At 38.3% G+C, this 72089-nt stretch overlaps 1 protein-coding gene and 1 non-coding gene across 2 annotated transcripts; one reads left to right on the top strand and one right to left on the bottom strand.

Annotated features, from left to right (window-relative positions):
• Window positions 1-16634: 16634 nt before the first annotated feature.
• Window positions 16635-16741, bottom strand: LOC127088735 (small nucleolar RNA R71). The gene has a single exon (XR_007790558.1). It is a non-coding gene; the product is annotated as a small nucleolar RNA R71 (small nucleolar RNA).
• Window positions 16742-35354: 18613 nt separating this feature from the next.
• On the top strand, window positions 35355-37337 carry LOC127082421 (uncharacterized). The gene is made up of 2 exons (XM_051022660.1): window positions 35355-36684; window positions 36868-37337. Exons 1-2 carry the CDS (start codon window positions 35355-35357, stop codon window positions 37335-37337), a joined length of 1800 nt encoding a protein of 599 aa, XP_050878617.1.
• Window positions 37338-72089: the final 34752 nt, after the last annotated feature.

Raw genomic sequence — 72089 nt, 5'->3', positions numbered from 1 at the left:
GTTTAGACCGAAGTGGCATTCAGGCCAGTTTTCCGGTGTTTAGACCGAAGTGGCATTCAGGACAGTTTCCCGGTATTCAGACCGAAGTGGCATTCAGGCCAGCTTTCCGGTATTCAGACCGAAGTGGCATTCAAGCCAGGTTCTCGGTATTCAGACCGAAGTGGCATTCAAGCCAGTTTCCCGATATTCAGACCGAAGTGGCATTCAGGCCAGTTTCCCGATGTTCAGACCGATATGGCATTCAGGCCAGTTTTCCGGTATTCAGACCGAAGTGGCATTCAGGCCAGTTTTTCCGATGTTCAGATCGAAGAAGTTTCTGACGTTCAGGTCGACGCAACTTGTGGCATTCAGGCCAGCTTTCCGGTGTTCAGACCGATATTAATAATCTCATATCTTCCGATGCTCAGATCGAAGTCATTTCCAGTATTCAGACTGATGAGCGGCATTCAGGCCATGGTTATTTCTGTGTACCATTTATTTTGGTATCCAGGTTAACATTCTTTTTCGGTATTCAGGCTGACTCTCACCATACCAGACGGATTCTTCTTTCAGGACCACCTCTTTGCCGATTCTGACAGGCATTGTTACTTAATTCCCAGCAGAGCGCAAATTGTTCGTCTGTTCTTTGTATTCAACCACTCTTCACCCTGATCATCTGAAAGCCGGGGCTGTTCATATCGACAGGTTCACAGTGGATTGAATAGGGGCAGCTGTAACACCTCAAAATTTGCCCTCCTCTTCTTGAGACTAGCTTGGGTCTTTGCATTTCATGTTTTAGGGCATTAGGCATTGCATTTTGCATCTCATGTGAATTGAGAAGGTCATCCTCCAAAGTCTTTTCAGAAGATGAAGAAGTTAGGTGATTCAAGCCTGGGGGTCTCTATGAATTGATTATCAACCATCTGAGGGTATGGGCTTCAATTAGGGTTTCTTGATTCTTCAAAGGTCTTGAGCATCATTTTGTTTGCAAGGATATATTATCATCATCATGGTTCTATCATCATCAAGGGTTTCAGAGTTCTCCCTCAGGTTCCTTTGGATTAGGGTTGTGACCTCTGGTCAACCCTAATCAATGCCATTCTCCCAACTAGGGTTTCTCAAAGAGATGAGGTATTTTCTTGGGATGAGGATCACATTATTGTTATGAGGGGCTTACATGAGCTAGGGTTTCATTTTGAAGCAATTCCACCAAGTGGTAAAGGCTCAGGTTAATCAAGACATTTCAAGGTCATCTGAGGACCAAAAGTCAACTGTGCAGTCAACTGAGGGCTATGAGGTGGGGGATATGAGTTGAGACACCTCAATCATGTTCAAATGGGGCCTATTCATCATTCTAAACATCCATCTTGAAGATTCAAAGGTCATGGCAAAAGTTACTAAAAATGGAAAATGACCTGTAATTCAAAGTTTCCAAATTTGGCAAGTTTTTGGTCCACATTCAACTTGACTTGTCAATGTCAAAGAAGTTTCAAATGGATTTTTGGTGAACATGAAAGTTGTAGATCTTTGTCTCCCCTTTCCAAAAAGTCCTAATTCATGTCCATATGATGAATGGTTGAGGAGTTATGGTCATTTGATCACAAGGTGTACATGGAAATTCAAAATGGCATAATTTTTGATACGATGCTCCAATTTGATTCATTCTTTTTGCAAAATGCTTCTCATGTTCAAGACATCTCAAATTGACATCATTTGTCTCAATTGTGCAAAGGAATCATGACCATGAATTCATTAGTTCACACATGTTCATTTTGAGAAAAATATTCAACATTCATTATTGGCTTAAGGTGCAAGCAAATTAATCATCAAATCATGGCCATTGGATGTTTTTAAGTGGATTGGAAGCCTAGCATGGGACTGTACACATGGATTATGGCTTTGTGAGCTTCATTTGCATTTCTTCATTTTTGCTTCATAACTCCTTAATCATGATTAACCATTGGCTTAAGTGATTAGCATTGTGATTAGCATGGAGTATATAAGCTGAAACCCTAATCATAACTGCATAACAGAACTATTTCAGATCAAATTCAAGAAACTCCCTCCAATTTCTCTCTCTTCGAATTTTGACTTTCTCCACACAAACACCAAAACTTCTTGCATATTCTTGTTCCTGGTGCATCACTGAGCAAGATCCATCCATTACTTGAAGCAATTCATCAAGATTTCGTGTAGTTCAAGAGCATCTTCATGTGGATCGATTTTGAAAATTGAAGAGGATTAAAGAGTTTTCAACTGTTAATTCTTGCTTGGAGCTTCAAATGAAGTAAAGTAGAGTAGATCTGGAGCGTATGAACGCTTGAGAGCACGATTTCAGAAAGCTTCAATTTCAAGTGAGTCAAAATCCATCATCTCTTTTTGCTGTTTTATGTACATAGATGTGTAGATCTTGATTAGTAGAGCTTGTAGATATGTTTAGATTTGAAAATGGTTGAGTATTATGCATGTTATGTGAACTGAAAGTTTTGGTCATGAAAATGTTTTGCTTCGATCTGGAAAATCTAGGAAGATTTAGATGAAATTGATTTGATATTTGGATTCAATGTGAGAGGACGGTTCGAATGGTACCGGTCTTATTGATTTCTGGAAAAAAATTGTTGGAGCCGCCGTGGATGTTGGCCGTAGCTTAGCTCCGGCGTCTCTGCAAATCCTAGGGTTTGTGTGATGTGGATCCACGTGTGTTCCATGTATGCGCTCGCTTGGAAGTTTGATTGGACGGCATTGCCTTGACTTTGCCACGCGTGTTTTGACCTGCTGAGTGGCACGCCAACGCGTTTAATGAAACACAGCGTTTTGCTTGTTTAAACCTGGACCTTTGATTCTCACTGCGCGCCAGATCGTGTGGTGGATGTTTTTTCTGATTTGTTTCGAATATTTGAATTTCCCTCCATTTTTTCCAAGCATATTCCCATTTATTTTGTTCATTTTAGAAAATTCATTAAAAATTCAAAAATGATCCAAATTAACTCCAATTTTTTTTCCTAGTTTTGTATGAATGTCTAGTTTTTTATGGTATTAATTTCATGATTTGTTGATGTCTGGTTTTGTATGTGTGTATTTTTGAATTGAAGTTGTGCTAATTTGATATGTTGCATTCATTGCATTGTGAAATCCACATCTTTAAGCCAATTGATCCAATTTTTTGTATGCTTAATATTCACACATGATATGAATTTTTGAGCACTGGTTTGGATTTTTTCTCATATGCTATCACCACGTTTGACACATAGAGTTAAGTGTGACAATTTGTGTCACATTTTTGACATTGAATTTGTGCATTTTTGTTCATCTATCATTTGAACCTTTCTGGATTTGATCTTTTGCATATTTATTGTTCATAACATGAGGAACTTGCATAAAAAATCTCAAAGCCATTGCATGCATTTCTATTTTGATTTGGATTTTCTAAGTTGGAAGTTCATTTTGTGCATTTTTTTTGGCATTGCATAGCATAGGCCATTTGAGATATTTGCTTATTGATTTGATGCTGGTCCTTTTGAGGACATTTTATGGATTGTTTGAATGTGCATTATGTAAAAGATTGGGTTCTGTTTTGATCATTTGGTTTGGTTTTGAACTTAGTCTTTGTGCTAGTGTTTTGTGCATAAACTAACTGTGCTTTGTGTTTCAGGTTTGGACATTTAGCATTGATGGTTGAGTTTGTTCTCACTTTGTGAGATACAAATGCTTTGAGTTCTAACTTTTGTTTGTTTTGTAGGATTCTAAGTGATGTGCTTGAGCTCATGAGTTCATTTGAGTGCTTAAGCATTGTTCATTGAGTTGTATAACTGTTGAATGGTTTCACTGTTTGTCTGTTGGTTTTATGACTGAAGTATTAACTGTTTAGCTTTTGTACAGGTACCTTAGTTGCTTGCTTGCTTTTGCTTTTGCTTAAGCATTGGATTGTGGTTGACACACCACTCAGGTAGTTAGCTTCTTACTTCATGTAGTCTGGAAGTCCTGACACCTTTTTGGCAGGCATTTTGCTGGCAAGTCCTCCTTCAGAGGCTCTGTTTGTGTTTGTTTACAATTGTTCCAAAGACCTCCAAGGAGAGGCATGTGATATTTGATAAGACCTCCAAGAGAAGAGGCAATTGACGGATAAAAGGGATTAGCAGCCAATCCCCCATTATTCAGTGAGTCGTTCTTTATGCTCGCACTACGTGTTGATGCTTCTGAACATGTACCCCAGATCTTTGTACAGTGTCTGTCAAGTGGAATAGGATCCCATTTTCTGGATCCCCACGCTTTCTATGTCATGAGCTCACCCTGGCCAGGATTAAGAGCTATGAGGTCTCATCCTCATTACCATTTTGATCAGCTTCACCCTAACATTCAATGTTAGTGGTTAAGAGCTACAGATTACCCATTACAGTTTGGCTTGTTTGTCGAGGTTGATATGACCCCTCTTGACTAAAGCCCACCCATTGTTTGGGACTCTTGTATGGATATAGTGTGTGATGCTTGTTCACTTGTGTTGGTGTGTTTAGTTGCTTTCCTCTTCTCATCTCCGCTTCTGTAGGAGTCATACGATTAACTTCTGAGGATGTTGAACGTATGTAGAGTTTAGACTTGAGTTGACTCGCCTCCTGTGCGAGTCAAATTCTTGTTAGAGACCTCAACCTAGGGATATTGTTTGCATGACAACTATTAGGCTCGAGCTCTAGTCTCCCTATTAGTTTGTTGTTTCCCCGGTCTCTGGTTAGGCGAGTGTTTTACCTCTGTTAAGGGGAACTACGTCGCCCTGATTCTCATACCAGATGAGATACGTAGGTAGGAGGTTGTGAGCAATCTCTCCGGGCACCCTTTTGTTTTTTTTGTGTGTGTGGTCACCCTCTTCTTTGTTTTGGTGTGAGTACTTGTTTGTCCAGCGTGGGCGTGTGTGGTATGTTTATACCTCGGGGATTTCTTCTGTTATTTGGGGTTCACCTATATTGATTCAGGGTTCATTTGTGATGATGGTTATCATCTCGGGGTTCATTTGTGACGGTTGTCACTCATTTGGGGTTCATATTGGGGTTCATTTGTGACGATTGTCACTCATTTGGGGTTCATTCTGATAACCTTTTTCTTTGGTGTTCGCTGGTTAGCGTGTGTTATTGTTGGGAGTCGGATATAAGCCCATGTATTGGCATTCTGTTTCCTTTTGTTTGTTGTTGTTAGGAGTCGGATCTAAGTCCATGTATTGGCATTCTGTTTCCTTTTGTTGGTTATTGTTAGGAGTCGGATATAAGTCCATGTATTGGCATTTTGTTTCCTGTTTGTTGTTGTTGGGAGTTGGATGTAAGTCCATGTATTGGCATTCTGTTTCCTTTTTGTTATTGTTGGGAGTCGGGTGTAAGTCCATGTATTGGAAGTCTGTTTCCTTTTGAGTGTTTCTTTTGACTTCTCAGCGTCTCTTTTTGTTGTCTTGTTTCGGCGTGCGTTAGCCGAGCTACGAGTGCTCTGATTCTTCTCTGGATAGAGAAGATACGTAGGCATAGGACGCGATGTCATAGCGAGCATGTCTCCCTTCCCCGAACTACGTTGACTCTGATGTTTGTTTCTGACAAACTACGTAGGCCCAGGATGCGACATCCTGCCGAGTCCACTTCCTCCGTTTTCTTTCTTTCCCCCCTCCTGTTTACTATTCCAGTTTGTGCAGTTTCTTCGAGCAGTTTATTAGCAACCCATTTCCTTTCCTTTGAGCTATCTTTTGAGCGTGGATCCCGTCGAGTACGGCGGACGTGAGGGGTGCTAATACCTTCCCCTTGCGTAACCGACTCCCGTACCTTGCAATCTCTGGTCGTAAGATCGTTCCTTTCCCTTTCTTAGGTTAGTCCTGCGCTCCCTTTCCGTCATAGGATGAATAGCGTCGGTGGCGGCTCTGTATTTTTTTCCGCCGGTTGTTTTTCGCGTTGCGACACACCTAATCTCTACCCGTGCAATTTCTACCTAAGCACTCTTAGATATGAGAACCCACTCACTTCCCTTAGAATCATACACCAGTGATTTTAAACAACAATCCCTTGTGAAAAGAAAAATACTTTTCAATAACACACTCTTGATTTTACTTCATAGTTTCAATCAAGAAGACACACTCTTGATCTTGCTTCACAACTTTGATCAAGAAGACACACACTCTTGCTTAACAGCTTTAGAGTGACAAATTACAACCACAAATCAGTCCAATTCAATCATCAATGGATGACTTGAATGACCTACAAGTCTTACGACTAAACAGACACAAACCCTAGCTCTCTCTCTATATTTCGCTCAGTCTTGGTTGTGTGTGTAACAGGTTTTCTAAGTCCCTTTTTATAGAAGCTCTCAGCTGGGCTTGGACATCTTGAAAATCCTAAATATATTTTCCAATCAAATCTTTTTATAACAGTTGTATAGATCTCCTTGGAAAATAAGTAAATCTGGTTGTAATCCATGATTGAATGCACCAGCTAGCCATATCTTCAATCATCCAAAGATTGCCATTAATTGTGCAATCACAAAACACCAGACATTCATACTGAATGTTCTGTGTACAGGATGTCATGACATCGGGTCTGACATCCTGGAAAAATCCTGCATAATCCAATAATTTCTTTTATAACTTCTAGCAGGTACAGCCATATCAGATGCCATGACATTGTGTATGTCATCTGAAACAATCCTGCATGAACATGTCTTTCATTTAAGCTCCAGCAGGTACATCCAATATCAGAAGCCTTGTCATTGTATGTGGCATTCTGAAACAATCCTGCATGCATATGTTCTTGAACTCCAGCAGGTACAAAGGATATCTCATGTTAAGACATCACACATAACATCTTGTGAACACTCTTTGTTTTACCAAAATTGCTGCCAACTCTTAGAATCAACAAACTCCCCCTTTGGCAAATTTTGGCTAAAACATATATCTGTCCTTTTTGTTATTCACAAGGTAAATTATCAGCAGTTAAACAACATAACAGAAGTTTAATCAGCAGCAGAAGTAAAACAATTACTAGCTATGGCTACTAGTAATACACACATGCACAAGGGTACTTCTCCTCCCCCCAATCTGTGCAACAATAAGAATTACTAGTTATGAATGCAACTAGTAAGACACACAAATGCACAATGCACAAGGGTACTTCTTCTCCCCTAAATCTGTGCATACAACAAACATAACAGCTACTGTAACTCCAGCACCTGTACCAGCCAGAATGTCATTCTGACATCTGCTTCAACATCAGCACCTGTGCACCATATCAGACATCCTCTTTGACATCTGTAAACAGAACACCATTCTGTTTTAGCACCTGTGCACTTCTTTCAATAATAGTTGTCCTTCTGTCCAGCCACATATAACTTCCACATCAGCTTCCTCCAAATCAGTACTTCTATATCAAGCACTTCTCCCCCTTTTTAGTCAAAATTGACCAAAGGTGACCTTATATAAGACTTCAATCAGCAACAGAATAGCTTCCAGCCACACAGTCTAGTCCTTGCCACAACAAAGTTTTCCCAGGCAGAAATATCCTCTGGGATAACCACACACTCCTTTGCTTGCTATAGATTCTCATGAACACAGATCCCCAACTTCCCCCTTAAACATTCAAATTGATTGGCATCCAGAGCTTTAGTGAAAATGTCTGCTAATTGCTTTTCAGTAGTAACATGCTCCAGAGTTATGATCTTCTCTTCTACTAGTTCTCTGATGAAGTGATGACGAATGTCAATGTGCTTTGTCCTGCTACGTTGAATAGGATTTTTGGAAATGTTTATGGCACTCAGGTTATCACAGTATAATGTCATGACTTCTTGTGTGACATTGTTTTCAGACAACATCTGCTTCATCCAGACCAGTTGAGAACAACTACTCCCAGCTGCTATGTATTCAGCTTCAGCAGTGGATAGAGATACACAGTTTTGTTTCTTGCTAAACCATGAAATCAGATTGTTCCCCAAAAAGAAGCATCCCCAAGATGTGCTTTTCCTATCATCAGCACTTCCAGCCCAGTCAGCATCACAGTAACCAGTCAACATGGATCCAGATCCATGAGTATACAACATCCCATAGTCACTGGTACCATTGACATATTTTAGTATTCTCTTCACTTGGTTTATGTGACTGACTTTTGGTTCAGCTTGATACCTAGCACAAACACCTACATCAAATGCAATGTCAGGTCTACTTGCTGTGAGATATAGGAGAATTCCTATCATGCTTCTGTATAGACTCTGATCTACACTGACACCATTTTTGTCTTTGGAGATTTTCACATGAGTAGGAGCAGGTGTCCTTTTATGGCTAGCATTTTCCATTCCAAACTTCTTCACAATGTTCTTGGCATACTTGCTTTGAGATAGAAAGATAGAGTCTTCCATCTGTTTGACTTGTAGCCCAAGAAAGTAGGTCAGTTCTCCAACAAGGCTCATCTCAAACTCAGATTGCATTTGTCTAACAAAATGTTCAACCATCTGTTCTGACATCCCACCAAAAACAATGTCATCTACATATATTTGTGCCACCATGAGCTTTCCTCCTTTATTCTTCACAAACAGAATTTTGTCAATACCTCTCTTTTTGTATCCATTGTTAGTGAGGAACACTGTGAGTCTCTCATACCAAGCCCTGGGAGCTTGCTTCAACCCATAGAGGGCTTTCTTTAATCTGTACACATGTTGTGGAAGATTTGGATCTGTGAATCCTTTAGGCTGTTCAACATATACTTCTTCATTTAAGTAGCCATTTAGGAAGGCACTTTTTACATCCATTTGAAACAGCTTGAATTTCAGAATACATGCCACTCCAAGCAATAGTCTAATGGACTCAAGGAGAGCTACAGGAGCAAATGTTTCATCAAAGTCCACTCCTTCAACCTGAGTATATCCTTGAGCTACTAATCTAGCTTTGTTTTTAGTAACAACCCCTTGTTCATCAGATTTATTCTTATAGACCCACTTTGTTCCTATGACATTTACTCCTTCAGGTCTAGGAACCAATTCCCATACTTCATTCCTCTTGAATTGGCCTAACTCCTCTTGCATTGCATTGATCCAGAACTCATCAGTCAAGGCTTCCTTGATATTTCTGGGTTCAATCTTTGACACAAAGCAGCCATGTGAGATTACTTCCCTTGATCTAGTAATGACTCCTTTATTTGGATCTCCTATGATAAGATCTTTGGGATGATTCTTCTGAATTCTGATAGAGGGTCCCTTGTTTATTTTGTCATCTTCAGGTTCAGCTTGAGGAGGTTCTTCTTCCTTATTTTTGTCTGAGTGGTCAACTGGAGAATCATTCAGAGATGTCTCAACATCGTCTGTGACATCCGTCTGTTGGTCATCAACCACAACATTTATGGATTCCATCAAAACATTAGTTCTGGAATTAAAGACCCTGTAAGCTCTACTGTTTGTTGAATAGCCCAGAAATATTCCTTCATCACTTTTGGGATCCATCTTCCTTCTTTGCTCACGATCAACCAGGATATAGCATTTGCTACCGAATACATGGAAGTATTTGACTGTGAATTTTCTTCCTTTCCAGACTTCATACAGGGTTGTGGGAGTTCCTTTCTTCAATGTCACTCTGTTGTGAACATAGCAGGATGTGTTCATGGCTTCAACCCAAAAATGATAGGGCAATTTCTTAGCATGAATCATAGCTTTGGCTGATTCTTGGAGAGTCCTATTTTTTCTTTCCACCACACCATTTTGCTGGGGAGTGATGGGGGATGAGAACTCATGATGAATTCCTTCTGATGAGCAGAATTCAGCAAATTTGTTGTTCTCAAACTCCTTCCCATGATCACTTCTAATTTTGACAATAGGACTTTCTTTTTCCCTTTGAAGTTTCAAACAAAGCTCCTTAAAGACTTCAAATACATCAGATTTTTCTCTTATGAAATTGATCCAGGTGTATCTAGAGAAATCATCTACCACCACATATGCATATTTCTTCCCACCAAGGCTTTCAACTTGCATGGGTCCCATCAAGTCCATATGAAGAAGCTCCAGGACTCTGGTAGTTGTGTCATGTCTAAGCCTCTGGTGTGACATCCTTGTTTGTTTTCCAATCTGACATTCTCCACAAATTTTTCCCTCATCAATCTTTAAGTTGGGAATTCCTCTAACAGCTTCAACAGATATGATCCTTTTCATACCTTTAAGGTGCAGATGGCCCAATCTTTGATGCCATATCTTCACCTCTTCTTCTTTGGCTAAGGTACACATTGAGGAGTATCTAGTTTCTTGAGAGCTCCACATGTAGCAGTTGTCTTTGGACCTAACTCCCTTCATGATTACTTTATTTTCTTTGTTAGTAATCAGACATTCAGTTCTGGTGAAGTTTACATTCAGACCTTGATCACACAGTTGACTGATGCTTATAAGATTAGCAGTTAATCCTTTAACAAGTAGGACATCATCAAGGTCAGGAACTCCAGGGAAATCCAGCCTACCCATTCCCTTGATTTCCCCCTTTGCACCATCACCAAAGGTAACATAACTCATGGCATGAGGATGAAGTTCAGTTAGCAGATTTTTGTTCCCAGTCATATGTCTGGAGCAACCACTGTCAAAATACCAATCTTCTTTGGCAGAAACTCTGAGGGAAGTGTGAGCTATGAGACTTGTGACCTTTGTCTTAGGAGCCCATTGCTTTTTGTTGACAGTCTTGTGATACTTGGACCTTGATTGGTATTGAGACTGAACAGGGCCAGGATAGCCACATAGCTTATAGCAAAAGGGCTATAGGTGGCCAAATTTTCCACAGTATTGGCATTTCCATCTTTGATGCTTCCCTTTTTGCTATTGTGACATCTGTTGTGACATCTCAGGTTTGCTTTTAACATGGCTGTACTTAGGTTTGGATTTTGGTTTGCACCCAGTGTAACTGTACTCAGCCTTGAATCCAATACCAAATTTGTTTCCTGTTATTTGGCCAGTCTGGAGAATCCTGTCTAAGATGGCAGATCCATTGTTAAGCATTCTTACATACTTAGTCATCTCATCTAGTTTGGAATTCAAAAGTACAGCTTCCTCCTTTAATTTTGAGATGGTTTCCACAAGCTCTTCCTTTTCATTTTCCAGCTGAGCTATCACTTTCTTCTGGCTATCAACTTGTCTGCACACTCCTGCCCTTCTGTGGCACAATTCTTTAAGGGTTCTTTTATCATCCATTGACTCTTCCTCAGACCCCCATCTTCCTGTCAAAGCAGTCACATGGTTTGTGGCTTCTTCTGTTTCACTTCCATCAGACCAAGAGGCCACAAGACTCCTCTTTTGTTTCTTTAGGTAGGTCCCGCATTCAGTTTTAATATGACCATACCCATTACACTCATAGCACTGAACTTCTTTGGGCTTTTCTTTAGACTTTGGTTTCTTACCAAGGCTGTTGGATTTGTCAGATGTGATGTTCTTGACATTTCCCTTTGTTCTCACATCTACCTTTTTTATCAGTCTGTTGAACTGTCTTCCCAGCATTGCTATTTCATTTGCCAGGTCTTCATCAATATCTTGACCACCTTCCTCATCTTCCTCTTCAGTGTTTGACATAAATGCTATGCTCTTGGCTTTCTTTTCAGCTCCATCACATATTCCCATCTCAAATGTTTGGAGGGATCCAATTAGCTCATCAACTCTCATATTTGAGATGTCTTGTGATTCTTCTATGGCTGTTACTTTCATAGCAAATCTCTTGGGGAGTGATCTGAGTATTTGTCTTACTAACTTTTCATCTGACATCTTCTCACCCAAGGCTCTATAGGCATTGACAATTTCAAGGATACTCATGTAGAATTCATGAATATTTTCATCTTCTTTCATTCTTAAGTTTTCAAACTTGGAGGTGAGCAGCTGAAGTCTAGACATCTTTACCCTAGAGGTGCCTTCATGAGTGGTCTTGAGAATGTCCCAAGCTTCTTTGGCCACTTCACAGTTGTTTACCAGCCTGAAAATATTCTTGTCTACCCCATTGATTATTGCATTCAAGGCTTTAGAGTTTCCAAGAGCAAGATCATCCTCCTCCTTGGACCATTGTTCTTCAGGCTTCTTAGTGGTGGCTTCTCCTTCTTTAGTAATGACAGGATGTACCATACCTGTTAACACAGCTTTCCAAGCCTTGTTATCAAGGGATTTCAGAAACGCTACCATTCTGGGTTTCCAATAGTCATAGTTAGAACCATCCAAAATTGGTGGCCTATGAACAGATCCTCCATCTCTCTCCATTGTACCAGAAAGTATTGCCCCTAGATCTCACCCAGAACCAGAGCAGGATGCCTGCTCTGATACCAATTGAAATTCTGGTATCAGATATAAGATGTCGAAGGTAATGTCACGACAGTAATATCTGGTAATACACAATGGATAAACAAAAGCAGAATGGTAAAGCAAATAACACAAGCAATTATTAACCCAGTTCGGTGCAACTCACCTACGTCTGGGGGCTACCAAGCCAGGAAGGAAATTCACTAAAATAGAATTAGTTCAAAGACTCTCCGTACACTTCAACAAGTTACAGTCTTTCTCACCTAATCTCTACCCGTGCAATTTCTACCTAAGCACTCTTAGATATGAGAACCCACTCACTTCTCTTACAATCACACACCAGTGATTTTAAACAACAATCCCTTGTGAAAAGAAAAATACTTTTCAATAACACACTCTTGATTTTACTTCATAGTTTCAATCAAGAAGACACACTCTTGATCTTGCTTCACAACTTTGATCAAGAAGACACACACTCTTTCTTAACAGCTTTAGAGTGACAAATTACAACCACAAATCAGTCCAATTCAATCATCAATGGATGACTTGAATGACCTATAAGTCTTACGACTAAATAGACACAAACCCTAGCTCTCTCTCTATATTTTGCTCAGTCTTGGTTGTGTGTGTAACAGGTTTTCTAAGTCCCTTTTTATAGAAGCTCTCAGCTGGGCTTGGACATCTTGAAAATCCTAAATATATTTTCCAATCAAATCTTTTTATAACAGTTGTATAGATCTCCTTGGAAAATAAGTAAATCTGGTTGTAATCTATGATTGAATGCGCCAGCTAGCCATATCTTCAATCATCCAAAGATTGCCATTAATTGTGCAATCACAAAACACCAGACATTCATACTGAATGTTCTGTGTACAGGATGTCATGACATCGGGTCTGACATCCTGGAAAAATCCTGCATAATCCAATAATTTCTTTTATAACTTCTAGCAGGTACAGCCATATCAGATGCCATGACATTGTGTATGTCATCTGAAACGATCCTGCATGAACATGTCTTTCATTTAAGCTCCAGCAGGTACATCCAATATCAGAAGCCTTGTCATTGTATGTGGCATTCTGAAACAATCCTGCATGCATATGTTCTTGAACTCCAGCAGGTACAAAGGATATCTCATGTTAAGACATCACACATAACATCTTGTGAACACTCTTTGTTTTACCAAAATTGCTGCCAACTCTTAGAATCAACAGTACCGATTTACTTCACCTTTGGGATTCAACTTCACCTTGTATAGCCACTTCATATTGATTGCCTTCTTGCCTTAAGGAAATTCGATAACTGACCAAGTATTATTGACTTCGATGGACTCCAGTTCCTCATTCATTGCTTTCACCCACTTTGAATCCTTCAATGCTTCAGTTGCATTGACTGGTTCAACATCTGCATAGAAAAATTAGTGTACCAGCTCACCTTCATCATCGACCATATCATCTGATGAAATCATACATTCTTGCAACCTTTCCAACATGTGTCTTGTTCTTTGTGGTCTTCTTGTGCTTGCTTGACCTCTGACTTCTTCTTGTCGAACTTCTCTTTCGACATCACTTGTTGGATCTTCATATAAGATTCTTACTGAATCTTTCTTGACATTTTTAGTCCAATACCATTCCTTAAGCTCATCTATTATCACATCTCTGATGATCACTACTTAGTTGTTCACTAGGTCAAACAACTTGTAACCTCTAATCAAATGATATCATATTAGTATCATCTAACTCAACTTGTCATCAAGTTTTCTTGTCAACTGATCAGGCACATGTGCATGTGCTATAGATCCAAATACTTTCAGATGACTCAAGTTAGGCTTGAGACCGGACCAACATTCTTCTGGCATGATTCCATCTAGCTTCTTAGTCGGACATATGATTTTCTTCACGAGGTATATGGTGAAACTCTATTTTATTGAAGAAAGTTGATAACCTCCTTGCATAATCTTTGTAAGGAATTAAGCCAGGATGACGACTATCCTATTCTCCTTCAATCTGATTAACTGATCACACTAAAATTTACGTATTTTCGACTCCGATTTCACATGCATTCTAGTTGTTTTATTGTCATTTTGTTGTGTTATTACTGTGTTTTCCTTTGTTTACAGGTTTTTACTTTAATCGGAGCCCCGATCGAGAAAAGGATTGAAAAAGGGCTAAAAACCCTAAAATTCAACATTTTGTGCTTATGGCCTACCCCATGGCGGGCGCCACAGACCAAGCCATGACGTGTCCAAGTCCAACTTCCTCAACTCCCACGTTTCCCCACTTCATCCACTAAGGCGCCCCACTTTGTGCTTTTGGCGGGCGCCATAGCCTTGTGGCGGGCGCCACAAGAAGGAAACGGTTTCCTCTATTTTCAAGTTGAAGGGCATCCAAGTCAATTCCACCTTTTTTATTTGCTTATAAATAGAAACGCGAATTCAGTTTTACAATGATCCAAACTTAGAGCAGAGGCAAACTCAGAAGCAACTTTGTTTCACTTAGGCATATATTCAGTATTTTATAGTGGTAATCGCTTCGCATTGGAGTGTTACCACAATTGTGTAATCAAGTCTGTGATAGAGTCTGTAATCGAGTTTGGAGCACTTTGGAAGGAAGTTAATCCTGCCGCCATTTTCTTTTCCGCATTGCAATTTACTCAGCCCTCCGATTGGAGCAGGTTTTTATTACTCGCCTTTACTTTATTTATTTCCCGCACTCGCTTTTACTTTATTTATTTCCCGCACTCGCTTTACATTATTTATTTTCCGCACTCGCTTTACTTTATTTATTTCCCGCACTCGCTTTTATTTTATTTATTTCCCGCACTCGCTTTTACTTTATTTATTTCCCGCACTCGCTTTACTTTATTTATTTTTCCGCACTCGCTTTACTTTTGTTTATTTCCTCGCACTCGCTTTAAATTATTTACTTTCCGCACTCGCACTACTTTTATTTATTTTAATGCACTTTTACTTTACCATGTCTAGCTAAATTTATAAGGCTAGAATGTAAGGATCGTAATTAAACCAGTAATCCGTACAATTGTTCGTAGAAACACTTAAAGGGCTATTTTAACTTTCAACTTAAGTTTTCCCGCACTTCAATTCCGTTGGGTAAGATCGAAAGCCGTCCAACGTCTTTATAAACTTAATTGTTTTTAACTATTTCAAAAACAGCGAAAGCGCTTTGTTTAGTTCATTAGGAGTTTTTAACATCAAGAAGAAAAGAGATTTTAAAACTATTTTCGGACGCGTTTATAAGTTTAGAGTCTGGTTCGTGAGAACCTCTTTTGGTTAAGAAATCCAGGTTATAATACTTTTCAACTTAGTCAAGATACTATATTTCTTAAAAATAGGTTTACTACTCTAACGCAATGCGCGCCTTTTTATAAGTGACAATAAGAGGGTTTGATTAGGGAGTACAACTCAGTTCTGAATACGCGAAAGCGACAGTTCCTGTTAAATTAGTTCTTTTCAAAGTAGGAAACATTGCCCATAAGTAATTCTATTAGCAAGTACTTGGATTATCAATTGATTACATGAATTACATTTGACCCTGTCTTTATTAATTATACTTTATTTCAATACTTTACTTTTTATTGCACACTACAAAAACACCTATTTTGACTGCCTTTGATAAACACCATAACAACAGATAACGATAGCTTGACACTTGGTCTCTGTGGATACGATAATCTTTTATATTACTCTGACGCGTTCGTATACTTGCGAACACCGCATCAAGTTAACCAAACGCATCATTAACCACCAAAGTTGAATCCCTATACATATCAAGGATTTTAATTCGCATCAAGTTATTGACCGCATCAAGTTTTTGGCGCCGTTGCCGGGGACCAATTTCGTCAAATTTCATTTTCCTGTTGTTATATCGTTTAGACTTAGGTTATTTCCCGCCGGTCGATGCGAAGAACTCGCAGCTCCGGAAGTTTAAGTTTAGTATACCCTCTGGCGGAACCTGAACGTTACGCTTGCGCACGTTTATTCTTTCATAGAATTAAGAGAGCTATGGCCGAAGATCAAAACCAAAGACCTCTTAAAGATTTCGCTCAACCATCTAATGAAGAACCTAGTTCTAGTATAGTAAACCCAATCATCCCAGCCAATAATTTTGAACTTAAACCATCCCTGTTGCAACTAGTGCAACGGAGACAATTCGCGGGTCTCGCTACTGAGAACCCAAACCAACATTTAAAAATATTTCTTCAATTAGCTGATACTTTTAAAACCAATGGAGCTTCTCCTGAGGCAATACGTTTAAGATTATTTCCTTTTTCCCTCAGAGATAAAGCTCTATCATGGTTAGATTCCCTTCCACCCAATTCCATTACGACTTGGGATAACCTTAGAAGAGTTTTTCTTGCTAGATATTTTCCCCCAAGTAAGACCGCCGTTCTTCGAAACCATATAACTAGATTTACCCAAAACCAAGGAGAATCGCTGTTCGAAGCTTGGGAGAGATATAAAGAATTGTTACGAGCATGCCCACATCATGGCTTAGAAAATTGGTTAATCATTCAAACCTTCTATAATGGACTTCATTACAACACAAAGATGACCATCGACGCTGCCGCAGGCGGTGCTCTGATGAACAAACCTTATCCTGAAGCCAGTGCCCTCATCGAAGATATGGCTCAAAACCATCAATCATGGGGAGTCGAACGAGCGACAGTTAAGAAGAAGGAAGCCCAAGGAGGAGTGCATGAACTAAGCTCTATAGACATGATGCAGGCTAAAATGGATGCATTAGCCCTTAAAGTCGAGCATATGTGCATAAACCCAAATACTGTAGCCGCAGTTTCGTCGGATTGTGAGATATGTGGAACCCAAGGACACCAATCCACAGAATGCAGTCTATTGAACGAAACCCACTCCGAGCAAGTGAACTACACCCAAGGGAACCCATATTCGAATACCTATAACCCTGGATGGAGGAATCACCCTAACTTCTCCTATAAAAACAATAACCCTATTCAAAATAATGCACCTCCGAGACCTAGTTATCAAGCCCCTAGATCAAATCAACCTATGCAACCTGTACCACCAAAACCGAGCCTTGAGAAAATTATGGAAAATTTTATCACCGCTCAAACCCAACAAAACAAGGAGTTCATGAACCAAAACATTCATGTTAACGAATTGATTACTCAGTTAGGAACCAAGGTTGACCAAATAGTTACTCATACCAAGATGCTTGAAACCCAGATCTCTCAGGTAGCTTTAAACCAAGCCCCTCAGACTACACCTGGAGGACAATTCCCTGGACAACCTCAACAAAATCTGAGAGGACAAGCCAATGCCATTACCCTACGAAGTGGGAACGCTTATGATGAGCCACCAAACCCTAGATTAAGTGAACCCAAAACTTCTAAGGAATGTACCAAACCCACGGACGAAGTAAAGGAACCGGAGGAATCTGAAAACCAGGAAGGTCGAGATAAAGGAGAAGAACCTAAAGATAAAATTTACGTACCACCCCCGCCATATAAACCACCTATACCATATCCCCAAAGACTCAAACAAACCCAGATCAATAAACAGTACCAAAAATTTATTAAAGTTATAGAAAAACTTCATGTAGAAATCCCTTTTACAGAAGCCATCACTCAAATACCTTCTTATGCAAAGTTTCTCAAAGACATCCTTACCAACAAACGTAGACTTGACGATCCGAAGCCTTTGGAATGTAATGCTATTTCCGAGGACAAATTAGCAAAGAAAGATAAAGATCCTGGAAATTTCTCCATTCCTTGCCTTTTGGGTAATCATGTCATCGAAAAAGCTTTTCTAGACTTAGGAGCTAGTGTGAGCTTAATGCCTCTAGCAGTTTGTGAGAGATTAAACTTAGGAGAATTACAACCCACTAAGATGTCACTTCAGTTAGCCGATAGATCTGTTAAATATCCGATAGGCATTTTAGAAGATGTCCCTGTTAGGATAGGTCAACTATTTATCCCTACTGATTTTGTCGTCATGGACATCAAAGAGGACAATGATATACCAATTCTTCTGGGTAGACCATTCTTATCGACTGCAGGAGCCATAATAGATGTCAAGAAAGGAAAGTTGACATTTGAGGTAGGTGACGAGAAAATAGAATTTATACTTTCGAAATTTCTTATGGCACCTGTGATGGGAGACTCATGTTATGCCTTAGATATCATTGATAAATGTGTTAGAGAATTAGAACAAAAAGAAATTATTAAGTTACCATCAACCCCCATAAAGGAAGATGATGACTTTAAAGAACCTTACATCGATGATAACCTTTACGAATGTTTATCCCTTACTCCAGATCCTATGCCATGCCCTAAGAAACCAACCTTAGTACTTAAGGAACTGCCTAAGAACCTGAGATATGAGTTCCTCGATGAAAAGATGAACCGTCCAGTTATAGTTAGTGCTACCTTGAGCCAAGAGGAGACGAACCAACTTTTAAACGTTTTACGAAGATATCCCTCAGCCTTAGGATATAATATCTCTGACCTGAAAGGTATAAGCCCATCCGTATGCATGCATCGGATTTCGTTAGAAGAAGATTCAAAACCCTCTAGGGAGCATCAGAGAAGAATAAACCCTATAATGAGTGATGTTGTTAAGAAGGAAGTTCTTAAGTTGCTTGAGGCAGGTATAATCTACCAGATCTCTGATAGTAAGTGGGTGAGCCCTGTGCATGTAGTACCTAAAAAGGGAGGCATCACAGTCGTGCAAAACGATAAAGGCGAACATGTAGCAAAACGTTTAGAAGGAGGATGGCGGATGTGTATAGATTATAGAAAATTAAATAAAGCAACTAGGAAGGACCACTTCCCTTTACCGTTTATAGACCAGATGTTGGAGCGTCTAGCCAGACACTCTTACTTCTGCTATCTAGATGGATACTCTGGATTCTTCCAAATACCTATTCACCCCGAAGATCAAGAAAAAACTACCTTTACATGCCCCTATGGAACCTTTGCCTACTTTCCAACGCTGCATGATGTCAATCTTCGCAGATTACGTAGATGGTATCATGGAAGTGTTTATGGATGATTTCTCGGTTTGCGGATTCAATTTTCACAATTGTCTTGCTAACCTTGAGAAAATCCTGGAGAGATGCGTGGAGGTGAACCTCGTGCTAAATTGGGAAAAATGTCATTTCATGGTAACCGAAGGAATAGTTTTAGGACATATAGTTTCCGAAAAAGGTATAGAGGTAGATAAAGCTAAAATAGAAGTTATAGAAAACCTAAAACCACCAAAAACCATCAGAGAAGTCCGAAGTTTTCTTGGACACGCTGGATTCTACCGGCATTTTATTAAGGACTTCTCCAAAATAACTAAACCGTTAACCGGACTTTTAATGAAAGATGCTGAATTCATTTTCGACGAAAAATGTAATGACGCATTTAATCTTTTAAAGCAAGCATTAATCTCTGCACCCATTATGAAACCGCCCGATTGGTCGGAACCTTTTGAGATAATGTGCGATGCTAGTGATTATGCAGTTGGAGCCGTTCTAGGACAAAGGAAAGATAAAAAATTACTTGCCATTTATTATACCAGTAGAACCCTAGATGCTGCCCAGCTTAATTACGCAACAACCGAAAAAGAATTACTCGCTGTAGTTTTCGCTATAGACAAATTTAGATCTTATCTGGTAGGAGCAAAAATTATTGTTTACACCGATCATGCTGCCATTCGTTACCTATTAAGTAAAAAAGATGCCAAGCCCAGGTTACTCCGATGGATTCTATTACTACAAGAGTTTGATTTAGATATAAGAGATAAAAAAAGGCACTGAAAATGTAGTAGCCGATCACCTTTCTAGGCTAGAACATCTAAAACCTGAACTAGTACCCATAAATGATGATTTCGCCTATGATAGACTGATCGCTAGAGTAGAAACCATTGAAGATAATAACCTAGATCCTTATGAGCATTCCCAAAATTCCTTAGCAATAAGTAACGTACCCTGGTATGCAGATTTCGTTAATTACCTAGCTGCTGATATAGTACCCCCTGATCTTGACTACCACCGTAAGAAGAAATTCTTCCACGATGTGAGAAACTTCTATTGGGACGAACTGCTCCTTTTCAAAAGGGGTAAAGATGGCATCTTTCGCCGTTGCGTTCCAGAAGAAGAGGTAAACAGTATTATCGAGCATTGTCATTCTGCACCTTATGGTGGACATGCAAGCACCTCTAAGACATATGCCAAGATTCTTCAAGCTGGCCTATTCTGGCCTACCATGTGGCGTGATGTCTATGCTTACATTGTCAAATGTGATAGATGCCAACGCACTGGAAACATTTCAAGACGTGATGAAATGCCCTTAAGAAACATTCAGGAAGTAGAACTCTTTGACGTATGGGGTATAGATTTCATGGGACCCTTTCCACCATCCTTAGGAAACAGGTATATCTTAGTAGCTGTAGACTATGTGTCTAAGTGGATTGAAGCTATAGCTGCACCCATAAACGACACTAGGGTAGTAATCAAACTATTTAAAAACTATATATTCCCTAGATTTGAAACACCACGTTTAGTCATAAGCGATGGAGGATCACACTTTATATCGAGAATATTTGACAAACTTTTAAGAAAATATGGAGTTAGGCATAGAGTAGCAACACCATACCACCCACAGACTAGTGGCCAAGTAGAAGTATCTAATAGGGAGATAAAACAAATCCTAGAGAAAACTGTTTCTATTTCTAGGAGAGACTGGTCTCAGAAGCTTCAAGAAGCATTATGGACCTATAGAACCGCTTTCAAAACCCCTATAGGAACTACTCCTTACCAACTAGTTTATGGAAAATCATGTCACTTACCATTCGAATTAGAGCATAAAGCCTATTGGGCCATTAAAACTTTGAATTTAGACTACCTAGCCGCTGGAGAAAAGCGTACCCTAGACATTCATAAATTAGAAGAGCTTAGGCAATCTGCTTACGAGAATGCAAAAATATATAAAGAGAGAACAAAAGCCTATCACGACAAAAGTATAGTAAAGAAAAACTTCAATGTAGGCGATTCTGTTCTCCTTTTCAACACTAGGTTACGACTCTTCCCTGGAAAGCTACGTTCAAGATGGACTGGTCCTTTCGAAGTATCCAAGATTCTGAGATCCGGAGCCGTAGAAATCAAGAACCAAACCTGTATCCCATTCATTGTAAATGGACAAAGACTGAAGCTCTACGAAGGAGGAGACATTCCAGCATACTACTCAAGCCACACCCTGATTGGTCCACTGATTCCCACTACTACAGGTGTATAAATTCTGATCGTCAAGCTAATGACGTTAAACAAGCGCTGCGTGGTAGGCAACCCATGGTTTTTCTTTTCATTTTAATTTTTTCGCATTTATTTACATTTATTTTTATTTTTATTTTATTTTATCTTATTTTGCATTGAGACTAAAAGTTTGAATGGTTTGTATTTTCAGGATCACTTTCTTAACTTTTACAGGATGCAGGGTTTTGATGACATGCATGTTGCCTATAGAGACAATGCTCAGAGGGAGCGCTACATTGCTTTGTATCAGTGCCCTATGGCACCCACACGTTACCCTGATCAGCATTGTATGGAGGCACTGGGTATCGAGCCTAGTATCCGATTCCTTAGCCACCAGCTCCACTGGGACGAATTTGCTGATGACTTGAGCAACACATATAGGAACCTGACTTTGGAGTTCCTGAGTTCATTCGACTACGACCCATATTCTGGACCAGATGGGTATGCTGCTTTCAGGCTCTTTGGAGTTGAGTACTCCTTCAGCCAGAAAGAGTTCGGCGACTTATTAGGTTTCCAGACTACTCCTGATGCTATCCCGGAGACACCTTTGGGATATTTCCTGGGTAAGGAAGTGGAGAAGTTTTGGAGTGATATATCAGGTGGCGGAAGTCAGGATCCATCTACACAGTTATCTTATGTCATACATAACCCAGCCTTCAGATATTTTCAGATGATATTAGCACATTCCTTCTTGGGAAGACCGGATGCAGAGACACTACTAAGTGAAGAGGAGATCTTCCTATTATTTTGCGCATCCTAGTCTCGCCCAGTAGCATGTGGGAACTTTTTATTGAATAATCTCAGCGGTATCTCTAGATCCACCGAAGGAGTCATCCATGTTGGTGGAATCATCACACAGATTGCTGTCGCTTTAGGTCTGTCTCGCAAGCTGTTGCATCTTCGGACCTACTGTGGATACACTACCATGGACATCGATTTCTGTTTGACCAGAGGATTGATGAGGAGAGCCTCTTTCCACCCATGTCAGTTCCGATTGCTAGTCGACAGTGAGGCTATCCATTACTTCACATTGCCAGACCCTATGATGACCAGTGTGCATGATCCAGCGAATTAGAGTTATGCTCTAGAGGGCCAGGGAGAGACCGTCGAGGCACCGAGATCACCACCCGCTGCTAAATACACGCCTACACCACCATCTCCTAGAATCACTGTTTTCTCTAATAATCATTCATTGCAGACACCCGACATACGCACCCAGATTGCTGAGTGCCGTAGAGAGATTGCAGAGCTTAGACAGGAAGTGGCGGACCTAACTTTACAGATAGGAGTGTCTGATCTCACCCATGCTACTGAAGCCGATTGTCTATATCAGGAGATCGCAGAGCTCAGGCAGGAGATAACCGTGCTCCGTGGATCCACTCAGGCAGACGACGCCCCTAATACCTGATTTCACCATTTCATTTCACTTTATTTCTCTTTTATATATTTATCGTATTTGCATTACTCATTTTATATTATCGCATTTGGATATTATATAAACTACTACTATACATTAGTATTTCTATTTTTATCTATATATGTTTTATATTTATTTTATTTGCATTTTAACTTTTCAGTTATTTATTTATTTATATTTAATTTCTGTTTTTGTTTTTGTTTCAGTTTCACTTTTTATTTTCGTTTTTACTTTTATAAAATTATGCAAGCCTCACAAATAGGAGAATCAATTCGGTTCCGTTTATGCTCGCCCATATGATTTTAACTCTGAATAAGGCGGGACCGATTTCTTTTGGTGGATTGATTACGTCTATTGCTCGGGTAGTTAACCTGAACAATGAGCTGGCTACCCTAGACCCCTTACCTCCTCGCACAATTAACTTAAAATTTCTGAGAGACTTGAAATTGTGTCGTTCAAGGAGAGAAGGAGGTTATACACTTATGATTCATGGTGTAGCCATCTCATCCATTATTCTACCTTGCACTAGACGTACAAATATACGTAATGAGAGGAATTGGACCTACGATTTAGATGCTCCACCTGTTTTGGGTCCTCTTCCTCCTAACATTCCTGATGAGGCGGGACCAGACACCGATGATGAATATGATCGGAGAGAGAGATCTCCCGTACCCCATGTGTCCCCCCATCATCCTTCACCACCACACACCGCACCATCTTCTTCTTCTGCAGGTACCACTCATGGCTTCTATATTACAGAGGAGATGTGGCGTGACCACATGGCTAGAGAGCAAAGGCGTGACGACCTACTCTCTACCCTCCAGCAACAAATGACGGATAATATGAACTTCATGCAACAATCACAGCAGAGGACAGACAAGTCCTACGACACTGTTCTACAGTCCCTGCAAGTGATCACCGATACGCAAGCCCGTCAGCAACACCACCACCGTCAGCATATTGCTCTCATAGAAAACACTCAGGGTACCATTTTAGGTCACCTTCGAGAGGTGAGGATCGCTCAGGATGCCCTGCAGGCGGGGATGGATCAGAGAGATCGTCGTCGTACCCGATCCCGTCGTCCACCTCAGGATGGCGAGGGCACTAGTGGTCAACAATAAGTTGCCAGGTAACTCTTCCTTATCTTATTTCGAAACATTGGGGACAATGTTCGATTTAAGTGTGGGAGGAGACTCTATCGTCTTTTCTTTATTGTTTTTCTCGCTTTTCCTTTATCGTTTTTATTTGCTGTTTTTAGGTTGTTTAATTTTCCTTTTAGTTGTTTATTTTGCTCTTTAGTATAATGCATGAGTCTGACGAGTCACCAAATACAGTAGATCTTTAGTACAATCTAGTCTCCCCATACCTTTAGCCCCACCAAAAAAATTTTTTGCAAAAGAAAATAGTGTTATTTCGTAAGTTTTCAGGTTTTAAGGACATGTTTTGAGTAAGGATGCGGTGACTTGGGAGAACTTTGCGAAACATCAGTATCTGTTTTAGCACCATAAGCTTCGTAAATATAGGAATCATTCCCGAAACCCCATATACCATGGCCTTAATCATCATTTCCGTATAAGTCCTTAGTAGTTTATCTCAGCAGTCAGCTCCGGCCTACGCACCCTCTACGTAGGGGACCGATGCAAATAAGTGAATGATCCAGAAAAAAAAACAAAAAATAAAAGAAAGCAAAAAGGCAACTCCGGTATAGGTGACCCTCACAAAGTCATTTAAACCAAAGAATTGTAAAAAAAATTGCTACAAAAAGAAAAAGAAAAAGAAAAAGAAAAGCAGTACTCACTGTTAGTTGGTTCAGAGGTATCTGGCACTGAACTCGGTAGGGCGGATTATGATCCGATCCCCCACAACTACAGTTGGGTCCAATAAAAGGGTTTACACATGTTTATGTGCCAGAAACCCCAAGTTCTAATCATAATCACTAACAGGCCACTCTACTATGAAGTATGTACGGATAACGGGCTTAATGTGATTGTGCCTGAATGAAAAGGACACAAAAGAGATGAGGAGGCAGGCCTAGGTATTGTGGGATAATATGGGTTGGTTAATATAGAAATGAAGTTTATGTCCGTATTTGCGGATTAGTGTCATCATGATACCCTTAGTTCACTCAGTTAGTACCTATCACTGCATCCCGACTTGAACTTAGAATTTTTACCTGAAGCACTCGTTTACACAAATTTTCTTTTATGAGCTTTTCAATGTTTTGCTTGAGGACAAGCAAAGGTTTAAGTGTGGGAGAGTTTGATCACACTAAAATTTACGTATTTTCGACTCCGATTTCACATGCATTCTAGTTGTTTTATTGTCATTTTGTTGTGTTATTACTGTGTTTTCCTTTGTTTACAGGTTTTTACTTTAATCGGAGCCCCGATCGAGAAAAGGAGTGAAAAAGGGCTAAAAACCCTAAAATTCAGCATTTTGTGCTTATGGCCTACCCCATGGCGGGCGCCACAGACCAAGCCATGACGTGTCCAAGTCCAACTTCCTTAACTCCCACGTTTCCCCACTTCATCCACTAAGGCGCCCCACTTTGTGCTTGTGGCGGGAGCCACAAGAAGGAAACGGTTTCCTCTATTTTCAAGTTGAAGGGCATCTAAGTCAATTCCACCTTTTTTATTTGCTTATAAATAGAAACGCGAATTCAGTTTTACAATGATCCAAACTTAGAGCAGAGGCAAACTCAGAAGCAACTTTGTTTCACTTAGGCATATATTCAGTATTTTATAGTGGTAATCGCTTCGCATTGGAGTGTTACCACAATTGTGTAATCAAGTCTATGATAGAGTCTGTAATCGAGTTTGGAGCACTTTGGAAGGAAGTTAATCCTGCCGCCATTTTCTTTTCCGCATTGCAATTTACTCAGCCCTCCGATTGGAGCAGGTTTTTATTACTCGCCTTTACTTTATTTATTTCCCGCACTCGCTTTTACTTTATTTATTTCCCGCACTCGCTTTACTTTATTTATTTCCCGCACTCGCTTTACTTTATTTATTTCCCGCACTCGCTTTTACTTTATTTATTTCCCGCACTCGCTTTTACTTTATTTATTTCCCGCACTCGCTTTACTTTATTTATTTTCCCGCACTCGCTTTACTTTTGTTTATTTCCTCGCACTCGCTTTAAATTATTTACTTTCCGCACTCGCACTGCTTTTATTTATTTTAATGCACTTTTACTTTACCATGTCTAGCTAAATTTATAAGGCTAGAATGTAAGGATTGTAATTAAACCAGTAATCCGTACAATTGTTCGTAGAAACACTTAAAGGGCTATTTTAACTTTCAACTTAAGTTTTCCCGCACTTCAATTCCGTTGGGTAAGATCGAAAGCCGTCCAACGTCTTTATAAACTTAATTGTTTTTAACTATTTCAAAAACAGCGAAAGCGCTTTGTTTAGTTCATTAGGAGTTTTTAACATCAAGAAGAAAAGAGATTTTAAAACTATTTTCGGACGCGTTTATAAGTTTAGAGTCTGGTTCGTGAGAACCTCTTTTGGTTAAGAAATCCAGGTTATAATACTTTTCAACTTAGTCAAGATACTATATTTCTTAAAAATAGGTTTACTACTCTAACGCAATGCGCGCCTTTTTATAAGTGACAATAAGAGGGTTTGATTAGGGAGTACAACTCAGTTCTGAATACGCGAAAGCGACAGTTCCTGTTAAATTAGTTCTTTTCAAAGTAGGAAACATTGCCCATAAGTAATTCTATTAGCAAGTACTTGGATTATCAATTGATTACGTGAATTACATTTGACCCTGTCTTTATTAATTATACTTTATTTCAATACTTTACTTTTTATTGCACACTACAAAAACACCTATTTTGACTGCCTTTGATAAACACCATAACAACAGATAACGATAGCTTGACACTTGGTCTCTGTGGATACGATAATCTTTTATATTACTCTGACGCGTTCGTATACTTGCGAACACCGCATCAAGTTAACCAAACGCATCATTAACCACCAAAGTTGAATCCCTATACATATCAAGGATTTTAATTCTCAAATCAATGGCCTCTTCAAGACCCATGATACAAGCCTCATACTTTGCCATACTATTCATACAATCAAACATCAATCTTGCAGTGAAAGGGATATGAGAACCGTTAGGAGTAATAATGATTACCACAACTCCATTACCATAAGCATTAACAACTCCATCAAACATTAAACCCCACGGGGATCCAGGCTCTGGTCCTTCTTCAGGCAATGGCTCATCATAATCTTTCGCTTTTAAGTACATCTTTATCAGGGAAGTCAAACCTAATGGATTGATAATCATCGATCAGCTGGTGAGCCAAATTAATCGCAAGAATACTTCCTTTAATCGCTTTTTTAGTATGGTACTTAATATCATATTCAGACAATAGCATTTTCCAACGAGCTATCCTCCTAGTCAAAGCAAACTTTTCAAAAATATACTTGATTGGATCCATTTTTGAAATCAACCAAGTGGTATGATTGATCATGTACTGGCGTAGACGTTTGGCAACCCATTCCAAACCGCAACAAGTCTTCTCAAGTATGGAATACCGAGATTCATAATCTGTAAACTTCTTACTCAGATAGTAGATGGCATGTTCCTTCCTACCGGTTTCATCCTGTTGTCCAAGCACACAACCCATGGACTCTTCTAATATAGTCAAATACATAATCAATGGTCTTCCTTCCATTGGATGAGACAATATAGGAGGTTCAAGCAGATACTCCTTGAGGTTATCAAAGGCTTTCTAGAAGTCTTCTGTCCAAACACAATCTTGATCTTTACGAAGAAGCTTGAAGATTGGCCCACATGTGGAAGTCATGTGAGATATAAATCTGGATATGTAATTTAGGTGCTCGAGGAACCCTCTGACTTGCTTTTCTGTCTTTGGTGCAGGCATCTCTTGAATAACTCTGACTTTATCAGGATCTACTTCAATACCTTTCTGACTAAGAATGAAACCCAATATATTTCCTAAACGGACACCGAAAGTACATTTATTAGGATTTAACTAGAGTTTAAACTTTCTCAACCACTGAAACAGCTTCAACAAATAGTCAACATGATCTTCTTCAGTCTTTGACTTAGCAATGATATCATCAACATAGACTTTTATCTCTTTGTGTATCATGTCATGGAAAAGATTAGTCATGACTCTTTGGTACGTTGCACCAGCATTCTTTAAACCGAAAGGAATCACTCTATAGCATAATATTGCCTAGGGTGTGTCATACCCCAAAATTCACCCTACTCCGATACAACTTTCATCTGATCCATGACCCTACTACACATGCATACATTCATTATTTCAAAAAAAAATTGGGTAACCGGTTACCCTAATCATGATAACCGATTACCCAGACCAAAAACTGATTTTTTTGGCCATTTTGGGACTATGTAACCGATTACCCTTATCAGGGTAACCGATTACACATGCGCACACAGCAGAAATATCTCTGTTTTTTACACAGAGGACCCTTTGGTTCACCCACTTCAACCCCTTTGCTTCCCTATAAATAGAGGTACTATTTCCCCTCATTTTTCATGCTTCCTAGCCCCCAAAAGTTTTGTCCAAGTACCATTTACTCTCCTCTCCAAACCTAAGTCAAAATAAAAAATCTTTCTCACTTAGAAAAGTCACCCCACCAACTTTTCTTTGTCCTCTTTCATATTTTTTTCCAAAGCTTCTCACTCTCTAACACTCATAACTCATCTCCTTCACTAAACTTCCACCATAAACACTTTCATCCCAAACCCCTTTCTTTATACCCAAGCTCAACACCATTTCAACCTACCCTTTTTCAACATTTTTTGGGTAATGATTTTAGCTTAAACTTTGTTAATTTTTGGTTCTGTTTTTTTGTGTTGAAAATGGTTGTTTACCATCTTTAATCAAACTTTGTATTTTGTTTCATTTGCTATTTATTGTTGACTTGTTTTCACATTTATTTGGTTGATGAGATCTATTAGATCGTGGCCATGGTTGTTTAGAGTTGATAAAACCTTCAATGTTTCAAACCTATTAATGATTGATCAATAGATCCTTCATGATACTTTGAGGCATTGATAGGTTGCCTCTATTTCAACCATATTTGGGTCATTTGATACATAGATGAAACCATTTTCTTTACATTAACTTGTTATTCTATTTGCTTATTGTTATTCTACTAACCACTAACTACTAACTCCTAACATTTACATTATTGCACTTTACTTCCTTGAAATTTATTTTATTGTTCACTTTATTTCAAGTAATTTATGTTTATGTTTATGTTTATGTTCATTGTTATCTAACCATATCATTTACATTATACTAATTTATTTACTCTCTTACTATCTTGCTAAATAAAAGAGGAGTAAAAAAACAAAAATAAAGAGAACAAATCATAATATTGATAGATGGACTTAGTGTTGCATAACTTTCTTTGTTATAAATCTATTGTTAGTTGATGTTTCAATCATCTTCAATACTTTGCATCAATGATAAGCTATCCCTTAATGTGTCATATTTTGAGTCTTTTTGACCTATGAAAAATAGTCCTCAAGATGTTCATTGTGTACATATTACTAACCACTAATTATACTTCACTAACTTTTTTTTTTATCATTAACCTTTGTTATTGTGTTTTTTTTTTGTTACCATTAACTTGTGGTTTATTTTGTGTCATTTACATTCACTAACCATTATTATTGTGATATTGTCTTTCTTTATCTTGTGATTTACTTTTATGTTGTTACCTTGTAATTTACATTCAAGTACTCATTATCATCATCATTGTACAAACTCATCATGCATGTTTATTTATTTGTTATTTATTTTATTGTCATTATACACTAAAAACAACAAAAACATGATAAAATGGTAAGACCAAAAATATTCACTTCACTCTTAATCAACTTGGACTTAGAGGGTTTCATCTTAGGACCTTTCCTTGGAGGCCTTCCTTTACTCTTTGTGATACTTTGTAAACACTTGGATTTTCATTCGTAACTTACATGCATGTTGTAAGAATGGTATCATGGCACCACCTTAGGGGAACATGTTTGTAAGACCATTATCCTTTGTTTAGCTTAAGTCACTTTTGCACACAAAAGGCTTTCTCTTGGGCTACCTTACAATGAGACTCTTTAATTTCTTGTTGGTTACTTTGCATTCATGTTGCATAAGCCAAATTTCATAATCAAAATAAAATAAACCCTTGATTCAACGTCAAGTGGCATTTTTATAATCAAATTCAAAATACTTAATAATTACGATTATTATTGTGCGCCACGAGCCTTAAGTGGTGAAGAATGAGTGAGAATGGAGCATTTCTACCCTTACTCTGATTATTTTGGACACAAGACGCTTGGCTTGTTGTCTAGAATAATCACCTCCGCCCATAGACTTTAGTACAATATAATCACAAACATTCTTTCATAAAACCCTTATTCAAGGTAAAAACAATACAACTCATCAAACTCTTTTTTGTGCCTTAGGGCATCATCCCGAAAACCCTTTTTTCAAAGGTAAAATCAACCAACACACAAATATTTTCTACTCCGAACTACGGAGCTCTGATTCCTCATCCCCGAATGAGTGATACGTAGGCACAAGGGCCCCAATCCTTGGCGAGCACTATAATAACAAAAACACAACCTTCTTTCACACATTCTTTTGAAAATAAAACAATAATAGATAAATCCCATGTATGTAAAACAACCCAAATGGTTCCCATGGAGTACCATGGACGTAAGGGATGCTAATACCTTCCCCTTACGTAACCGACTTCTGAACCCAAATCTCGGTTGCGAGACCGATTCCTTATTCTCTTTAAGCGCTTCCCGTGCGCGTCTCTTTTCCGAGGGTTTTATCGACTATTTCCCCTCTCCTCTCCGATAGAGGTAAACTAAATAAAATTCGGTGGCGACTCTTCTGACTTTGCCTCTCTTTGGCATTCTCTTTAGTCCCGGTTTCGTTATCGTGAAATCCCGGTAGTGACAGCTGGCGACTCTGCTAGGGACACCAAAATTCCCTAAGCAAGTCTATCCTAGTTTGGGTTGTTCCTCTTTTACGTACGTGGAGATATATTTGTTATCTATTTTTTTTGTATATATTGCTTTCTTTGCTAACCTGTGCATATTTTCTTTGTTTACCTGTTGGTCCAAAACTTTGGTTATGTGACGAAGAATTTTTGGAAGCAATAATGATTGCAAAGGAAAAAACCTTATGTGAAAGACTCCCCACCTGAGTCTGAGAGTTTGCTTGAGATAGGAGAGGTTGAGTAGTATTGATCCGCGAGGTGCCTTCCTCGTTAGGGTCGTACGAGAACCTCACTTAGTGGTAGATTCTCTTAAGGGGATTGATGACCGTCATGTTTTCGGCATAAGCATCCTTTCTTTTACTAGAGTCAATGACCCTAAGACCCCTTTTAGAACCTTTAAAACTATGGCTAGCCTAGACCGATGGTCGCGTAGTATAGGCCACCGAGGTGCCTTCCTCGTAAGGATCGATACGAAGATCTCACTTAGAGTAGATGACTTTGATGGAGCAGTCGCCTGGAAAGTAAATTGACATAAGCGGCTGACAGTCAAGGAAGTCCATGACTCTAGGGGCAGTGTCTTACACCCAATTTTCCAAAAGCCTTAGATCATACAAAGCGAGAACCTTGGTTTACTGAGCAGTCATTATTAACTCCATGCTTCATCACGATGGTCCAAAACCATGAACCCATGCCTAAAATCATGTGGAAATAATAAACCAATCATTCATTCATACATTCATTCATCATCAAAATAATAAGCAAAGCTCTTAAAATTTTCGTTTGTTCGGATGCAGAATTACAAGACCATTTTCCGACACAATCATGGATACTTCAACAAGGAAAAGCACTTCTTCTTTCCGCTTCAAGAGTCCCGACATCAGGTCATTAAAGGTCCTCTGTTCAAAGGTCGTAGCTCTCAAAGACAACAAGTTTAGAGCCAATTTTGGGAACATCGTAGATCTTCTAACCGAGAAGGTTGACTATTGTGCTATCACTACAATGTCCCAATACTATGACGTCCCTTTAAGATGCTTCACTTTCCCCGACTTCCAAATCTCTCCAACCTTGGAAGACCTCGAGAGACTCCTCAATCGACCAATCAAGGAATACAACCCTTTCCCGAAATTGGAAGAAGGATTCTATTTGACCGAGCTCTCACTCACCTTGGGTATCAACACCAACAAGCTAGTGGACAATTGAGGCGTTAAAGGATCCCTCAAAGGTTTAAATCAAAAGTTCCTAGAAGCCCATGCTTGGGAAATGATTAAAGAAGAAAGACCCGACTTTTGTAGTGCAACCTTGACACTTTTGATTCATGGAATTGTCCTCTTCCCAAATCTGGACAAGTTCATGGATCAATTAGCAGTTGAAGTCTTTTTAACAAAGAATCCGGTGCCTTTTTCACTTGCCGATTTCTACCATACCTTCCATACAAGGCATGAGAAGAAGGGAGGTACTTTCCTTTGTTGCGCTCCTATGCTACATCTTTGGATGAGGGCCCGCATGCCTCAAAGTGGACCTTTCGCCAAAAACAAACTGACATGGCCGCAAAGGTTCGCATCTCTCTCTGCCAACTCAATTCTATGGTACAAGAGGGAATGGGATATAAAGGATGTCATCGCAAGATGTGGAGAGTTCTCTAACGTACCCTTGATAGGAACACAAGGTTGCATCAACTACAACCCTGCTATACTCAAGAGACAACTAGGGTATGCCATGACAAGTCCTCCCGAGGAAAGAGATTTCATTCCATTTGTCATCAATACCGTGGATCCGCTTGATTCAAACGTGAAAAGAGTGAGAAAAGCTTGGACAAGCATAGTCCGTATTGACCATGAATGGGGCAGGAAAAATATACTAGCCAAGGAACTCTACTATGTGTGGGTAAAAGAGAGGGCTAGGGTGGTTAAGATGTCGTTTCTCTTTGATCCTTCTTCATTCCCATTGATGCCCGAGCCCGAGCCTATCCTACAAGAGGACATGGACAAACTTACCAGCCAAATCAAAGAGCTCGAGTTGAAAAACACTCAACTACAAGTCCAACTCAATCGCGCCAAGGAACGTAACCACGTCTTGGAGGATAAGGGTAAGTAAGTCTGTGAAAAATTTGAAGATAGCAAGAAAAGGCTCCGATTAGCCGAGGGACAAAGAGTTTGGATTGGTGGAGCTTTACAAGGAGCTAATTCTGAGCTAGACTTCCGCAACAAGGAGTTGGATCGAGCAACCCGAATCATCAAGGACCTTGAAAATACTGTCGAGAGGTCTAATGCCATGAAGAAAGAAGCGAGGGAAGATTACGAGGCCCATATTCTCAAACTAAGGACCACTTTAAAAGAGTATAAGGGTTTTCTAGCCAAGGAGCAACTAGAGAAAGAAAAGATTCACCGAAGCTTCATGCATGAGCAGTTCAACCTTGGACGAGCTTGCGAGCAAATCAAGAACTTGAAGAGGGGAATCTATGACCAAGCCTATGTAGAATTGCAAAACAACTGCAGACATTGGGAGGAACGTTGTCATGGATTCGAAGCTGCCATTGTTCAAAGGGACGAAATCATCCATAATCTCCAAGCCCTTTACGAAGAATGGAGGGACAAGTACACCAACATGACGGTATTAACGAACTATGCCCTTCAAGACTTTCCCGACAAGTTGAAGGAGGCAGATCTGATCATGTGCCTAGATAATACCCCCAAGAAGGTCTACCACTTCGTCAAGTTCTGCAAAAGAACAATGGTCGAACTCATCACCGACATTGAGGCTCTCCACAAGTCTCAAGGGGTCACTTTTAGGGTGGATATCTAGTTGGTTTATTTGCTTCCATTACTTGTATTTTGCATCTTCTATGTATTGTTGTCTATTTTCCCTTCAAAGGATGAATGAAAGTTGTGATTTTTCTCTATTGTGTTTTCCTTTATTCATGATTGTGAACGTGAATCGTCAAGTAGTTTTTGCAATGAATAAACATGAATAACTAAAAAGAGCTTTGCTTTAACACCAAAAAAAATCATGCATCATATGCATCTTTCGAAACACAAAAACATAAAAAAACTCATCCATCCACCCCTTTTTTCCTTCCAGAACCACTCTCCAAAGTTGACTTTTTGGTACGATACACGAGGACGTCGACAAGCTGTCATGGAGCAACTTCAAGAGAATCAAGTTGTCCTTCAGGAAGAAGTATCCCAAATACGGTCCCAAATGCGGCAGTTGATGGAGACTATTCAAGCAATCGCAAGAGGCCAAGAGGTTCTGGCAAAAATGCAAGAAGAAATGAACCAACGTGCCAGTACTACCAATCCTCCTACCCCTCCAGCGATCGAGATTCCGACTCCAGTTCCTCAAGTTGATCCTCCAATTAACATTAATGCACCCGACGGTGTTCCAAACGACAACCCTCGTCCTCATATTTTTTAGACAGACGACCAACTCGATGCATTCTTCAACCCAAGGGATGCTTCTCAGGATGACGCCTTCGGTTCGGTAACCAACAAGGTCGAGAGGAAGGTAAAGGCTATCGAGGAAAAGCTCAAAGTAATGGGGAGCATTGACATTTTGGGCATTGATGCGGCAGAAATGTGCTTAGTACCTGGGGTCATCATTCCAGCCAAGTTCAAAGTTCCGGACTTTGAAAAATATAAGGGAAATAGCGACCCTAGAAAGCACATTAGGGCATACTACCGAAAGATGGCTGCCTATTCCAGCGATGATCAACTTTTAATGCATTTTTACCAGGATTCCCTCAGTGGGGCATCTTTGGATTGGTACATGCAACTCGAGGGCAACCATATTCACACCTGGAGGGAAATGGCCGAGGCATTCCTCAAGCACTATCAGTACAATACTGATATGGAACCTAATCGCACGCAGTTGCAAAATCTGACTCAGAGGTCTGAGGAGTCCTTCAAAGCGTATGCCCAGCGGTGGAGGGAATTAGCTGCTAGGGTATAACCCCCATTGCTAGAAAGAGAAACGGTAGACATGTTTATAGGAAACCTGCAAGGTCCATACCTTGATAGAATGGTAGGGAGCACCTCTTCGGGCTTTTTCGACCTGGTCTTAGCCGGTGAAAGGATAGAAAATATGATTAAGATGGGAAAGATCTAGAACTCTGCAAGTATTTCTAGTGCATCGAAGAAACCTTTTGTTCCCTACGGTAAAAAACGAGAAGGCGAGACCAATGCTGCCTCCATCATTCGAACAAGAAATCCCACTTATCCACAAGTAGCTGCCATAGATCCCGTCCAACCGAGTCAACAACAACCATTTACAATTCCTGTTCAAACTCAACAACAAAAACGGTATCAAGAACAACCGCAACGTCAACAACCATAATATCAACAACAACAAAGGATACGAAGGCCCGAGAGAAGATTTGACCCAAATCCCATGCCTTATAGCCACATTCTACCATATTCATTGAGGGGATCACTTGTACAACTAAGGGAGTTAGGACCCCCACCAGCGGTTCTTCCTCCCGGTTATGACGCAAATGCCCACTGTGAATTTCATTCTGGCGCTCCTGGGCATTCAATCGAGAATTGTAATGCATTAAAGTACAAGGTTCAAGATCTTATTGATTCTAAGGCAATCACGTTCGCCCCCAAGGGGCCGAATGTAAATAACAACCTGATGCCCCCTCACAACAATGCATCAGTGAATATGATGGAAGCTGACAATGGAAGGAGATTGATGTCCTGTGTGGACGAGTTAAAAACACCACTCATCGAGATCAAGAATGCTTTAATGAAGAATAATACCTTTCCCATCTGCGGTAATGACTGTGAACACTGTCTGATTAACCCGCAACAATGTAGAACATTGAAGTCTATCATACAACAATTAATGAACCAAGGGATCTTGGTGGTAGACCGCCCGTCCACAAAGGAAGATGTGTCTACCCTCGAGATACCATACGACGAAGTCCCTCCTCTGCAAATTCCATATGACTTCTCTCAGTTAACTCTGTCGACAAATCCTGTTACTCCAATCGTAATAACAGTTCCCACACCATTCCCATATGTTGACACCAAGGCAGTCCCATGGATGTATGACACCTCAGTCTACATTCATGGTCAGAAGATTCAAGAAGAACCGTTAAAGTCTAGTGATCCAATGATCAATATCATCGGCACTAGCGGAATCACGAGAAGTGGAAGGATATTTGCACCAACACCCACTCCAATTGGAACTATCAATCCTTCAACTTCGAACAAAGGCAAACAAATTGATGGCGCTCAGCAAAGAGAAGACCCCACACCTTCCAATGAAGTAGACGAGTTCTTACGCATTATCAAGAAGAGCGATTATCGAGTAGTTGATCAGCTTAACCAGACACCCTCAAAAATCTCAATGTTGTCTTTATTAATGTGCTCGGAGGCCCATAGGGATGCTTTGGTAAAATTTCTGAGGACAACTCACGTGCCGCAAGAGATATCTGTTTGTCAGTTTGAAGGAGTAGTTAACAATATCGTTACTAGCTTAAGCTTGGGTTTCAGTGATGAAGAGCTTCCCGCCGAGGGGAGGAATCATAACAAAGCTCTCCATATTTCTATTGAGTGCGTGGACACAGTCCTATCAAGAGTTTTGGTAGACATTGGGTCTTCCCTCAATGTGATGCCTAAGAGCTCCTTTGCTAAACTAAATGTTGAAGGACTCGTAATGAAGCCGAGTGAGCTTATAGTAAGAGTATTTGATGGGACTAGAAGGACTGTAATCGGTGAGGTGAATTTGCCTATGAAGATTGGTCCCCATATTTTCCCTATCACTTTCTTCGTAATAGACATCTATCCAGCCTACAGTTGTCTGCTTGGGAGGCCTTGGATCCATTCAGCTGGTGCAGTCACTTCAACGCTCCACCAAAAATTGAAATTCTTAGCTGATGATAAACTAGTTGTTGTAGAGGGTGAGGAGGACATTGTGGTAAGTCACCTCACATCCTTTCGATACGTTGAAGGAGAAGGGGAAATAAGGGAAGTCCCATTCCAATCATTTGAAGTTATCAATGTTGAAATGGTTTGCCCAGCAAGGGACGAATCCAAAGATGCCGAATATCCCATGGCATCTCTTAAAGACGCCCTGACAATCATAAAGGATGGACACCCCCAAGGATGGGGAAGATTGCTTGAACTCCCTGCCAACAAGGAGCGCACCGGTTTGGGATACAACTCCCAGAATTTGAAGAAACCCACATCGATAGCTACAAGGGGATCAATGCTCCTGCTATCCAAAAACTTCTCAAGTGTTCGTTACCTGGATGACAACCGTATTTGTGCCGTGGAAGAAGAAGAAGAAGAAGATGATGGGTTAATCTTCACAAAGACTGATGGAAATGGTGCCACCAATAGACCGAGTTTGAAATACCTAAAGTGACCTTGATTGAAATGTAATTCCCAGTGTTGTTTCCCTTCCTTTTTATCAAAAGAACTCATGTCAAGCCCAAGGAATGGGGGAATCATTTGTAGGGCATCATCAAATTTCCTTATTAATCATTAATGAAAAAGGGTTCATGTTCGCAATCAATTTTGAGATCCTTGCCTTTCATTTATTTCTTTCACCTTTTTTAAATGGCATTTTTCGTTTTAAAAAGAAATAATTCTTTTCAAATCATCCTTTCTTTCATACCAATAAAAGCATGGACCTTAAATCATGCAGATCATCCTCGACAACCACCAATGATAATTCTGCTACAGTCTCATATGACTTTGACAACCCGATTAATCAAGCTGATGAAGAGTGTGAGGAAGAGGCCGAACTCCCAAAAGAATTGGCAAGGCTGCTCAAGCAGAAGGAAAAAGTCATCCAGTCGCACAAAGAATCAGTGGAAGTGATTAACCTTGGGACAGATGAGGAAGTGAAAGAAGTCCGAGTCGGCTCCGCTCTACAAGACGAGGTGAAAACAAAATTAATTGAGCTCTTGAAGGAATACAAAGATGTGTTTGCATGGTCATACCAAGATATGCCTGGCCTTGATACTGACATTGTGGTCCATCATCTACCCCTTAAAGAAGAATGCCCTCCAGTAAAACAAAAACTACGAAGGACCCGTCCCGACATGGCTATGAAAATCAAGGAGGAGGTACAAAAGCAGCTCAACGCCGGCTTCCTAGTGGTCTCCAATTATCCTCAATGGATAGCTAACATTGTGCATGTACCTAAGAAGGATGGCGAAGTAAGAATGTGCATAGATTATAGAAATCTAAATAGAGCAAGTCCCAAAGATGACTTTCCACTGCCATACATTGACGTGCTAGTAGATAATACCACTCAGTTCTCTGTTTTCTCTTTTATGGATGGTTTCTCCGGTTATAACCAGATCCGCATGGCTCAAGAAGATATGGAGAAAACCACTTTCATAACACCATGGGGCACCTTCTTCTACAAGGTGATGCCTTTTGGATTGAAGAACGCCGGTGCCACATACCAACGAGCCATGGTCACTCTCTTTCATGATATGATCCATAAAGAGATTGAGGTCTACGTCGACGACATGATAGCCAAGTCTCAAACCGAAGAAGAACACCTTGTCAATCTAGAAAAGTTGTTTGAGAGGCTGAGGAAGTTCAAATTGAGGCTTAATCCCAACAAATGCACATTTGGGGTAAGATACGGCAAATTATTAGGCTTTATCGTTAGTCAACGTGGCATCAAAGTAGATCCCGAGAAAGTAAAGGCCATACAAGTTATGCCTGCACCCAAAACCGAGAAGGAAGTCTGAGGATTCCTAGGTAGATTGAACTACATTGCTAGGTTCATATCTCACCTCACTGCCACTTGTGATCCAATCTTCAAACTTCTTCGAAAGGATCAAGCCATCATTTGGAACGATGACTGCCAAGACGCATTTGAGAAAATAAAGGAATATTTGCAAGAGCCTCCTGTGTTGATGCCTCATGTACCTAGTATATCATTAATCATGTATCTCACCATTCTCGAAGGATCAATGGGTTGTGTCCTCGGCCAACATGACGAGACTGGTAGAAAAGAGCATGCAATATACTATTTGAGCAAGAAGTTCACTGATTGCGAGAGTAGGTATTCGATGCTCGAAAAGACTTGTTGCACACTAGCATGGGCTGCCAAACGTTTAAGACAATACATGCTCACTCATACGACATTGTTGATCTCTAAGATGGATCCTGTCAAATACATCTTTGAGAAGCCGACTCTAACTGGTAGAGTAGCCCGATGGCAAATGGCTCTGACCGAGTACGATATCCAACATGTCACTCAAAAGGCCATCAAAGGGAGTGTATTGTCTGATTATCTTGCACAACAACCCTTAGAGGACTATCAGTCTATGCGTTTCGAATTCCCCGACGAGGATATCATGTTGATTAGGGATTGCAACATCCCCGGTCCCGAGGAAGGACCCGAGCCTGGATCCCGATGGACCATGGTTTTTGATGGAGCTTCTAACGCTCATGGCAATGGCATTGGGGCAGTAATCACTTCTCCAACTAATTTCCACCTCCCCTTCACCGCCCGATTATGTTTTGAATGTACAAACAATATGGCCGAATACGAGGCTTGTATCTTTGGCATTTAAGCTGATATCGATCTTAGAATCAAAATCCTGGAAGTCTATGGGGACTCAACCTTGGTAATTAGCCAAGTCAAAGGAGATTGGGATACTAGAGATCATAATCTCATTCCTTACAAAGAGCATGTCTTGAAACTAGTCCCCTACTTCGATGAAATTACATTCCACCACATTCCTCGAGAAGAGAATCAGCTAGCTGACGCTTTGGCAACTTTGGCGTCCATATTTAAAGTTAAGTAGAAGAACGAAGTGTCGTCCTTTCACCTGAACTACTTGGACGAACCTGCTTACTGTCTGGAAGCAGAAGACGAAGCTGACGATCATCCTTGGTTCCATGACATCATGAAAATCTTAGAGAACCAAGAGTATCCTGCAGACGCGTCTATCACCGACAAGAAGTATCTTCGAAAACTGTCATCCAAATTCTTCTTAAGTGGAGGGGTATTATACAAGAGAAATTATGATTCTGTTTTGCTTAGATGTGTGAACAAGCAAGAAGCAAACCAGATTATAATGGAAATTCATGAAGGATCCTTTGGGACGCATGCCAGTGGGAGTACTATGGTGAAGAAAATTTTAAGGGCTGGATATTACTGGATGACTATGGAGATTGACTGTCATCGCCACGTCCAAACCTGCCACAAGTGCCAAATCTATGCTGATAAGATCCATGTGTCGCCAACTCCTCTCAACGTCCTAACATCACCTTGGCCTTTCGCCATGTGGGGCATTGACGTGATCGGACGCATAGAGCCAACTGCCTCGAATGGACACCACTTCATCCTTGTAGCCATTGACTATTTCACAAAATGGGTAGAAGCAGCCTCGTACGCCAACGTTACCAGACAAGTGGTGACTCGATTTCTCAGGAAAGAAATCATCTGCCGTTATGGGGTCCCCAACAAGATCATTACTGATAATGGATCTAACCTCAATAATAAAATGATGAAAGAGCTATGCCAGAATTTCAAGATCGACCACCAATGGCGTTGTTGAGGCAGCTAACAAAAACATCAAGAAGATCGTGCAAAAGATGGTGGAAACCTACAAAGATTGGCACAAAATGCTCACATTCGCATTACACAGCTATCGTACTTCCGTACGCACTTCCACTGGGGAAACTCCCTTCTCCCTTGCATACGACATGGATGCAGTCTTACCGGTCGAAGTAGAAATTCCTTCCTTAAGGAATTTGACAGATGTTAAGCTTGATGAGTCTGAGTGGGTACAAGCTCGATTTGACCAACTAAACCTCATTGATGAGAAGCGCTTAGCAGCCATCTTCTATGGCCAACTTTACCAAAAGCGCATCAAGAGGGAACATGACAAAAAGGTTTTCCCCCACAGCCTAAAGGCCGGAGACCTCGTATTGAAGAAGATTCTTCCAATCCATACTGACCCAAGGGGAAAATGGACGCCGAACTACGAAGGTCCGTATGTTGTAAGAAATGTCTTCTCCAGAGGAGCCTTGATCCTTGCAACTATGGATGGTGAAGATCTCCCATCCCCGGTGATCAAGCACAAAAGCTAGGAGGATGGTCCATTACTTAAATCCATACTTCATGACACTTGGGACAAACTTATGCATTAATCTAAAGTGCCTTAAATGATCCATGATCAATTAGGAGATAGATTTGAAATGATGAAAATTCATCAAGCACCAATCCATACATCATGAACAAGATAGACACAAGTTATCCAATTGATCAAAAGGAAAAGAAATAGATCAAGAAGAAGATGACAAGAGAGGTCACACCCAAATTGGACCAAAAGTTTAATCAAGTCATCATCAAAATCAATCATCCATTTTGGTGGATTAGAGTTTTCACCCCATCAACACCCAAGATCCATTGAGTTTGATGAGACTCATGATCCAAACCATAATGATCCAAGACCAACAGAAGTTCACAAAGGTCACACAAATATAATTTGCAATTAAATGAAATAAAAATGCACCAAAAGTATTTTTAAATGAATTTTAAAATAGAAATAAATTGAAAAATCTATAAAATCCTTCAAAACACCAAATAAATGATCAAGAAAATTATGGAAGGTTGAAAATAAAATAAGAAGCATGTAATAAATTTTTCAGAATTAAAAAATATAGAAAAATAAAGGAGAAAAGAGAAAATTCATGAAAAATAGAAAATCAGTGAAATAAAATATGGAAAAATAAAAATCAGATGAAGAAAAATAAAAGAGAATTTTAGAAATTATTTTGGATTTTTTTGGATAAAAAATGAAATTACTATGAATTTTAAAAGAAAAAACAATTAAAAATAATAAAAGAAAAAGAATTAAAATCAGAAAAAACACGAAGCGTTGGATCACGCCTCATTAATTGACGTGGCAAATCCAACACTCCTCACATTAGGATGCACGATGGAACGCGCTACAGACAACATATGAGATCCAATTCAAAACCAGTCAATCAAAGCATTTCGTTTGTCCAACATGTCTGGCCAAACTCAGACGACCTGGAACACTCTTGTCATCTTCTCCGGTGAGCTCTCATCAGAGTTTCATCATTTAGTAAATTCAGAACACGAGACCACCACCATTGTGATCCTCTTCTAATCCTGAATTCAACCTTATGCTCTAAATTCATTTATCTAAATCGAGCAAAGGGAATTTCAGAGAAGTTTTAGAAGCAAGCAAGCCACGAAAAATAAAATTAAATGATGAACACTATCAATCAACACAAGTTAAGTTAGGGGAAAGCATCAGAGGGTGAATTATATTGTGGTAACTTGTTTGAGTTCAAATGATGCTCAGAACTAACTTGTCCAGATGGTGATCAGAAGTTGATGAATCTCTCTCTAGTTAGAGCACTTCAGAAGGTCTCAGAGCTTGATAATTGTTGCAAAAGTTTCAGAGGATGCCGAAGATGCTAATGGAATCAAGAAATTGGATTGAAACAAGCTGAAACTCAAAGCACAATAGTTGATTTTTTCTGGAAACTTTCAAGTTGCAGCAAGGATTTCTTGGCTCTCAAAAGCTTGGAAATGAATGTAGTAGCTTCCTCTATTTATAGGGAATGTGTTTGGATCCAAATACATGTGGAATGATGTTAAATTCGTGCAAAACGAATTTGATCCGAATGTGAGAAAAGTGTGACTTGCAACTCATCAAAACTCAGCCAAATGATGTGTTTCAAAGGTCAATTAACTTCTGGAGACTTGGTTAAACATGTTTAGGTCCAAAAAACATGCTAATTTGGCTCGGTATTTAGATTAGTGAAGTTAAAAATTCGGGCAATGGCAATTTCTTCAGTTCCAAGTCACCATGTTCAACCCAATGGGGCATCCTACTCAAGAGGCTTTTTGATCCCATTCTTTTTGCAATGTGTTGACATCATAGAAAAGATTACAATGTGACAAAAAAGGTTGCATTTGTATGTTTGAGCACAAAGTTATGTCATGTTGAAGTTGGCATGAAAACTGATCATATAACTTAGAAAAATTCAAGTGTTCCATGACTCAAAATGACCTGTAATGTCTCAATGAATTCCATAGCCTCCCAATCATATTTTAACCTTGATCCTTGAAAAAAAACTTGTAGATGGAATCACAAATGACATTTTGCAAAAAGAATCATCCCTAAATGTTGAAAATTGAAGAAGTTATGATCTTTGAAAGTTGAGAAAAAGTCACTTGAAAATAGGTCAAATTTCACTAAGTCCACAAATGACCTATAATGTCTCCAAACTTTTGATGATCCTCCAACAATAATTGGCTCTTATCATGTAAATATAAGTTATAGATGATGTTGAGAAGATTCATATGCAAAAATAATCATTCAAAAATGTTGAGAATTGAAGGAGTTGTGATCCTTGGAATTTTGATTTCAAATGTTGACTTTTTGGTCAAACCATTAGGAACAAGCTTGTGTACTTGGACTTTCCTTGCATTTCAAAGCATATGGGTGATCATATGAACTCAAAATAAGGTGTCCTTGATTTCCACTTGATTAAATTTCTCAAAGATTGAAGTTGCTTGTTGAAGAAGGCATGAAAATAAACACATGGACCTTTGAATTTCCTTGAGAAGTAAGCAACAAAACTTTGAGATGCTCTTGATTGAAAAGTCATACCTTGCACAATAAACTTAAGGAAATAGAACATATTTTTTCTATTTTGATTAGTGGTTAGATAAGCAGTTAATCATATAAACACAAAGGTAAAATACCAATAAAGAGGTGTTTGGTGCAAATGATGTGTGGGATCTTAGGGTTAAAAATTAGGGTATGACACTTGGAAGCTTGGGAAAATGAGGGAGAACCTTCCTCTATTTATAGGTAAGGTGATGAATGAAGAGTGGTGATGGATTGGAGTGAGATTCATCTTATTCATATTTGGGTATGGTGTCAAAAGGTTTGGGTCGGTGAGCTGGAAAATGTGACCTAATCCACTCCAATTTGTATGCTAACGATTGAAAAATGATGTGGCAATCATTTTAATTCTAGAAGGATCTCCAATTTTTTCTTTTTGTATCATTTTCCTTGAACCCGTGCTCATGTTTTTCATGTTCTTTGGCTTGCGTTTGGCTCAAGCATAACACTTGTTTTGCACATGATTTCAAGCTTGCAACTCATTATTCTTCATTTCTTTCAGTACCTGATATTGAATTGAATCAAACTTGGTTGATTTTGGTGATTGATCATGGCATTTGGGAGATTTCATGTGGCTTATTTCAATGGTGATGATGATGGTTATGCTACACTTGATCATGGTGACTCCAAATTCTGCCTTGCCTTAGCCAATACTTTGGATGATGATGAAGCCTTGATGATGGAATCCATCTACTCATGATGAGAAAAGTTTGAATGATGATTGTTTAATTTCCATTAGCATGCCATACTTGCCATGAAATGTTATATGAAATGATCACTTGAATGCACTTATGGACCATGTTGATCAAGCCATGCCTAAGCTGAATTGTATGGCCTTGTTTGTACTTGAAGTATGAAGGTAAGCATGTTACATGAGCCATGTATGAAGTACACTTTGAATGCTTGATACTCCCACTTTAACCTTTGATTCACAAGCCAAAATGATGCATACTTGAAACTTGATCTTGTACTTGAGATTGATGAATGGTCAACCTTGATTCAACCTTAAGTTATGCCTTGTCTAGAAAGGGAAAATCATATGTGCCATAGCCATTTGGATGAAGTTTGGATAAGGAAGCCTCATGCACCAAATATATCTTGATTCCATTCCTAAGTTCATCTTGGATGACAACCTTGCCCATGAATGGCTAACATGTTTCTTACCAAAAAAATGATCGTTTGAGCCTTTTTTGACAAGTCACAATTGTCCCATAATAAGTATGCCTTGAGGGGTTGACCATATGAAGCTCTAATTGAGCTTGATTTAAAGTACCACAATGTTCTTCATCTTTGTATACCTACATGAACATAAAGGAAAAGAGACAAAATGAAACATATTTTGTGTTTTGGATGCATAAGTGTTAGATGTAATAATTGATGAATAAGTAAACCCTAGTCTACAGATGATGGCACAAAGACAAAGTACCCAAAAGGTAGCATGAGCCTGCCAATGAGAGTCTTAATTAAACCTTGGTAAGATAAGAAAGCAGAACCCTACTCCCAAGCACCACTTCAAGAATAACTATGCTTGTGAACCCATGACCAAATGAAATGGTCATGCTAATGACATTGTTTGATGAATGATATGATCTCATGTATGCATATAGGTCACAAACCAAGATGGAAAAGGGAAGGGTAAATGTTGGGGTATGACAAGGTGCCTTCAAGATTAACCTTCCACCTAAGTCGAGAACTCTCATCATTTTGTCTTTAATCGACACTTTGTAGTTCTTTTCGAACAACTTCCCTATGCTGATAAAATTACTTTTCATGCTTGGTATACAATAAATGGGAAATTACTAACCTATTTCCATATTTCCTCATAATCGGAACATCAAAAATACCTTTGACTGCTAATGTATTGTCATTTACAAATTTTACCATGTTCTTCATTGAGGGTTTCATGTTGACAAACCAATCTTTCCTACCACTCATGTGTGATGAACATCTCAAGTTTAAGTACCATTGGTCCTGGAATCTTTCTCCATCTCTTGTTGTGACCATTAACAACATATCTTCTTTTTCATGCTTTGCAAATTTCGCATCATTATCTTGATTCTTTTGTTTTTCAGGACAATCACTAGAGTAGTGACCATACTTCTGACAGTTGAAACACTGAATGTGACTTTCGTCAGGTTTTCAACCACCACCTTTTCCTCTACATGCAGCATGACCTCTTTGGTTTCTTTGGTATGAGAGCTTTCTTTGATTTGACCAACCACTTTCTTGCTGATTTTGACCAGTCGAATTGTTATAGCATCCTCTGCCTTTGTTGTTGAACCACTTCCCTTTACCTTTCTTTTCTCTTGCTAATTGTGCCTGCAAATCCATATCACTCTTCAACTTTCCTGCAACTCTTTCAGTCATTCTTTGTTTATGAGATTCATGTTTCCCTTGAAGCTCTTCCTTTGTCAATGTTGACAAATCTTTTGACTCTTTTATGGATATTACCATGTGGTCGAACTTTGGAGCCAATAACCTCAAGATACTTGAAATAATTGATCTTGATGTTAACATTTCTCCCCATACCTTGATTTGATTCACCAGTTTTGTAACCCTAGTGAAAAAATCAGTTATGCTTTCATTATCTTCCATTTGAAAGCAATTCATACATTCTTTTGTAAATTCATAGCCTCACTTCTTTCACCATTTATGCACCTCCAATTGATTTTCAAGAATTTCCCATGCTTCTTTCACTGATTCAACATCACTAACCTTTTAGAGATTGTCCGTATCAACGTATTAATGGATCATAAAGAGAGCTTTATAATCTTTCTTCTTCAATTATTTGTGTGCAACCTTTTCTTTATCTGTCACTCCCTCCTTCCCAATATCCGAAAGATCTTGATAGAAAAAGACAACCTTTATCTGCTTGCACGAATTCTCATAATTCTGATTCTTCAGAATTAGGAGACTCGCCGAAAAATGCTCGTTCGGATGATTCGTCACCATCATGTATTACGTCCCACAAATCGCTCAACCAGTGCTCTATATACAAGATGTTGGAAATTTACCAATTTCCCTTCAAGAAATTCACCAAAACCTATGGAGAATTTTCAGCCAAATCTTGATGAACGAGAATCAATATTTACGATTAATTACTCCTCTTGTTCTTCACTCTTAAGTCGAGTGAATCAACCACACTAGGTTGTAAGATTATATCGTTGCACAATTGTTAATGGAAGAAGAAATAAAATATGAAAATTTGGAAGAAAGGGGATTTAGGGTTTACGAGAAAAGGAAGAAGAAGAAGAATTTATGCAGAGTAACTCTCTCCTCTCAAATTGAGATTTTGTTCAATTGTGCAACCGCACTTCTGTTATCTTGTATTACAATCAATAAGGGTTACTCCATATTTATAGATTTTGGGTTTACTTTCTCCTCAAGCAAAACCTAAATACCTAATTCTACTTGTCGTACCCCAAATTTTGACCATTATTTCTTTCTTGTTATTGACTAAGAATCTAGGTCATTAACATGCTCAGGACCCTTTATAAGGCATCTGGTCATCCCCAATGACCTAAAAAGTCAAAGGGGGGTCATTTTAACTTTTTAGTCCCTCTTAGGGATTTGTTTTAATTCATGGATGTTGCTTGGAACGTAATAATTTGGAGAGTTATGCTAGAGGGATATTACCATTACTAACTAGGACATTGTCTTATTAAAACACATTAGTAAAAAATAATAATTAGGGGGATCATTTGTTTTAATAGCAGGGGTATAATAGGTTATAATAAAGTTATTAGTTAAATGGTGATAGATTAATATTAGTATTATGTTTATTTTTTTACATATTAATATTAAGTTATATTATTGTTATTTAGGAATAGATAAATATTGAGATTCATTAGGGTTAAATTAATTATTTTTTTAAATCATATTAACATTAATTGATATATTATCTAATTAGGGTCATAATTGGATTATCAGAACATAATATTAGTATTATTATTATTATTATTATTAATATTATCATGAATTTATCATTAAGATTATTATTATATACTCGCTAAGGCTATTTTATTTCAAATGAGTGGAATAATCTAATTGATTACAAAAATAAGTATAAGGAGTTACAAAAGGGAATGTCATGAGTTTGAATTCCACCTTTCTCCCTTTCTCAAAAAATCATAAAAATAAAAAATAATAAGAATATTTTATCATTATTAGATTGTTTTCATTTATTTAAATAATTTTTTATTTTTTACTTATCTAAATTCACAAAGTCATGAATCCATCTAGATTCATTAGCTTGAGCTCTAAAAATATGTAGAATCAGGTTAAATAAAATCTTTCTTAAACAATTCAATTTAATTTAATTTTTTTAACCTAATTTTATCTATAAATAACACATATGTTATACACTTTATCTCATCGAAGAACAACAACACTAAAACCCTGATTTAAGCCTCAACTCAACCCTCCATGCAATTTAATTTTTTTAACCTAATTTTATCTATAAATAACACATATGTTATACACTTTTTCTCATTGAAGAACAACAACACTAAAACCCTGATTTAAGCCTCAACTCAACCCTTCATGCAATCCAATTTTCAGCAAGCAATCCTTGCAATCTAAGAAAAGAGAAGAGGAGTTAGAAGGAATTCGAGGCAAAAAAAGAAAGAAAGAGAAATAAAGAGGAACTGCACCTTTACACAACTAGGGAAATCCTTCTCCCTGTAGATTGGTCCTTCATTAATGTTTATATATTTGCAATAAAATTTGTACCTTGGTGTCTTAGTCTATTCATATAGTACTTATAATAATAACTTATTCAAAAACACATAATCACGTTCTAAACAAATTTAAACTAAAATCATATAACAACCTTTTAATATCATGAATGACTTTGTAAAAATTAATTTTATTTTTCCTTTCAATTTTTTAACAACTTTTAATGTCATGAAGCAAATCATTTAAAAATCAATTTTTCTTTTAAATCATTTTTTTAAAACAAAAAAAAACTTTTTTAACTAATATCATGAAATAAAAAATCAAATTAACTTTTTTAGCTAATATTACAAAAGACATTTCTTTAAAAAATACCATGAATTAAAATAATTTTTTAACATGAATCAAAGTTTTTTTAACAAAATCATAATATATTCAAATCTAAAAAACTAATACCTTGGTTAAGTTTCAAACTCAAACCTCATAATTTCTTTCAAATTAAACCCAAACCATATTTCAAATAATCTAAAACACAATTTCAAACATTTAAACAAATATCATAAACATTCTTAACAAATATCATAAAATATATATCATAAATCTTTTCTTTAACTAACAACATCCTGTTTCAAAACCACGAAATTTCTCAATAAAATACATACGCCAGATTATACTAATAAAACTAAAAAAATCAAGTTTTAATTATTTATGATTTATATTATGAAAAAAATGGGAGTTGTTTAGTTCCTAACTAATAATAAGATAAAATAAATATCTTATTTCCAAATAATAATTATAATCAACATGGAACGAAAATACAAAAAAAAATGTAATAAGGGTTGGGTGTAAGACCCTAATTTTGACCCTAAGATCCCTCATGGCATCATGTTATTGCATAAGTGCATTGCCTCAAGGATCATAGCATGTTTGGCTCCTTAACCCTAAGGTTGGGACTTGTTTGAGTGTTTTGAGACCACCAAGCATGCTTGTATTGTATATTATTGCTTTTCTTATTTGATTACTGACCAAAAGCACAAAAATATCTCACTAACTCTTTGTTTTGAAGCTCAAGTGATCATGTGCTCCACAATGCTCCTAGGAGGCTCCTAAGCCCAATGAAATGGCTATATGAAGATGAGAAAAAGCATGACAATGGTCCACAAAGCTCTTAATCATCATATATGTATCCCAAGTATCTTAATTTGCCAATTTGATCAAGATAACCCAAAAGGCTTGAGGATTGTTTCCCAAGGAAACCCTAATTTCACCGTGCTTTGACTATGCCTTGCCCATGAATCAACCTTAACTTATGATTAAATTTAATCAAGGTAAGTTCTTTCATTCATCATTTTATGCATATGTGAGCCTATTTAAGGCCCCTCAGTCATTTATTCATCAAGATTGGAAGTTTGGCCTTGAAAAAGTTGACCAGTCAAGTCATCTGACTAAGCTGAGAATCCCTGAAATATAACTTTTGATGTGTTTGTAACATGAATATGATCCCAAGAGAAAAAATGTTCTTAAGAACCATATGAACAACTTTAATTTTCATAAAAAATCCATTTGAAACTTGGAAGGTCATCATTCATTTCAAAACATTATAGGTCATTTTGTCTGAAACCCTAATTTTGGGTCAACTTACCAAGGGCATAATTTCCTTAATCTTTATGATTTTGAGGTGATACCAAATTCATTGGAAATATTGAGATTTCTACTTAAAATTTTATGTTGTATAAAATTTCATAATCCTAAAATAAATACATGTGATAATGCAAAACATTATAGGTCATCTTGGACCTAATTCATTGTATTTGAAAAAGTACCCAACTTCAAATGCCCATAACTTTGTCATAGAAAATCCAAATTATGCAAAATTTGATTATATATTGACTATATTGAAAATATATACAACTTTGATGTTGGATATTTTTCCATTTGAAGCTTGCATCATGAAAACAGAGGGGTTTGACTAGGCTTGCTTTTGGTGAAATTTTTCAAAGTGATTTGAACATGTTTTGTACTTGAATTTTCCAACCCAGTTTTGATCAATTTACAAATGCCAAATGATTTTTTGCCCAACATAACTTTTGTTCCTTATTTCAAGGGCTTTCCAACCATTACTCACAATTTTCCTCGGGGTCTACCATTTGTGAGTTTCGAATTTATTTCCATTAAGGTGCATTTTTGATATTATATGCTAAAACTTGAAATGCAAGCTTTCTCCATTCAAAGTGCACGACCAAATGTTCTTCATGTGAGCTCAGAAAACTTCTGCAATCATCATTGGGCCTTCCACACGCTTGCACAGGCCCATGCATCCAAATTCAAATTCTCATGCACATGAACAAAGTGTGATGCACAACCACATTCAGCTATAAATAGCACCTTCATGAGCTTCATTGGAAAACCTTTTGGAGATCCCAAGTGCTACAGGAGTGAAACCATAGCCATTACCAAAGGAATTAATCACTTTTCTTCAATTTTTTGAGCTTGAAATTCACCATCATTAGCTGAGTTTTAAAGCCAAATTCCTTAGCCTATCACTTCCATTACATTCACAGATCAAAGAGGAGCAAGGATCTTGAAGAATTTGTGGCCAAAAGTGCATCAATTCAAAGGTTTATTCTCAAACTTTTTGGATCTAGAACTCTTAATTCAATGTAGCTTTCTTGTGTTTCTGTGGTTTTCTGAAGTCCTCACACTTGAGGCAAGCCATTGGTGCTTTCAATTCTTCATTTCATGAACTTTCAGTTTGAACACCATGATTTTCTCCTCCACATTTCTATCAATTTAGGAAGAATGAGGGAGATCCAATGGTACAATGATGATCTCCATCACGCGAGCTTCATTTCCATGTCCTCGTTTTCCATTTTCATTAAAATTTATTTCTCTGCAACTGGTGGCCGGAAGTTGTTGTCTCGCCGGAGAAGATGGTGGTTTCCACCACCACCACCACGTATGCATCCTCCTGGCCTTTGGATCTTGTGTTCGGGATCTAATCTCACACGTCTGTTTCAATTACTTCATTTAATACATGTTGTTGCGTGTTTGACTCAAGCCCAGCGTGTGTCCTCAGATCTGGACCATCCATAAGCGCCACGTCAATTAATGAAATGCATCACATGGCTGTGGTTTTTCCGTTTATTCCATTTTCCATTTATTTTCTGTTAATTCCTTTTATTTTCAAAAATTCATTTAAAATTCATTTGAAGTCAGAAAAATATGAGACCAATTCCAAAAATTTTCTTGAAAAATCTAGTTTCATATTATGATTTTTAATTATTTTTGTGACTTCATTTGATATTTTTCATGAATTATTTGGTTTTTAATGGTTTTAATTCATTTTAAAATACTTTTTGACTTTTGAAAAATACAAAAATATTTTCATAGCATCTATGGATCATGATAAGTCAATGAAAAATAGTCTCAACAATTTCTTGATTGTTTTGAGATTATTTGAGATTTTAATTCATATTATGCTATTTTTAATTGTTTTTAATTGATTTTAAATACTTTCTGGTTTCAAAAATTGGTGAGAAAATTAGTCAAAGCTTGTTTGACTATGTTGAACCTATGAGAACTTAATTGGACGATTTGAAGTTGATTTGAATTGAATTTGAGGTTCAACCTTATTTGTTTGTTTTTTATTTGCATTTTATTTTAATTCAAAAAATACCAAAAAAATATCATTGACTTCTTGACTTGTTATCTTCATTTCTCTTCTGTTTGGTGTGGATTGATGTTGATTTGATTCATATTTGATCAATTGGATTTGGTTGTGGTCTTCTTTTCCCCTCCCTTTCATCTTCATCCCTTTCTTTCCATCAATGGCCAATGAGTTAAAGTCTTGAAGTTGGTCTTGACAAATGAGAAGTTTAACCTTCTTTGATCCAAACCAAACTCAACTTGATCCATGATCAAGTGATTTGTTTTGTGTCCAAGATAGGTTGCTTCTTGGTCAAGCAAATAACTAAAAGTCAATACAAGGCCCTTCCCCTTTTGTTTGGCATGGAAAGTTTATGGAGCTTGGCTTACTAGTCATGATTTCTAGCTTGTGTTCTTTGCCTATATTTTTTATTGACCGGCCTCAGATAGGTGTGACTACTACATTAATCCACTTACGATTGCTTAACATAGCATTACATTGTCTTATGACAAGCTAACATAACCTTACTAACTACTAACTTTAATTTGAGCATTTAATTTCTTGTAATTTACTTTTAATGTCATTTATTTCTTGCTCATTATTCATATTGATTTTCACTTTGCTCACTTGAGCACATATTTTATGTTTATGTCATTTTTCTTTTGCTCACTTGAGCCCATTATTGTATATAAATATATTGCTATCTTGTGTTGTTTTGTGTTTGTTTGATGTGAACCAAATGAAAAAAGGAGAAAGGACTTAGAATTAGGATTTACCTATGCTTAAAGGAGTTCAAGAGCAACTAGGCCTCATGCCTTTAGAATGCAAAATTTGTTGAAGAGCAACTAGGCCTCATGCCTTTAGAATGCTAAAATTCAAAGTTGATCTTAAAGGACTTCTCCTCCAAACTTATTCTTTGTCCATTCCCTTTATTGTGTTGTGAACTTTTTGATGTTTGCTTTTGTGTGACAGGGATCCTACCTTGAGATTGTGAAAAGAGGACCCTTGTCATGAGTAGCCAAGTTAAGAGCCAAGCCAAGTGGAGATCCTAGGATCTTGAATTCAAATTATTGATTGCTTGTTTGTGTGCTAAGTCCAAAGGAAAGGAGCATCTTGAGTCATCTCTATGACTTCAAGAAAAGGAACTCCAAGGGTTTTATCTTTCTCCTCTTATCTTTGTATGCTTTAGGAGTAGCCCTTCTCTTCTTCTCCCCAATCTAACCAAGCCAAAAATTATTTTCAAAACTTTGACTTTGTTTCAAATTAGAAACCTAGGCCTTATGCCTTTGACTTTTCAAAACCATTTTCATAAATACTCATTGTGAATAAACTCTAATTCAACTTTGACTTCATTTTGTAAATAAGTCTAACTTGTAAATATTAACCAATTTCAAGTTGTTTTGTGGTTCCAATGACCACTTTGTTAAAATCTTTTCAAAACATTAGTCATAGGTTTGAGTTATCATAGTGGTTGATGTAAATCTCACATCATCCTTAGTGTTGGATTATAAGTCTTCCATGCTTATTATAGGGTTAACCCCTCACCAGCATGTTGAAGCCTTTCCTCACATGGTGGATTGTTGGTTTAGGTTGAGTTTTCTCCCTTTAATAACAAAAGACCTTAAGGCTTTTGATTAAAATCAATTCACCCATCTTTGAGATTTTTTACCTCGAACTACGAGGTTTTGATCCTCCTTTGTGATGGTACGTAGGCAATGGGTTCATCCATTCAAACAACAAAATTTGTAAATATAATATATTCTTTTCTCATCTCTCCAATCTTTTTGCACAAATCTTTTCACAAATACCAACCTACAACACATATTTGCAAAAAGGGTTCCCTTAGAGTACTAAGGATGTTTTTGGTGCGTAAAACCTTCCCATTTCATAACCAACCTCCTTACCTAGATCTCTGACATTTTTATTAGTTTTTGATTTGAAAAAACTTCTTACTTGGCTTTTGTTCGCTTTTTGGCCTTTCCTTTGGACAAATAAAAGTGCGGTGACGACTCGAATTGTATGTTGACTTTTGGTTTAAACAATAAACCTAAAGGTAACGAAAACCCCGCTACATTGGGATTATGATTAATTCTATAATTAAACATATTGAAATTAATGATTAATTTTGAATGAGTTAATATAATAATATAAAAAAAAGGTTAATTATGGAATATTAATCAATTAGGGTTAATTTATGGGATAATTTTTGGGATAAATCAAGGGACAAACATCCGGGATAAGGGATATGATCTTTGAGATTATATAATTAAACTTTTAATATGTTTATTAAAATAAATAAATATATATATTATATATATATATAATATATATAATATATATATATATATATATATATATATATTATATATATATATAATATCACTATGAGTTTACCTTCTTAAATCAAAATAGTTAGTTTTTTTTCAATAAGTCAAAAGGGGTATGTCATATAAATATATAATACTTATTAAGTATTATATTTTATTTATTTATCTTTTAATCAATAATGAGAATAATCATGGGATAAATCTCTAAGGAAATTTTAGGGTTTAAGGGATAAAAAAATTAGGGATAAGAGATATAATACTTAGGTTTATATAATTAACATTTTAATATTTCTATTAAGTAAATACATAATATCATTACTAATTTATTTTCTTAAATAAATTAATAATTATATTTTTGCAAATAATCAATTGGGATAAAATCAATCTAAACTCATCTTAAACTATAAGTCCTCTGCCCTAGTGCATTGAGACATTTTTCAAAATCAATTATTTCTTCGCCCCCCTATGCGTGAGAACTTTCAAGGAATAAAAACAATCAACCAACCAACATTTTTAAGATGAACTACGAGGCTCTGATCCTTCAATAAATTTGAGGGTACGTAGGCATAGAGTTGTAAGACTCTAGCGAGTATAATAATCAAAAAATAAATTTTAGGGCTTTTCTTATTAAAATAATAAAACATTTTTGTAAATACATAATAATTAAACAATAAATAGATAACAAAGGAAATATTCCTTAGACATGTAATAACCCTAGAATTAAAGGAGGATCCCATTGAGTACAATGGAGGTAAGGGTTTCCTAACACCTTCCTCTTACTTAACTGACTCCTGAACCTAGCATATTACCCTTAGTTATTAGGTTTTCTTATTATTCCCCTGTTCCTTAGGAACGAATAAAGGATGGTGGCAACTCTGTCATTTTTCCAGCCGTGACATTGCTAACACTGCAAAATTGGACTTAAGTAAAAATCCATGTTGATGCTAACTCCTTAACACTTCGACAACTAGGTGTTTCGAAAACAACATGCTTCGACACCATGAATTACATTCTCAACAATTATGGTAGTTAAAAAGTCTGTAAAAATAGTTATAAAGTTTGTAAGATTAGTTACAAAGTTTCTGAGATTAGTTATAAACTTTGTAGTTATAAAGTTTGTGAGATTAGTCACTGTTTGTAAGGTTAGTTACAAAGTTTGTAAGGTTAGTTAAAACACTTGTGAGGTTTGTTACAAACTTTTTGGTCACAAAGTTTGTGAGATTAGTTACCAAATTTGTAATATTAATTACAAAGTTTGTGAGATTAATTACTAAGTTTTGAACTAATTGACACTTGTAACTATATATATATATATATATATATATATATATATATATATATATATATATATATATATATATATATATATATATATATATATATATATGTTGGAAGTAGGGTTAGAGTGTCGGGTTTTTGTTATCGTCTCCATAGGGATTGTGAGATATCGCCGCCTTTCGACAGTTGTTTTAATTCTTAACTCGTAGTAACAAGGGGGGTTTTGGTTTTAGTCACGGTATCTTGCATAAAAGTGTAAGAAAATGCGGTAAAATTTTTGGTTTTTCTATTTGAGAAATATTGTCAAAGTTAGGGTTCGACGATCACTTTGGATGTATATGTTCGATCAACAAAACTCATAAACTCCTTTAGATGATAAACTATTTCACAAAGTCCTCCCAATGTGTTTATCTCTAACACACATTGTGGGTTTTCCCATTTTGATCCATTGTTTATCTCTAACACAATCTATCAAAATGACAACTTTTTGGTTCAACTTTATGATGAACAAAATCATTCATTACTATCTCTAGCTAACAAACAAGATTGGATGAAAACCTAGGTAAAGAGTTGGTAAACATCTCTCGATCATAAACCAACACAAAGAGTTATCGATAAAACAAAGTTTTCACCATATATTTATCATTAAAGAGTTTACAAATGAAGATCAACTCATATACACACAAAGCTTATGATCATCTACATCTAACCTTGACAAAATGAAGAACTTAGCCACTCATTTTCATGGTGGCTTGTACAACAAGTCTCGGTTGAAGGTTGATCAATATCCAAGTCAAAGAATCGAGATTGGATAGGAATCCACCTTCTTTTTGTGGAATCTTGTTAAGAGATGAAGAAAAATGAAGAAAAAGTGTTTCTAGGTTACAAAATATCTCTAGAACAATGCTGGAAAATATCTAAGTTCTAAAAGTCCTTTTTTTTCCAAAAAGTAGCCCCAGCTACTTATACTACTAGTGTCTGAGCTGTCGTGCTCGCTAGGCGAGCAGAATGGGTCGCCTAGCGAGCCCCAAAATGAGGCACCTGAGGCACCTGCGCCAGAAAATATCTAAGTCCAGAATTCACATGTTCGCTAGGCGAAGCCCACGCTTCCACCTTCGCTCCAGCGAGTTTAGGTGGATTTGCTACTGGAATTGCTCGCTGGGAGCTCGCTAATGGCTCGCCTAGCCAGTGAGTGCTGACTGCGCTTTTGACCAAGTTTGGGCGTGTTCGCTACCACCTTCGCTGGATGCTCGCCTAGCGAGTTTGCTGATATTGCTACTGTAAAATACTGGAGATGTTCACTGGATGCTCGCTGGATGCTCGCCTAGCGAGCACTTCGCCACAGCACTCGCCTAGCGAGCAAGCTGATGAATGCATTCTTTTTCTTGGTCCCTTTGCCAACTTTCTTGTGCCTTCATTTTCTATTATTTCATGCCTAATTCCTGCACAATAACGCACAAATTAAAGGTACCAAGATCGTTTAACATTGTATTGCAATTCATCTGAAACAAATGCGGTTTCGAACACTTTAGCAACAAAAAGGAGTGAAAGATGCCCACATTTGATAGCTCAAATAAGCACTTTTGGGCATCTAACAACTCTCCCCAACTAGATTCTTGCTTGTCCTCAAGCAAAGTATGCCTCTTGAAGGACAAGAGGATTTGCTTAAAGAAAAAGGTTTCTCCGAAGTCGGATAAAATGGCTCAAACACAAGCGAATCAACCAGATACAAATTTGTAACACCTCAAAATTTGCCCTCCTCTCTTGGGACTAGCTTAGCATATTGCATTTCATTGTTTAGGGCATTAGGCATTTGAATATTGCATATCATGAGAGAATAAGCAGGTCATCCTCCTAAGTCTTTCTCAGAAGATAGAGAGGTTAAGAGATGCAAGCCTGAGGGTCTCATAAATTGATCATTAGCCATCTGAGGGTTGCTCTTCAATTAGGGTTTCTTGGTTCCTAAAGGAGGTTGAGTATTATCTTGGTTGAAATGGTACATCATCATCATCATGGTTCATTATTTCTGATCATGTTCTTTGGGATTAGGGTTTTGACCTCCGGTCAACCCTGATCAGTTGCATTCTATCAGTCAGGGTTTCTCAAGGAGATGAGGTCTTTATTGAGATGGAGATTATCATATTGATTTTATTGAGCTTGTATAAGCTAGGGTTTCATTTTGGAGCCATCTCATCAAGTGGTTGAGGCTCAAAGTCATCTGAGCATGTTCAAGTCATCTGGGGCCCTAGAAAGTCAACTGAGGGCTAGGAGGTGGAGAAATGAGTTTCAACATCTCATTCATGTTCAAAAGAGGCTTATTAATCTTGTCAAATGCATATCTTGAAGAATTTGAGGCCAGATCAAAACTTTCCAAAAATGGAAAGTGACCTATAATTGAAAGTTTCCTAAAATGGAAAGTTTTTGGTTCAAATTCAACTTGATCTTGCATCATCAAAGAAGCTTCAAATGAAATTTTGTCCAACATGAAAGTTGAAGATCTCTCTCTCCCATTTCCAAAAAGTCCAAGATCATGAATTTATGATGAATGGTTGAGGAGATATGATCAAATCATTGCCAAGTGTACATGAAACTTCAAAAGGGCATAACTTTTGATTCATAACTCCAAATTTGGTGGTTCTTCTTGCATTTTTCTTCTCATGACATGAACTTTCCAAAACATTCATCACATTGCATGAATTTCCATCATATGATCATTTGCTATTTCAAGTCAATTTTGGAGGGAAAATGGCCAATTCAAAAATGGTGCACCATGAGGACTTTCTACCATTGCCAATGTGTTTAAAAAATGATTTTGAGTGACTTTGATCAAGCACATGGCACTGTTCACGTCCATTTACTACATGCACCATGCAAATTTCCAATTTTTGTCACCACACCTTATCTTGCTTAACTTCAACTAAACCTTGATTAATTTTAATTAAAATAGGATTAGCACATGGTATATATACTAAATCATAACAGAATTTCAGGAGGTTAATCACAATTCACATTTCTAGATCCAAAATTCTCTCTCCCTCCAAAATTTTCTTCCATTCATAATTCAAATTTTCTTCAAATAGCATTGCAATTTTACTTCATATTCTTGTTCCCTAGCTTTGATTTAGTGCAGATCAAGTGCTGGTTTGTTGAATTCGTGCAAGAATCAAGCGGTTGAAGCTCATAAAGTTGAAAATGGAAATTCAAGATTAAGCTAGATCTACACGTGTTCAAGCTTCCTTTTCTTCATCAAACATCATTGCAAGCATTGTGGAGTGAATTTGGATCATTACAAGTTGTGGAACGTGCAAAACAAGAACCTGCTCTTCAAGAGGTATGATTTTCGACCTTCATAATTCTTCAATTCATGAGTATATTCGTGTAGATCTTTGTTTGTTGAGAATTCTGAGCCAAAAATTGTGTGAAATGGAGCATTATTGACTGAGTTATGTGCATTTGAAGTTTTGCATCCAAAAATGTTCATGCTCGATTCACACTTGTTATGATGTTTTAGAATGAATTGTTAGTTGATCTATGATGTACATGTAATAAGGATTTGAATGATATGCTTTTTGTGGATTTCTGGACATTTCTGGAATTTCTGGAAATTTGAGGATGAACATTCATCATCTTCATCATGAAGAAGATGAAGATGCATGCATTGTGACGGTTTCTGGAAAAATTGCGTCGGTTTTGGCAAATAGCGTCGGTTTGAACCGTCCAAATCTACGCAGGCTTAGGGTTTTAGGGAACGGTGTCGTTTTGTGTATTGGCGCGCGCTCACTTTTGAATTTGGACATGCTTCGATTCCTGCCGAGTGCAATATTCAAATATTCATTCCATTTTCATGTTTTCCCTCCTCTTTTGCCATGCTTGATCATTTTTGAATTTCATTTGGTATGCTAACTTAGAAAAATCATAATAAATTGAAAAATGCATCAAATCACTCCCAATTTTTTGCAAAATGATCCTTGTTGTGTCTAGTTTTTTATGATGATGAGTTTGCAAGTTGTGCCTGGCTGGAATTTTATTTGCTCTAGGTTGATTGAACACATGTGCATTTGTGACATTGCCTTACTCTTCCTATCATGAAATGCTTGTTTTTAATCCAATGGACTTGAAATTTTACATGCTGATTCTAGACACATTGATGGATGTTTTAGGCTTGGTTTGGTATTTTTCTCATTTACCATTTCTGTTTTATGCTTGTGTTAACATGGTGTGACAATTTGTGTCACACATTTGGTTGTTCTTACTTGTGCAATTTAATTTCCATGCCAAATGATCTTGGATGCTTCTGATTTTTTGTATGTTGAACATGTTGGATGTGTTGAATGTTCATGAATTTTTCCAGAATTATTTGAATCATTTCTGTTTTGATTTGGAATTTTCATTCATGATGATCATATGTGAGCTTTGAAATTGTCTTTGACTTCCTTTGCACATGAAATGCTTTTGCTTGATGATTTTGTTGTGGTCCTTTTTAGGACATGTTAGTATGTGTTTGAAGTTGCATTGTGTTGAATTTAAGCTCCTGTTTTGAATTTTTTCTTCACCTTTGACCCTAGGCTTTGACCTAGGGGTTTGTACTTACATGTGAGCTTTGAATTTCAGGACCAAGCACCTAATCTCCATGGTTGATGATGCTTCATCATTTAAATGTTGATATTTTCTATTGATTGCTAACATTTGCTGTTTTGTAGGTTGATGATAACTCACTTGAGTTTGCCTTATGGCTTATATGTTGTACATTGAGATTGTCTGTTTGATATTGACTGTTGTCTGTTTGTCTGAATTCTGTACTGATTGGTTTAGTTGTTTCCACAGGTACCTAAGTTGCTTTAAGTTCATTTGAACTTTGCTTTGATTTTGCTTGTGGTTGGCATACCACTTAGGTATAATCCCTTGATCTCCATGTAGTCTGGAAGACCTGTCATGTTACTTTGGCAGGCACCTGTCTGAAGCCCTCCTTAAGAGGCAACGTTTGTGTTTGTTTAATTTTGTGCCAAGCAGGTTAAGTCCTCTTAAGAGGCAATTGGCAGATAAAAGGGATGTGTCATCCATCTCCTGCTATTCAGTTGTGTCATTCGCTATGCTCACACCATGTGTTGATGCACTTTGAATAAAAACCCAAGATCTTGTTGTGTCAGTCATGTGGAGAAGAGTTCCTACATTCTGAACTCCCACACTTTCTATTGATATAAGCTCTCCCAGGCCAGGGATAAGAGCTATGAGGCATAACCCTCATCTCCACTTCATCTGCTCACCCTAACTCTCAATGTTAGAGGTTAAGAGCCTGACCACCCTTTTCCAGTTGGCTTGTTTGTCGAGGTTGATATGACCCCTTGACTAAAGCCCAACCTTGCTTGAGCCCATTGATTGTGTATAGTGTGTGCTATTTGCTTTTGATGTTTATCTGCTTAGCTTCTCATCTCCTTTCTGGAGGAGTCGTATGATCAACTTTTGAGGAAGTTGACATACGTCGAGATAGACTTGAGTTGACTCACTGCCTGTGTGAGTCAAACTCTTGTTAGAAACCTCAACCTAGGACTATTGTGGATTACATGATAACTATTAGGCTCGAGTCAGTCTCCCTTCTAGTTTGTCATTTCCCAGTCTCTGGATAGGATAGAAATTTCTCCCCTGTTCAGGGGAACTACGTCGCCTTGATCCTCATACCAGATGAGGTACGTAGGCAGGAGATCGTGCGAGATCTCTCCGGGCGCCCTTTTCTTTTTTGCGTGTGTTTTGCTTGACAGCTATTAGGTCCGAGTTCCCGACTCCCTTCTAGTCTGTGTGTTCAACCCTTTTTCTTTTTGTGTGTGTTTGCTTGACAGCTAGCAGGCTCGAGTACCAGACTCCCTGTTAGCTTGTTTGTTCAACCTTTGTGTTTCTTTTGACGACTCAGCGTCCGGTTAGCGTTTGCTTGTTTGGAGTCTGACGTAAGTCCAGCAATTGGCAGTCGGTTTCCTGTGTGTGTTTGCTTGTTCGAAGTCTGACGTAAGTCCAGTGATTGGCAGTCGATTTCCTGTGTTTGTTTGTGTGCTTGGAGTCTGACATAAGTCCAGCGATTGGCAGTCGGTTTCCTGTGTGTTTTTGTTTGGAGTTTGATGTAAGTCCAGCGATTGGCATTCGGTTTCCTCGTTTGTGTTTGTTGTTTGGAGTCGGACGTAAGACCAGCTATTGGCAGTCTGTTTCCAGTTGTGTGTTTGCTTTGACGTCTTAGCGTCTGTGCGTGTGTTTTGTTTCGGCTTGCGTTAGCCGAACTACGGTAGCTCTGATTCTCATTCCAGATGAGATACGTAGGCATAGGATGCGATATCCTAGCGAGCCCGTTCCCCCCTTCTTCCATCTGTGTTTTATTCCAGTGTGTGTGCATTCTTTGAGCAGTTTCAGCAACCTTATTCTATTCTTCTGAGCGTGGATCCCGTCGAGTACGACGGACGTGAGGGGGTGCTAATACCTTCCCCTTGCGTAACCGACTCCCGATCCTTGCAATCTCTGGTCCTAAGACCATTTCCTTTCCAGGTTTACTTCGAGCGTTTCCTTTCCCTCCTTTGGGATAAATAACGCACGGTGGCGGCTCTGTTTGTTTTGCTTTTTCCCGCCGGTTGTTTTTCGCGGATGCGACAAAATTCCCAATGGTTAGAATAACATAATACACAAGAACTAAAACTTAATAGCAATGCGAAATATGTATCTATCCACAACAATATTATCTTGAATGAATCACCTTATCTCTCCTCTTCGAATAAGGATTGAAGAAATTACGCGTTTGCAACCGCGGGGACAATCTCTCTCTCCAACAAACAATGAAGAAATCAATTCAATTCATACAATGTCTAACAATTATAAATGAAAATGCGGAAGCGCGAAGATCACTAAGGACTTTTCGGTTGTAGCTTGGTTAGGTTTACAAACAAGGGTCATTTCTAAGGCCATTGAAAACGAAATTGCCGATGCAAAAGAGACATTCACTGTACACTATTCACACATCTCAACTTCGTTCCATTTGTTTCTCATTAGAAACCTTCACAACTCTTATTTCACAACTCAATTTTTGTTTTTCACTATTTTTCATCCAAGCAAGCATTCATTTTCATTTTCTCTATTTTTTTTAATTTTTTTCACATCATATTCACAAAATAGATGTTTCTCTTTTCTAATTTTTTTTAAATTTTTTTTAATGCTTGCTCGGTTTTTCAAGAGTTGTGGCACTTACCGATTCTCTTTTTCGTTCTCCCCAACTTATTTCTTACTCACCCTAAGTGAATGCTCTTGACTTTTTACGGCAAAAGAACAATTATCAAAATTTTCCGGGTTTCAAAAAAAAGATTTTTGACATCTCGCTTTATTTCAAGCTGAGATTCAACTGTTTAAGCTCAAAGGGGTTAACGAATACTCTCTCTGCTCACGGGTAAGTTGTATTTGGAACTGGTTATGCTCATAAGAAAACAAGCGCCTTGATCATTTCTAATTGCTTCCACAAATTCACAATAATAAAAGACAAAGCATGAATCAAATGAATCAACAAAGTTTATTAGAATCCAGCATTTAAGTGTATAATGGAGGTTTCCTCACAATTTGTGGTTTTAAGTCCTAAATGAAACATTCATTCAATTATGTTGCAAAAAGAACAATATTCAATTACAAAAAGAGTAAAGTTCTTAATGCATTCTAAAATTCTAACCGAAGGTAACCATGTACCTTAGCATTATTCACTTGTTTATTTTTATCATTGCCATCCAAGCTCGGATGCACCTTCATTGGATACTTCTTTGAGGAGCAACCAATCTAGAAGGTTTGACACTCAACAACCAAAAATTTATTAACAAAAGAAATTTAAACCAAACACACAAATTAAAAACATAAATAATACTCATTACTTAAAAAATTTAAAAATGTGCATGGGGGACAAAACACCCCAAAAGTACATAACCAAAATCAAAATACAACAAATCTGAAAATACAATAAAAATAAAACAAACTTAGCCCCCAAAGGACTCAGAAACCTCATCACTACCGGCCTCAGAACCGGTAGCATCCTCACTATCATCATCATCAGCATCATCATCAACATCCTCAGCACCACCAGAAGTACCAGCACCAGAAGCACCGGCACCCGCCCCCTCTCCGAACACAGGCCTGTCCACAGGCCAGCTAGCGTTCTGCAGAAACTGCTCACGTGTCATCATTGAATGCTCACCGGAGGGGTCACGCACTTGTAACTGTAACAGCTTCATAGAATCATGAATATCTAGCATGGCGCGCTGAGTTGCCGCCATCCAATCCCAGTTATAGTTGCAGACAGCCTGCTGGAAAGGATCGGATCCATGAGCAAAAGTACCAGGACCATCAGAAGTCCCGGTAGCATCAGCAGCTGAACTACTCCTTAAGTTCTTCGGTTTGCAGTACTTGGCCACATATCTGTCATCAATGGCTGGCGGGATCCTCACTTGACTCCTGGAGGGTAGCTTCACCCTCGCATGTTGGCACAAAGCCATGATGAGACACGGGAAAGCAAGGGGACAGTTAACTCGTGCCCCCGACTTTAGCCCGCTCTCAATCACGGACTTCAACTCTAAAGCAATTATCCTTGCCACATCAATCTGGATATTCGTGAGAATACAGTGAACCAAGTGTGCCACTGGGATCGGCGCGGTTGAGGTGTGAGACTTGGGTTTTATATTTGTCAGAACCAACAAAAGGATCAGTTGAGCCAAGGGAATCATGTACTCCCTATGGTATCTCATTAGAACCCCAGATGGGTTCAGCTCAACTGATTTCCCTTCAAAAAGCAGGGCAGCAGAAATTGAATCGGTATCCCAGTGAAGCCTCAAATCCCTATGGTATGTGTCTCTCTCATTCGCTCCCAGATGGAGCGGTTCACCCAGGACACGGTTAATTGTGTCCCGATCGAAAGCAACAGTACGGCCGGAGACTCTAGTCGTCCATGTGAATGGCTCGTCATCGTTAGGCAGTGCGTTCGCGTAGAACTCACGCACTGTTTCGATGTCATAGTGTTCAAGCGGAGCAATCAACCGGTCCCACTTTTTGCTGTGAATCAACCCGGCAAATGTACGGTAGGTGCCTTCGGGGTTGATTAGAAATCTTTTTTCCGGAAAAATCTTTCTCTTCTCCAAAGCCACATATCTAGCCGCTTGCTTTGCCCCGACAAATTTGTCGGTGTCGAACTGTATGGGCACGGTACGGGAAGTGCTCCCGACCTTCCTTTTCTTTGAAATACTGGACTTGGATGCCATCTGCAAAGACATAGAGAGGAAACAACACAAACACAAAACAGATTAGAAAGCAAAACAGAAAATCCAACTACTGTCATGGTCGCTGCTGCTTCGCCTAGCGAGGACCTAGCGAAGCTTCGCTACAGGTTCGCCTAGCGAAGTGGCAGCGAATGCTCGCCACTGATTCGCCTAGCGAGATGCTAGCGAATCTTACGGGTTTTTGGGTTCTTCCTTGTTAACACTGAAATTTCAGAAAAACCCAAGGTCTCATGGTATCTATTTCAGAACAAAATGATTTATCATGCAAAGAATTGTTCTAAGATACATGCAAATCTAAACCCACATGCAAAACCTAATAATACCCACAGTCCCAAATTCACCCTAAATGACATATACTTCAGAAATTTACAATGTGAAAGCATAAAGTAATGAGAAAGGGCAAACCTGGTTTGAGAGATAGATTGAAGTTGGAATGCAACGTGAGGTTTGCAATGTAATGTACAGTTAGGGTTTGAGTGAGATGAAAAGTGAGAGAGTGTTTGTGAGTTCTTGTTCCGACTAAAACACTAAAAAGAAAAATGGTATTTGGGCCCAAAAGAGTGGCCTGCTGAGAACTAAATGAGTTCTGCCATGCAGCGCTCGCTACTGCTTCGCCTAGCGAGCAGCTAGCGAATCAGCTCGCTACTGCCTTCGCCTAGCGAGCAGCTAGCGAGCATGACAACATTTTGATTTTTCAAAACAGCATTTCAAGCACATATCAGCAAGGTTTTTCAAAATGGACACCAATACAACATAACAGAAAACTGTAAATACTTACAATGTTGGGGTGCCTCCCAACAAGCGCTTGTTTAACGTCGGATAAGCTTGACGGTTCGATGCTCACAGAGGAGCATCCAAGGAGATTGCGCAGCTTCCGCGATCCACTTTGTTGAGCAACTTCCTCAAGGGCTTTGTTGTCTTCAACAGGTTCTTGATGAACCTTCGATAAAATCTGATACCACCCTTTTTCGGAACTATTTGCACAACACTCACCCATTCACCATCGGAGATAGAACAATTCATCCCGGCCTCTACTAGTTTGACAACGTCCTTCTTTTTCAGCACTCGCATCAATTGATTCTCCTCTTTCGTGGACAAAGTGTTGCTAATGATTACCGGTTTAGTACAGTTATCACCAAGGAACACATACTTCAAATGTGGCTCTAGTTTTGGCTCCTCCACTTTCTTTGTCATATCCAAACCTTCGCTTGTGTCTTCATGATAAACAAGTTCTCCACAAGCTTCTAATTCATGCAACCATGCTTCCATCTCTTTTCCTTTATTTTTGGTTGGAACTTTGTATACTCCGATAAGAGATCTTTCGGAAGGATTAGAAACATGAACCTGGTTTGCGACCTCCACTAGCTTTTCCTTGGTGGCATCGATTCGGAAAGAATCATGCTTCTCATTGGTATGCTTTTTGGCTTCAAAAAGATGGAAGGCTACCTCTTCATTTTGGACCCTTACTTTCATCAAACCGTTGTCAACGTCAATCATCATGCGTGCGGTTTTCATGAATGGTCGGCCAAGAATAAGTGGAGCATCATCGTCCTCTTCCATATCAATAACAATGAAATCAACCGGGAAGAAGAATTTGTCAACTTTCACTAACATGTCTTGAGCCACTCCATATGGTGCAGTGGTAGACTTATCAGCTAGTTGTAAAGTCATCTTTGTAGATTTGATCTCAACATTTCCCAATCTTTTAACTATGGAGAGGGGAATTAAATTGATGCTCGATCCCAAGTCAATCAAGCCATTACCCGTGTAGGTGTCTCCGATGGTTACCGGTAAAGCGACTCGTCCCGGATCGGGTTCCTTCCTTGGGAGAGTTTTTTGAATGATGGCACTACATCGTGCATCAAGCAAGACTGTCTCTGGTTCCGTGTACCTCCGCTTTTTAGTAAGTATGTCTTTCATGAATTTTGCATACTTAGGCATTTACTCCAATGCTTCGGCAAACAGAATGTTCACTTTCAATTGTTTGAATATATCCATGAACCGGGCGTAATGCCGTTCATTCTCCCTTTTAGATGGAGCATGTGGATACGGAAGGTTTTGGATTGGAGTAGCGCTCACTACCTCCTTTCCTTTAGCAACTCTAGAACTTCTCGCTCTTTTCTTTTTCACTGGCTCCACCTTCACTTCATCATTATTATTTTTCTCAATTTCCACACTTTCTTTATTTTTGACTTCACCATTCTTTTCATCCTTTTCAACTTCTTCCTCACTCCACTCCCCAACTTCACCATCAATACTATCCTCTATTATTTTCTCCTCATCATTTTTTCTTCCTCTCTTTTTTCACTCTCATCTCTTTTTTTTACTCTCACTAACCAACTCCCTTCCACTTCTCGTTGTTATCGCCTTACAATGCTCTTTAGGATTCGTTTGCGTGTTCGCCGAAAAAGATGGACCGGGTTGTTGTTCCGCTAGTTGCTTAGCAAGTTGTCCGACTTGAGTTTCGAGATTTTTGATCGCTGCATCGTTGCTCTTTTGATTAGCCATTGACATTTGCATAAATTGTGTCAATGTCTCTTCCAACTTTGAAGTCACGACCGGCGGTTGTTGAGGTTGGTAAGGATTTTGGGGAGGGTTTTGACGGTTAGAAGAACCACCCCCATAACCTTGGTTATGGTAATAGTTACTCCTTGGTTGGAACCCTTGATTCCCTTGAAAGTGTTGTTGTTGATTTTAAGGATGTGGTTGATACGGTTGTTGTTGTTGTTGCCTCGGTTGGTAGTCTCGTTGGTTCGCCATGTAATTCACTTCTTCGAACCCGGGAGGTGGACAAAATCCGGTGTCATGCTCACATTTGCAAAGCTCACAACAAGCTATTTGTTTAGCTTTTGAAGGTTCTCTCAACTCTTTTATTTGTTGAGTTAAGAGTTCGACTTGTTGTGAAATGAGTTTGTTTTGGGCAAGAATGGCATCGTTCGTCCCAAGTTCAAGCACTCCCGGTTTCTTCAAAGAGTTGCCTCTACTTTGACTTTGGAGGTCATTTAGAGCCATTCGGTTAATGATATCTGTAGCTTCTTCGGCGCTTTTAGACAACAAAGAACCACCCGAGGTAGCATCCAACAAAGTCTTGCAATTTGGTTGAAGGCCATTTTTGAAAATGTGGATTTGAGTCAATTCGTCAAATCCATGCCCTTTGCACTTCCGAAGCATGGATTTGAATCTTTCCCACGCCTCATTCAATGATTCGTTGGTCCCTTGTGAAAACACGGAGATTGTCGTTTTGGATTCCATGAAACGGTTGTGGGAGAAAAATCTTTCAATGAACTTCTCTTCCAACACGTTCCAATCCGTCATGACTGCAGGTGTTTGATCCAAGTACCAATCTTTCGCTTTGCCGAGCAAAGCGTGGGGAAAAAGTCTTTTGAACAACGGTAGCTCTTGACCTTGATCAACTCCGGCCGCCAATGCTATCTCATAAAATTTGGTGGGAAAAGCAAAGAGATCTTCATGGTCCATTCCGGTGAATGGACTTCCATACAGCAAGTTCAGAGTTCCCGTCTTCATCTCGGCTTGCCTTCCCGTGTGCTTGGCAAACTGAGCAGTATTCCTTGGACTGTTGACACATGGTATGGAAATGGGCGGTGGTTGTGGTGGTTGATCCATGATAGGTATGAAAGGTGGTGGATGTATTGTAGAAGAACTTTCTCCTTGTTCTTGTCGTTGTCTAGCTTGTTGCCTCCTTCGTCTCGTTCGGCTATTCAGTCTCCTTGCGGTTCTTTCGATCTCAGGATCAAAAAGAAGTTGGTCCTCAGGAATCTGCCCTCGCATAAAACGATAGCTGCACACTAAACCAAACAGATTAACAAGCACAAATCAAAAATTCGAAAGCTAAAAATTAAGCAACTATTGCGATGCTCGCAATATCAATTCACAATCCCCGACAACGGCGCCATTTTGTTGGAAGTAGTGTTGGTATGTCGGGTTTTTGTTATCGTCTCCACAGGGATTGTGAGATATCGCCGCCTTTCGACAGTTGTTTTAGTTCTTAACTCGTAGTAACAAGGGGGGTTTTGGTTTTAGTCACGGTATCTTGCATAAAAGTGTAAGAAAATGCGGTAAAACTTTTGGTTTTTCTATTTGAGAAATACTGTCAAAGTTAGGGTTCGACGATCACTTTGCATGTATATGTTCGATCAACAAAACTCATAAACTCCTTTAGATGATAAACTATTTCACAAAGTCCTCCCAATGTGTTTATCTCTAACACACATTGTGGGTTTTCCCATTTTGATCCATTGTTTATCTATAACACAATCTATCAAAATGACAACTTTTTGGTTCAACTTTATGGTGAACAAAATCATTCATTACTATCTCTAGCTAACAAACAAGATTGGATGAAAACCTAGGTAAAGAGTTGGTAAACATCTCTCGATCATAAACCAACACAAAGAGTTATCGATAAAACAAAGTTTTCACCATATATTTATCATTAAAGAGTTTACAAATGAAGATCAACTCATATACACACAAAGCTTATGATCATCTACATCTAACCTTGACAAAATGAAGAACTTAGCCACTCATTTTCATGGTGGCTTGTACAACAAGTCTCGGTTGAAGGTTGATCAACATCCAAGTCGAAGAATCGAGATTGGATGGGAATCCACCTTCTTTTTGTGGAATCTTGTTAAGAGATGAAGAAAAATGAAGAAAAAGTGTTTCTAGGTTACAAAATATCTCTAGAACAATGCTGGAAAATATCTAAGTTCTAAAAGTCCTTTTTTTTCCAAAAAGTAGCCCCAGCTACTTATACTACTAGTGTCTGAGCTGTCATGCTCGCTAGGCGAGCAGAATGGGTCGCCTAGCGAGCCCCAAAATGAGGCACCTGAGGCACCTGCGCCAGAAAATATCTAAGTCAAGAATTCACATGTTCGCTAGGCGAAGCCCACGCTTCCACCTTCGCTCCAGCGAGTTTAGGTGGATTTGCTACTGGAATTGCTCGCTGGGAGCTCGCTAATGGCTCGCCTAGCGAGTGAGTGCTGGCTGCGCTTTTGACCAAGTCTGGGCGTGTTCGCTACCACCTTCGCTGGCTGCTCGCCTAGCGAGTTTACTGATATTGCTACTGTAAAATACTGGAGATGTTCGCTGGATGCTCGCCTAGCGAGCACTTCGCCACAGCACTCGCCTAGCGAGCAAGCTGATGAATGCATTCTTTTTCTTGGTCTCTTTGCCAACTTTCTTGTGCCTTCATTTTCTATTATTTCATGCCTAATTCCTGCACAATAACGCACAAATTAAAGGTACCAAGATCGTTTAACATTGTATTGCAATTCATCTGAAACAAAGGCGGTTTCGAACACTTTAGCAACAAAAAAGAGTGAAAGATGCCCACATTTGATAGCTCAAATAAGCACTTTTGGGCATCTAACAATATATGAATCAAATGACACCAAGGTGTCAAACTTAGTAACATGATACATTCGATAACTCTTCAACACACATCTGTATAACAAAATACATCGTTAAATTGAAAGTTATTATCATATAGATCATCTATATAAAATTAACATTAATAGAAAATCATTTGATATGTTAACGAGATGCATAAAAATTAACGTCTTATAAAACTTTAGCAAAACCGTAATTTTGATCATTCTATTTAACATATCAAATAATTTTCGATTGATGTTAAATTTTATAAAGATGATCTTAGTGTCATTTTAACATACCAATAGTGGATTTTGTTATGCGGATATGCGGTAAAGAGTTATTGAAGGTGTCATGTTACTAAGTTTGACACCTTAGTGTCATTTGATTCTAACATATATATATATATATATATATATATATATATATATATATATATATATATATATGTGTGTGTGTGTGTGTGTGTGTGTGTGTGTGTGTGTGTGTGTGTGTGTGTGTATGTGTGTGTGTGTGTGTGTGTGTGTGTGTGTGTGTCACTATGTTGTAAATAACAACTCTTCTCTCTTAATAACAAATAAAATTACAATAATATTTCCTTACAATCAACGTAATCTCTTTTTCCACTCTAAAAAAACACAAGATTGTTCCAACAAATTGATATCAGAGTCTGGTTCGATTCAGCTATTTGCAATGGCCAATGGAAGCACAACATCGAATCAATTTCAAGCAAATCTATCAATTTTCAAAGGTGAAAACTATGAGAGGTGGATTGCATAAATTAAGGTCATATTTAGATTTCATGATGTGGTTGAAATCATGTATGATTGAGTATCGGTAGTGGAGATAAATGCAAATGATGCTCAAAAGGCTGCACACATGGAACAAAGGAAGAAAGATGGGAAAGCTCTCTTCTCGATTCATAAGTGTGTGGATTCGAAGATTTTTGAGAAGATCATCGAAGAAGAAACGACCAAGGAAACATGAGATAAGTTGAATAAGTTGTATGGTGTGGATGAGAAGATGAAGAGAGTAAAGTTGCAAACCTTGAGAAATTAATTTTAGATGACTCAAATGAAAGAAGACGAGTCAGTTTCAAAATTCTTCTCACGATTGGTGCAGCTAACAAACTAAATGAAGGTGTGTGGTGAATCAATCCATGATTTGTAAAAGATCAAGAAAGTGTTGAGATCTTTTAAGTGCAATATTTGATTACATTATAGTGTCGATAGAAGAGTCCAAGAACCTAGCTAAGTTGAAGTTATAAGAATTTCAAGCTTCATTAGAGGCTCATGAGATGAGATTGAAGAAAATAAGCTCAGAGAGGGAGAAGGTAGATGAACAACCACTACAAGCAAAGTTCATCAAGAAAGTTGGAAAGGGAAAAGAAAAGAAGAGAAAGAATATTGCTCATATTGAGAATTCAAGCAAGAATTCAAAGAATCACAATGATTCAATCAAGAAAGGTATGTTCCACAAGAATTTCACGAAGAAGATTGACATGAAGGAGGTGCAATGCTATTATTGTAAAAAAAACTAGGCCATTATGCAAGATATTGTTATCTAAGCAAGGAGTCAATGGAAAAAGATAAGGAAAATTTTCAGTTTGCTCATACAGGAGGAAATCACTCTGATGATGTGCTGCTAATGGCTAACGCTCTACCTAGTGATGATCAAGCTAAGGTGTGGTATCTAGATTCATGGTGTAGCGATCACATGGTAGGTAACAAGAATTGGTTCATCATGTTAGATAAATTAGTGAAGAATTTGTTCAAATTTGCAGATAGAGACGTCTCATATCATAAAGAAAAGAAAGGACCAATTAAAAATTCTGGTTTTAGAGACGAATTTGTTCTTATTTTTCTGGTTTGGTGATGA

This window comes from Lathyrus oleraceus, chromosome 5 (assembly GCF_024323335.1).
Source record: "Lathyrus oleraceus cultivar Zhongwan6 chromosome 5, CAAS_Psat_ZW6_1.0, whole genome shotgun sequence".
Lineage (NCBI taxonomy): Eukaryota > Viridiplantae > Streptophyta > Magnoliopsida > Fabales > Fabaceae > Lathyrus > Lathyrus oleraceus.
The sequence above is the reverse complement of the archived record's forward strand: the minus strand, read 5'-3'. Positions and strand labels throughout refer to the sequence as shown.

Bases quoted from the DNA above. Each gene is read 5' to 3' on its own strand.
- LOC127082421 (XM_051022660.1), top strand. From the start codon at position 35,355: ATGCCTTATAGCCACATTCTACCATATTCATTGAGGGGATCACTTGTA. The intron at 36,685-36,867 runs GTGAGGTGAATT...TAGTTGTTGTAG, and splicing joins GACTAGAAGGACTGTAATCG to AGGGTGAGGAGGACATTGTG.